We start from the raw sequence: 72,089 nt of genomic DNA on the forward strand, positions 1-72,089 counted from the left end.
AAAATGTTAAATCAAAAAAGTACTTAATGCAAAACAGCAGGGGAATCTGCTACACCATGTAAAGCCCAGCCTAATAATCATAGGGAAAGAAGAAGGGGAAAAATTTTGGATCAAATACCCAATAAATATTTGTTACAAAATGATAGAAGAAAGTTTCCCTAAGTAATAGATGCTTAGGAATGTACACATGAATCTTTCAGAAAAGCAAATATATTGGTCAAAAAAAAAAGCATTCTTCCCTTACTGAATAATAATAATCAAATCAGTAAATTCACACAATGAAGAAAGAAAATTAAAAGCTGCAAGGGGAAATGTGTAAGTAACATATAAATTTATACTGCTTAGAATTATTCCCAAATTCTCAACAAAGTCTCTAAATGAAAGAAAGGCCTTGACAGATGTCATGAAAAGTCTAAGAGAATCCAGTGGCCAGCCAAGAATAGTACAGGCTCAAGACTTTGATCCATCATAGATAAAATAAGATTTTACATGATAAACCAAACTTAACCAGTATCTTGACCCAAATTCAACCCTAGAGAAGATAGATGGATTAAAAATTGAACCCAAGGAGGATAACTGCATCTGAGAAAACATAGAAAATTAATAATTCTTCACTACAAAACACAAAACAAGAGAATTGCAAGCAGGTAGACACACACACACGCACACACAAACAGACATACACATTACTACCACCACTACCACAAACATCAAAATAATAGGAATTAACAATCATTGAGCATTAAAAATCTCTTAAAATCAATATATTTTATTCCCTTTTAAGAGGGACAGGCTAAAAGAATTGATGAAAAACAGAGTCCATCCTTCTGCAGTATACAAGAAACACACTTCAACATCAAAAAGAGATGTTACTTCAGAGTAAAGGATTGGCAGAAGATATTCCAAGCAAACGGAGTAGAGTGCAAGGTTTGGAGCAAGTCAATGATCTAACAAAATGGCACAATTCATAAAAAAAAAAAAAAAAAGACAGGGAAGATATTTGATTCACATCAAAGGAAAACTCCACCAACATGACCTCTCAATTCTGAACATGTATGACCCAAATGCCAGAGCTCTCACACTTGTAAAAGAATCATTAGTCAATATTAATTTGCACATTCATCTCAACACATTGTCAGTGGGCGACAGCAATGCCTCACTGTTACCAGTGGACAACTCATCCAAACAGAAACTAAACTGAGAAATAATGGTCCTGAGATGTGCTATCACTCAAATCGACATAACAGATATCTACAGCAATATATTCATCCATTTGCCCAAGAATTTCATAAATTCATTGTTTTTAATAGTTGAGTAGTACTCCATTGTGTAAATGTACCACATTTTCTGTACCCATGATATCATCCTGAGTGAGGAAACCCAATCACAAAAGAAGTCACTAGATATGCACTCACTGATAAGTGGATATTAGCCCAGAAACTTAGAATACCCAAGAAACAATTTGTAAAACTCAAGAAAATCAAGAAGAAGGAAGACCAATGTATGGATACTTCATTCCTCCGTAGAATAGGGAACAAAATACCCATGAAAGGAGTTACAGAGACAAAGTTTGAAGCTAAGATGAAAGGATGGACCATCCAGAGACTGGCGACCCGGGGGTCCATCCCATAATCAGCTACCAAACACAAACACTATTGCATATGCCAGCAAGATTTTGCTGAAAAGATCCTGATAACTGTCTCCTGTGAGGCTATGCCAGTGCCTGGCAAATATAGAAGTGGATGGTCACAGTCATCTGTTGGATTGAACACAGGGCCCCCAATGGTGGAGCTAGAGAAAGTACCCAAGGAGCTGAAGGGGTCTCCAACCCTATAGGTGGAACAACAATATGAACTAACCAGTACTCTCAGAGTTCGTGTCTCTAGCTGCATATGTAGCAGAAGATGGCCTAGTCGGCAATCTTTGGGAAGAGAGGCCCCTTGGTCTTGTAAACTTTATATGCCCCAGTAGAGGGGAATGCCAGGGCCAAAAAGCAGGAGTGGGTAAATAGGGGAGCAGGGCATGGGTAGGCTATAGGGAACTTTCAGGATAGAATTTGAAATGTAAATAAAGAAATGTCTAATAAAATAAAAGAAAAAAGAAAGAAAAAACAATATATTCAAAGGTACAGAAATATACCTTTTTTTTAGTACCTCACAGTTCCGTTTCTAAAACTGACCATTTACTCTGACACAAAGCAGATATCAAGAGATAAAAGAAAATGGACTAACCTCTTGTTTGATATTAGACCAGAAAAACAGAAAGCCTAAAAATGCATAGAAACTGAAGAACTCTCTGCTAAAGGAACAATGGATCAAGGAAGTGATAAAGAAAGAAATTAAAAAACTTTCTATAATTCAACAATAATTATTGCAAAGCAACCCCAAACTTAAGGAACACAAAGGAAGTGATATAAGGAGGAAGGATCATAGACACTAAGAGCTTTTGTAAGGAAATTAGAAGCATCTCATACCATGGATTTAACAATGCACATAAAGCTTGATAACAAAAAGAAGCAAACATACCCTAGAGTAGTAGAAGGCAAGAAATAATAAGTTGTGATGAAACTAATAAAAATGGAAAGAGAACAATATAAAGAATCAAGGAAACAAATAGTTGGTTATTTTAGAAAACAAAAAGGTTGACAAAACTTTATCCAAACTAGCTAAATGACAAAGAGAATATTAAAATAACAAAAACAGAATAGAAAGACAGCCATAATAAGAGACACAGAGGAAAAGAAAAGAATCATTAAGTCTTACATCAAAAACATGTACTTCAGAAAATTGGACATTCTAAAAAAAATGGACAATTTTCTTGTAAGAGACCACTTAGCAAAATTAAATGAAGATAGGATAAATAATTTAAATATACCTATCACCCTTTTAGAAATACAATTATCACTAAAATCTCCCAACCACAAAAAGGCCAGAGTCAAGAGTTTTAGCTGAGAATTCTACAAGTCTTTCAAAGAAGAACTAATACCAATTCTCCTCAAACTATTCCAAGCTGAGAAACATAAGGAACATTGCCCAATTTATTTTATTACTCACATTTACCCTGATATCCAAACCACACAATGTTTCAACAAGAAAAGGTAATTACTGACAACTTTCTTTCATGAACATTAATGAAAAAATACTTAAAGAAATCCAAGAACAGATAAAAAGTCCCAAACACCATTATTAAGTCGGGTTCATCTCAGACATGCACAAATGGATCAATGAAGAAAAATCTGTGCATTCATTCCAGCATTCAAACTGAAAAATACAAACAAACAAACAAACACAGGATCATCTAAAAAAAGCCTTTGACAAAACCCAACACCCCTTTATGATAAAACTCTTGGAGAGATCAGGGATATAACAGACAAATCTAAATATAATTAAGGTGGTATAAAGCAAGGAAATAGCCAACATCCAATTAAATGGTGAGACATATGTAAGAGATAATATTAAAATACTCACTGATAAGTGGATATTAGAAAAAAAGCTTCTGTAGCAGAGGATGGCCTTGTCATGTATCAAAGAAAAAAAAAAAGGTCCTTTGTCCTATAAATGATCAATAAATGCCCAGTGTAGGGGAGGTGAAAGCTCCCTGGATATTTCTCTGGCTCCTCCATAGGGGATCTTGTGATCTGTCCAATGGATACTCAGAGCATCCAGTTCTGTATTTGCCAGTCACTGGCAGAGCCTTGCAGGAGACAGCCATATCAGGTTTTTGTCAGCAGGTTCTTCTTGGCGTCTGCCTAGTGTCCAGGTTTGGTGGTTGTTTAAGAGGTGGATCCCCAGTGGGATCCTATACCCTCTTCTAACCACAAACTGCCACAGGCATTTTTCAGTGTGCACAGACACACAGAGATACAATTAAAATAAATTAATATTTTCCAAGCCTATTAAAGTAGAGAATAATGGCTCTGCCAGGTGTAGCTATATGGTTCTACTACAAATCATTTACTTTCTTTCTTTTTTTTTTTTCTCCTTTCTGAGAAAATGCTAGAGTTGTCTATATAACCATATAGCTGAGGTAGCACAGTATTAAGAGCAGTGATTGCTCTTGCAGAGTACTGGGTCTGGTTGCCAGCACCTACATGGTGGCCTACAGCCATCCATAACGCCATTTGCAACTGACTTCTTTGGGCTCTTGGTATGCAGGGAGTATACATACAAACATGCAGTCAAAACATTCACACACATGCACGTACACACAATATTTACTAAAAGAAACCAAATGTATATCTGGGCATGGTGGTACAAGCCTTTACTAACACTCAGGGGACAGAAACAGGTGCGTCTATGAGTTCAGCTAGGGTTACATGGTGAGATCCTTTCTCCAGAGAAAAAGAAGAAGAAAAAGAAACCACCAAGTGTAGTGGGGTGTGCCTACAAGTGGCTGAGGCAGGAGGACTGTGTCATGTAAAAGTGTAACTATGGTCTTTCTTGTGTGTACTCCCACATCATGACACAGAGATTATATTTATACAGAAGCTTCAAGAATTACAGCTGGACAGAAATTCTTCTATTCTGACCTGACTATGATGGCCTGGCCTATTTTCCAGTCCCATGTCTTGTTACCTGCCATCTTAGTCTTTCCCTGGCTCCTCCTGCTCCATCATCTCCTCATGACGACTCCCTCATGACTCCCTTCTTGATCTCTATCTCCACCTTTGAGCCCTCACTGGGAAGGGAAATCCTATTTTATCTCTCCTGCCCAGCTATTGGCTATTTCGATCTTTATTAACTGACCAAGCCAGCTCAGTCAGTCAATGGGTTCTTCAGGAAGGGAGCAAGGATTGATTAAAAAAAAGACAATTAAAAAAAAAGACTACACTGTAACATGACCCCAGCCAGTTCTGAAGCTGAAGGCCTGTTTATTTTTTTTCCAGTCTGCTTTTATACCACTCTAGGTTCATACAAAGTCTATGGCCAGTCCTAAGGCATAAACAAAATAGTTAAGGAAAAAAAAAAAAACAAAGCTTAAATAATGAACAAACCAGACAATAATCAAAGTAATCAATACAGGCAATAAACAAAGTCCCATTGTCACTGTGTCTAGGGATTTATCAGGTTGACCTTCCTAGAAGCAACTTCAAAAGTTCTCCACATTTAGCCAATCAGAGGTGATGGAGAACAATTTTTACACAACATTGAGACAGGAGATGCTTCAACATTTATGACACTGCCAACATAGCAATTAGGTGTCCTTGCACAGAAATCAGCATTTGCATGCACATTATGTAAAACTCTCCCACAAAGATGTACTTCTTGAGGCCAGTCTACTTTGCACAGCCCAGGGTGTCCATTGGGTACATGAAAAGACATGAGCTTCATAGTGAATTCCAGACCTACCTAGGCCACAGTGAGACGCAGTCTCAAAAAACAAACAAACAACAACAACAACTATAGAAAAATCAAACCTCAAGCAATAAAAACTAAAACTGGAAGGCTATAGATTTTTGTTTTTAGCATAGTGACTACTCTTAAAATATATCTCTTAGCTGGCTGACTGTAGGGCATGCCTTTAATCCCAGCACCTGGGTGGCAGAGGTGTGTGCATATTGGGAGTGCAGCGGGGAGGGGAGGAGTGTGTCTCTGTGAGTTCAAGACTATGCAAAGGGAATACACCCAGGAAACAAGTGTGTTTACTTGTTTTTCAGGTGTTGGTTTGTTTTTTCCCCTTAGCTGGAGTTGGTCTTTACAGTTTTACTCACATTGCTAAGTCTGAAAAGAACAGGAAAGGGTCACTGCTCCAGGCAGTCAATTCCCTTTAAAAGCAGTGAGCCAGCTGGGCACTGGTGGAGCCCACCTTTAATCCAGGCACTTGGGAGGCAGAGCAGGCAGATTTCTGAGATCAAGGCCAGACTGGGCTTGAACAGAGTGAGTTCCAGAACTATACAGGGCTACACAGAGAAACCCTGTCTTGAAAAACAAAAACAAAACCAAACACCCAAAAACAAAACAAAACACCCAAAACAAAACAAAACAAAAAAGAAAGTAGTGAGCCTTTGTAGAAACAAAATCTTTACTGCATAGGGAGGGTTATAATACTTGGATTGGCCTTGTGTTGTGGGAACACAGGCCTTTGATCCCAGCTCTCTGGAGCCAGAGGCAGAAAGATCCATTTGAATTCCAGGCCAGCCTGGTCAACATAAGGATTATCAAAATACCTAGCCCTAAAAAAGGAACCCCTTGGGGTGGAGAGGTGGCAGAGGGCAAGGGATGACAAACAAAAAAGGACACTTGCAAAAAAGTCTTACAAGTTAGTTGGAGGGTTTAAACATTTGTTTTGTAAGAAGGAACCAAACTGAAGCCTTTTCAATAGAGCTTCCATTTTGAACAGGGGTCAAATAAAATTTAAGTTCCTAAAGACCTCCCTGGGTACTGAAAAGGTCAGGAACTTTGGGAAGGTCTTGGAACACTTGGCTCCTCTTGGAAGGGAGAGGCTAACATTTCTCAGACCACAGGGTAGGAACAGACCTGCAGGTGGGGACACATTCTGCAGGACAGACAGTTGCTCACCTTCAGAGGAGTTTGCCATTTTGCTGAGACATTAGCTACACCTTCTCCTCCCCTCCCAGACTCATGCTCTCCCCGATTATCATGGAGTCATTAACGTTAAGAGGAGGACATTCCTCGAAACAGGAATGTAAAAATATGTACAGTGTTATACAAACAAACATTACTGACACTTGTGGAGGCCCACGCCTGCTAGTCCTGTCCCAGAGGCAGGAACAATGCATGCCATGCCGGATCTGGCAAATCCTGATGGATGGGAATATGTAACTGTAACTTGGCCTAGATTTTGATTGTTTCAGGTTAAATTTTTCTATGATATTCTGGCTTGGAGTCGCTTTTCAGCTCCCAAGTTCTGTGGCCTGATCAGTAGCAGCCTGAGTACAATAGACTTTTGTTATATACTTGTAGATGGATGTCCCAAGAAGCAGTCAGCTCCCAAGTCTGTGTTGCAATCCCCTACTGGTCAGTTTTTGCTGCCTAATTTAATATCTTGCTTTGTATCTTGCTTTGCTTGGGTTGTTTTGAATGTTCAGCCCCCAATATTTTGTTTTTCAAGACAGGATTTCTCTGTGTAGCTTTGGCTGTCCTGGAACTTGCTCTTTTAGATCAGGCTGGTCTCAAACTCAGAGATGCCCCCATGCCTCCTGAGTGCTGGGATTAAAGGTGAGTGCAGGATTTGTAAAGATTTTAATTCCCTATTCTAATAAATATAAATTTCATCGTATTTGACAGAGGAGACACATATTTACTGTTTCTTACTACGGGGTTCTCGAGGTTGATTGACAGTCATCTGTACCTACACAAACACTTAGTAACCCTCCTGCTGACCTCAGCAAATGGTACTTTCCTTGCTAGTGATTTTAGGCACCTTCTGGACCTGCCCCCACCAACCTATAGGGCAAGCAGCCTGGCTTCTCTGGCGCACCTATTGGGCATGCTTATGACTTCAGAAAGATAACCAATGGTTATTAGCTGGGATATACTAGACTCTGCCAAAGCGCAATCTGGAAACCTCTTGAGTGCTGCTGTGCTAGTGGATTACCAGTGTGTGTGTCCCGTGTGTCCCTGGGTGGGTGAGACATTCGGGCGGTTGGGGAGGCTGGAGTCAGAGCGTTACCTGCCTATCCTTTTCCAGGACCTAAGAAACTAGCAGGACTTCAACTTGCCCTCACCTCTTTAGAGTTCAGGGAAGTGTCATCTCCTTCGGGCTGGGCTTCACACACAAGTAAGAGGTAGGAGAACCCGGACCGACTCCAAAGTGGTGGCACCCATGTGAAAATTCCCTGCAAGCAGGAGGCCGAGGCAGCAAGATGGGGACAGTTAGAGGTCACTGGGATCCGCAGCCAGGGGTGCGGGATGTGTGTGTGTGTGTGTGTGTGTGTGTGTGTGTGTGTGTGCATTGGCAGTGAAGGCTTCAGCCTTCTCTCTCTGCCTCATCCACCCTCTCCCTCACCCCCTCTCTCTCTCTCCCTCTTCCTTCTCCCTCTCCCTTTCCCCTCTCCTCCCTCTCTTTCCTCTCCCCCCTCCTTTCCTGGGCTCACTTTCCATCTCTCCTTCTCCTGCAGTCCTTCTTTTTCTCCTTCTCCCTTTTTCCTTTCCCTTCCATGCTGTCTTAATTAGGGTTTTACTGCTGTGAGCAGACACCATGACCAATGCAAGTCTTATTAAAAAAACAACATTAAATTGGGGCTGGCTTACAGGTTCAGAGGTTCAGTCCATTATCATGAAGGTGGGACCGTAGCAGTATCCAGGCAGGCATGGCGAAGGAGGAGCTGAGAGTTCTATGTCTTCATCCAAAGTATGCTACTGGAAGACTAACTTCCAGGCAACTAGGGTGAGGATCTTATACCCACATCCACAGTGACACACCCATTCCAACCAGATCACACCTATTCCAACAAGGCCACACCTTCAGATGGTGCCACTCCCTGGTCCAAGAATATAGAAACCATCACACATGCCCTACCCTACAAATTTCTTGATGCTCCTTTCCCTCTGTTATACCCTTACCCCTCCCACCTTCCCCCAGTCTCTGATAGGGTGATTCTCTTATGGACTAAGTGGGCCTCAAAGTTGCTATAGAGTGGAGGGTGACTTTGAACTCCGGCCTCCTTGTCTACCTCCCACAGACTAGGGTTGCTATTGAGCATCATCAGACCCGTTTTTCCTCTCTCTTTTCTTAGCTACTGGCCAGATGGAGCCCAGCACCTCAACCAGGTGAGTGCTTTGCCAAAGTTTCTAGAGGAAAGAAAATGGGACTCAGGTGACTAGTAAGCAGGGCAAGAGGAGCATTGGCTCATGGATCTAAAATGCTATTTTCCCTATGGAAGACCACTGCTGAGGTTGTAAGCTCAGTGAATTAGGAAGGGGAGCGGTTGGGGACCCCTAACTCTTCCCAGTCTCGGAGATGAGGCCATCTCTTCCCTCTATTCAGGAAGCATTTCACCATCAATGACTTTGAAATTGGGCATCCTCTGGGCAGGGGACAATTTGGGTGTGCGTACTTGGCTGGGCTCAAGGAAAATCATTTCATCGTGGCCCTGAAGGTCCTCTTCAAGTCTGAGATAGACAAGGAGGGATTGGAGCACCAACTCCACAGAAGTGGAGATCCAGGCACACCTACAGTAAGCCTGACCTATGTGGAACTCAGAGCTGGACTTCTCCAGCGCCTGCTTCCCTCTTGCTGCCCTTGACCTCTGAAGTCAGTCTTCATGACTCCCAAATAAGCATTTTGTTTTCCACTTGAGAACTCTTCTCTGTAACTCATTCTGGTTAGGACAATTTTCTCCAGGTATTGGACACACCAGTTTCAAGTGTACACATATGTGCAGGTCAGAGGTCAAACCCCAGTGTTGCTCCTCAGATGATGCACATCTTTTTTAAAAAGGTATTCCTTTGTCCGGAGCCCTTGAGAAGCCTAGGCATGTGGATCACTGGGTGTGAGGCCAGCCTGATGGTTCCCAGTGAGTTCCAGGTCAACCAGAGTTACACAGTGAAACTCTGCCCAAAGTAATTGGTTTTATCTTATATCTACTTATTTGTTTGTTTATTTTAGATTGGGTTTTGGTTATTTGGAGACAGGGTTTCTCTGTGTAGCCATGGCTGTCTTGGAATTTGCTCTATAGATCTAGCAGGCTGCTCTTGACCTCCCAGATTTGCCTGCATCTGCCTTTGGAGTGCTGAGATTAAAGTCTTGAACTGCTCAGCAATTTATTTATTTATTTATTTATTTATTTATTTATTTATTTTAAGTTACAGGGAATAATGGCACATGGGCTACATGTGAGTCACAGGACACATGTGGAGGACAACTTGCAGGAATTATTTCCTCTCTTCCACATACAGATTCTGGGAGTGGTACTCGGGTTAGCACACTTGGCAACAAATGTCTCTGTTTACTGTGCTATCTTGCCTGCCTTGACTCTTGCCTCCTTCCTCCTTCAGACACCCAAACATCCTTCGCCTGTACAACTACTTCTACGATGACACTCGGATATACTTAATTCTGGAGTATGCTCCAGGAGGTGAGCTCTAAAAGGAGCTTCAGAGAAATCAGAAGTTGGAGAGCAGCGTACAGCCATGGTGAGGGGAGTTCTGGACCAAGGATGCATGCAGTGATGACAGTGACTGATTGTAGCTGCCAATATCCCCTTCCCAACTCTTTTTAAATTACTCGATTGTGTAGTCGTGTGGGATGTGAGATGGGGGAGCATACAGGCCATAGTGGGCATATATAGAAGTCATGAGACAACTTGGAGAAGAGTCTGTTTTCTCCTTTCACCCTTATGTGGCTTCCAGGGATGAAACTCCAGGTCACCAGGCGTGTACAACAAGCTCTCTTACCCACTGAGACATCTCACTAGCCTTCATCTCTTTTTGTTCTGAGTTGCAGGAAATCTTGCTAGATAGCCCAGGCTAGCCCAGGCTTCCCTGAAATCTCCAGGATGATGCCTGGCTCAGGTTGCTGTATTTCCCTTGATGAGGCAGAGTCTTTTCTAAACAGCTTAGAATGACTTGGAACTCATGTTTAGCCCAGGTTAACCTTGAAATTGCAGCCTTGTAACTCCTAGGATGACAGGCCACCCAGCTTTGGACTGTTTGTTTCCATGAGGGTTGTTTGTTTGTTTGTTTGTTTGTTTGTATGTTTTGGTTTTTAGGTGTGCTTAGATGTAATTTGTTGGTCTAGTTCTTCTCTAGTGTGTTTGTGGCCTTGGGTTGATCCCAGTGCAGCCACAGAATATTATTATTGATAGATTTTTTTTTTTTTTTTTTTTTAGAGACAGGTTCTTTCACTTCTTGTCTGACCTGGAACAATATATATATATAGACAGGCTGGCCTCAAATTCACAAAAATCCTCTTGCCTCTGCTTCTCTAGTGCTGGCTACCACACCTGGAGTCTTTCTTATCAAGCATTAGATTCTAACTGGGGCTGGAGAAACAGCTCATTGGGTAAGGATGCTTGCTTCCCAGGCTGAACGCCAGCATCCTGGGACCCACATGGTCGAAGGAGAGATAAAACCAGAAGGTTGTCCTTGTACCTATCCATGCACTTATTCACATATATAGGCACCGAAAAACAAATAAATCGATGAAAATAGTATATAAAAAGTCCAACTCTATTAGATAGAAAATGAAACCATAAACATATATTGAAAAGCTAGTTGGGCATAGTGTGGCTGGCCTATAATTCCAGAACTTTGAAGGCTGGGGCAGAAGGCTCAGGAGTTCAACTCAGCTTGGTCTACATATCAAGTTTCAGGCCATAAGGTTACATAGTGCAACCTTATCTCATAAAAGGAAAAAAAAAGGTACCTAGAAATTGTAGGGCACATTAAGAAAAGCCATAGCACTCACTATCCCTGCAGCATCAGTTGGCTTTGCTGAACAATAAAATCTCTGACTCCTATAGCCTTCCCTTTGATCCTTTAAGGGGAATGTTGTGACTGGCTCAGCTGTAGCCTCCCCCAGCCTTGGGTAGGCTGGCTCAGACCTTGCTGCCACTGTGAATGAGATCACCTGGGATGGAGCCTTCCTATCTAGATGGCTCTATTGTTCTGTCACCAGCACTGCTCTTTTCCAAGAAGCACTTACAGCTGAGAGGCTGAACCTGTCTTCTTGAGAGAGCCAACAACCTGTGAACTTGGTGACCTAATGCTAATAGCTCTGACAGACTAGTGTTTACAACTTAGCAACAAAGCATTAAGAAGCCTGGCTAGGCAGGGGATGGGCCACCCCCCCTTTATAAGCACAGACTCTTAGTAAACATTGGGCCTTGATCAGAAATCTGTCTTGGTCTCTTTACTTCTTTCATGTTCTCTCCTATGTAGCTCTGCCCTCCCAATCAGGAACTCAGTTAGTGTGGCCTCAGGGGGTACAGGGTCAGAAGGCTCTACTCCAGGTGGTCTCATTCACAGTGGCAGCAAGGTCTAAGCCAGCCTACTCAAGGCTGGGAAAGGATACACTCAGCACAGCTTCTGTGTCTGGCTCCTGTTCTGCTAAGTCTATGGGGGGGGAATCTGGCTAGTTTATAACCATGGTGCTATGTAAGGACAGACAGATCTCATAAGTTTAAGGCTGACCTGGGCCAGACAGTGAAGGCCCTCTTTTAAAAAGAACAAAGAGGCAAGTGGTGTTCACTGAGGCCTTTACTCCCTGAGCTACAGAGAGAGTTCCAGGGTAGTAAGAGCTACAGAGAGAAACCCTGCCTAAAAACAAGATTGATAGTAAGGCACCACTCTAAAGATTGTCCTCTATGCTCCCCATTGCTGTGTGTACACACACAAAGACACAATAGAATTATAGTCAAAAAATGAGATTCCATGGCAATGATAAAATTCATAATGTCTGTTCTACCTCACAGGGAAGCTGTGAAAGTCTTCCCCCCACCAGTCTGCTTTTGTTCTCACAGATAATTCAGGAGTTGTCAGATGTCCTGATCTACTGCCATGAAAAGAAGGTGAATCACAGGGACATCATGCCAGAGAATCTCCTGCTGGGCCTCAAAGGTGAGGTGAAGGTCTCAGACTTTGGGTGGTTTGTGCATACTCCCTCTCTCAGGTATGTTGGATGGGATGGGGGTGGGACACTCACACTAGTGAGGCATTTCCCAAGTGAATTCATCTCACATGGAAGGCCCAGATACAAACTGGGCCTTGGGGGTAAAAAGCACCTTTTCCAAATACACACTTTTAAAATGCACTTGCAAATTGAAAGAATTGGGTGGGTGGGTTGATGAACTCAGTAGATAAGAACAATTCCTTTGTGATCAGGAAACCTGACTTTAAATGAAAAGAACTTGTAAATACCTGGCCATGACTCTGGATTACTTTAACCCCTGCCTTGAGTGATGGAGACAGGCAGATCCTAAAAGCTGGCCAGACACTGGCAGAAATGACTGGGTTAGGTCCAATGAGAGACTTTGCCTTAAAGGAATATAGTTAATAAAGACACTGAATGTCATCCTCTGTCTTTGTTAGTATGTGTCTGTAGGCATGTACACACACACACACACACAGACACACACACACACACACACACACACACACACACACACACACACCACAAATAGAGCTTTGCTTTCCTAGTCTTTATCAGTGTTTGCCTTTGCCAGTAAGATTCCATGTAAAATTAGCAACCATCCCAGGAAGGAATTTCCCCATGTCGATGAGCTACATTTCCTTGGTTCCTCTTGAGACACACACCATCATTATGTACATCTTAAATCTTCCTCAGACGAAAGGATAGACCATCTAGAGACTGCCATACCCACGGATCTACCCCATAATCAGCCTCCAAATGCTGACACCATTGCATACACCAGCAAGATTTTGCTGAAAGGACCCTGATATAACTGTCTCTTGTGAGGCTATGCCGGGGCCTGGTAAACACAGAAGTGGAGGCTCACAGTCAGCTATTGGATGGATCACAGGGCCCCCAATGGAGGAGCTAGAGAAAGTACCCAAGGAGCTAAAGGGGCCTGCAACCCTATAGGTGGAACAACAATATGAACTAACCAGTACCTCCAGAGCTCATGTCTCTAGCTGCCTAGACGATGTATTAGAAGTTGGCCTTAGTTGGCCATTATTGGGAAGAGAGGCCCCTTGGTCTTGCAAACTTTATATGCCTCAGTACAGGAGAATGCCAAGGCCAAGAAGTGGGGGGGGGTGGTATGGGAGACTTTTGGGATAACATTTGAAATGTAAATGAAGAAAATACCTAATTTAAAAAATAAATATGAAAAAAAATCTTCCTCAGTCACTGACTCTGCAGTCCACCAGGCATGCTTCAGACTTACAGCAATCCTGTGATGTTATGCTACAGGTGATATGCTACACCATGTTTTAAAACATGAGATTACTGTATCTTCCCTTATAGTATTTACTTTTTCTGAGTTGGTTTAGTTTTTTTTAATTTTTATCTTCTATATATGGATGTTTTGCCGTATCTAGGACTTGTGAACTGTTTTTCATGCCTGTTCTCTTGGAAGCCAGAGAAGGCATCAGTTGGTTGTAAGGGAGGAGTTACAAAGTGTGGAGCAGAGCCTGAAGGAATGAAGAACCAGAGACTGCCCCACCTGGGGATCCATAAACCCAGCCACTATTGTGGATGCCAACAAGTGCTTGCTGACAGAAGCCTGTTATAGCTGTCTCCTGATAGACTCTACCAGTGCCTGACAACTACAGAGGTGGAGGCTCTCAACCAACCATTGGACTGAGCACAGGGTCCCCAATGGAGGAGCTAGAGAAAGGACCCAAGGAGCTGAAGGGGTCTGAAGCCCCATAGGAGGAAGAACAATATGAACCAACCAGTACCCCCAGAGCTCCCAGGGTGTAAACCACCAACCAAAGAGTACATATGGTGGGACTCATGGCTCCTGCTGCATATGTAGGAGAGGATGGCCTTGTCGGTCATCAGTGGGAGGAGAGGTCCTTGGTCCTGGGAAGGCTCTATTCCCCAGTGTAGTGGAATGCCAGGGCCAGGAAGTGGGAGTGGGTGGGTTGGTGAGCAGGGGGAGGGGGAAGAGGATAGATGGTTTTCAGAGGTGAAACAAGGAAAGGGGATAACATTTGAAATGTAAATAAAATATCCAATAAATCAAAAGAAAAAAGGAATAACAACATAAAAAAATAATAATAAATAGTAATAGGTATGTCTAAGCCATGATGCTAGGTCTGGGACCTTACTTTAGATAAAGAGTAAGAAAACCTCTTCTCTTTGGGGAGGGAGTAATCCGTTTGTAAGCAGAGAAAGAACTATGTTACCCAGAAGGTATAGAGCACAAGAGTCTTGTGGCTTGCTCTGCAAGTGAAATGCTAATGCCTGCAGCTCTACTGGCTCCATGCCATGATGTCATCCTTGTTCTACTCTTCAGTTCACGTCCAGTGTGGGATCTTAGCTGCATTCCTGTTTAGCCTGTAGTGAGGAGGAAGGGTGCACAAGCAAAACCAAAACACTGCAGTGAACTGAGCTGTGCTCTGTGACCTGGGCATGACAGCCAGCAGCCAAAGTCACCTGCCCCGGGCAAGAAGATATGGGTTTCTATGGAGCTCATGGGATTCCTGGCTCTGCTGCCTGCATGGTAGCAGGATGGCGTCCTCCCTAGTGGGCACCGGGCTTGTGGGTTTTCGGAGACTTTTGATGCTTCCTTAAGTTTTGGAGAGCCTGTCAACCAAGAGAGCCTCTAGGTTAGTCTTTATAATTGTGTTTGCTTAGGAAAAGTGGATCCACAGGTACATTCAGTTCATCCCGAGTCTTTTTGTTTGTTTTGTTTTTCCAGACAGGGTTTCTCTGTGTAGCCCTGGCTGTTCTGGAACTCACTTTGTAGACCAGGCTGGCCTCGAACTCAGAAATCCACCTGCCTCTGCCTCCTGAGTGTTAGGATTAAAGGTGTGCACCACCATGCCAGGATCATCCCTAGTTTTAGGCTTAGGTTTCAAAGCTGGGACAAAAAGCTTAAGTGTCTACTAAACAGAACAAAGCACACCCACTGCTGTATTGTTTAAGCAACCTTATCTTTACAGGTCACCAAGAGTTCTTGGCTGGCATACTTAGTCCCCCCTAAACTCCCCCAGCTGTGGAGCTGGGTTGATCTCCCCACAGCTGCCCTTCCCTTTACAATCTAACAAGTTTGGTTATCCCTGCTGTTTTGGGCCTCTAGGCTGCTGCACCTTCCCACCCCCCAACCCCACCCTCACCCCCCACCCCCGCTCCTCGTTCTCTCTTCTTCTGCTCCTCTTCTCACATGGCTCAGGGTCATGTCCACCATGGAAACTCCCAGGTGTTTCTGTCTCTATCTGTGCTCTCCCACTTATCTATGGTAAACTTTCTCTTCCACCATACCTATAAGCACTCATGTCCTTTCCCTTTATTTCTTACTTTTCCCCTTCAGCTTGTACCTGAGAGGGTCCTTTATGCACTGGAGGCCGTACCTAAGAAAGTAGGAGCTCACTCCCTAATATGTACCTTCCCTTTATAATCTAAGAAGTTTGGTTATCACTGCTCTTTTGGGCCTCTTGGCTGCTGCACCTCCCCCCCCCCCCGCCCCCGCCTCCATATATACCATCCGGCCTCCTTTTCTATAACTAACATTTTGGAATTGGGTCTGCTCTAAGTCGATCTAAAGGAACCCAGATGACTCTTTCCTAGTAATAATCTAGAAGCCCAAAGATAACTTCTGTGACAATGGGCAACAATCATCTAAGATTTGGTTTAATAACTGGGTCCTGTTTGTTGCCATTTCTGCTTCTAATAAAGGACTCACATAGCCCTCACTTTACAGCATTGCTGCTCTGCTAGTTAGCCCTCCTACAGCTTCCTCATGACGGAAAGTCAGGCCTCTGGTAGGTATTTAAGAGATTGAAGACTGAAGTGCAGCTCCAGGCTAAGGACTTTCATCAATTCATATCAGACAGGATCTGTTAAGTATAGAATTCTTCCTGGCTGACTTCTTAGGCTCTTGATTCCCCGTCTGGCTCACTGCTATTCAGGTGTACCAATCTCACCCAACATTTCCTTTGCTTTTCCAGCTTTTATCTTTGAGGTTTACTCTGCCTCAGTCTTCAGATCTCTGCAAGACCATTCTATGTCACATTTCTAATCAAATGCCACTTTTAAAAAGCTTTTTTAAGTTTGGGGCTGGAGAGATGCTCAGTGGTAAGAAGCACTGGGTGCTCTTTCAGTGGACCCAAGTTTCAATTCCCAACACCCATAGGGCAGCTGACAACTGGAACTCCAGTTTCAAGAGATCTGACACCCTCACATAGACACACATGCACACAACACACCAATGCACATAAAATGAAAGCATTTAAAAATTTAAAAACTTAACAATTTATGTGTTTTACGTGTTTTTGTGTCTATTCACATACAAGCAATGGCTCAAGTGTGGAAGTCGTGAGACAGCTTTCAGGAATTGGTCCTGTCCTACTTTTTGTTTGTTTGTTTATTAAAGATTTATTTATTATTATATGTCAGTAGACTGTAACTGTCTTTAGACACACCAGAAAAGGGCATCATGTCTCATTAAGGATGGTTGTGAGTCACCATGAGATTGCTGGGATTTGAACTCAGGACCTTTGGAAGATGAGTCTTATCCACCAGCCCCCCTCCTACTTTCATATGGGTTCTGGGGATCAAACTCAGGTGGTCTGGCTTGAGGGAAGTTCTTTTACTCTTTGAACCATCTCACTTGCCCAAGTAGCACTCCTTTTATTTATTTCTGTAATCCCAGTACTGGAGAGGCAGAGGCAGGAAGATCAGGAGTTCAAGGTCAGCCCTGGCTACATAGCAAGTTTGAGACCAGCTTGGACTACTTATGACCTTAACAAAAATATGCAACTTGCGGACATCGTCTAGCCTCAAGTCACTGACCTGTACATAGGTATCAGCCATATTTACCAAAGACTGTATTAATTAACAGATACCAGACAAGTTAAATGTGATATGATTTCTCTTTCAGAAAGCTCATCTCTATTCCATGGGTATTTTTATACCCATGGCTACCTTTTTCTGTTCGTTTTGTTTTGTTTTGTTTTGTTTTCCTTCCTCATAGCTGTTGCCCATGACGTGAGAATTACTGTGTTTCTCTGGAAATGGTGGCTCAGAGATGAAGTGTTGTTCTTAATGTTGCACAGCTGTTGAGTGGTAGTTTCAGGAGCTTGGATTGAAACTCTAGGCTTCTTAACTTCTGAACCGAGGCGTTTGGAAGCATTCAGCAAGGGAAGGAAACTAGCTGGACCAGTGAAGCTCAAGAAATGATGTTTTTAAGGTTATTGGTTTTGGTCCCATCATCATTATTTTGTCATGCCTGTGACACTCGAGACAGACCCTCTCTCACAGCCCACGGTTTGACTTTGCTGTTAGTTACTTTCTAAGAGCTCCTGTTTAGGAGGCATCTTCCCTTCACACTGATATAGTATGCCCTGCCTTAGCTTTGTTTCCTATGTGATAAGATTCCCTGACAGAAGCATTGAGGGAAAAAGGGGTTTGCTTGTCTCACAAATCCAGATTCATCACAGCCAGGGAAGTCATTGTAGCAGAGCCCATGAGAGCTACTTACAGCATGTTTGGGGTCAGAACCACCAAGAACAGTAGTTGCATGCATGCTTATGCTCCCCTAGTTTTCTGTTTGCTTGTTTGGTTTGAGGCAGGGTCTCACCAAGAAGCCCTCTCAGGCCTGAAACTCACAGAGGCCCATCTAGCTCTGCTTCTGGAAGTGCTGGGGTTAAAGGTGTAAGCTGCCACACCCAGGACTTTCATTCATTCTAAGGTTTCATGTATTCATCTAACTAGTGACTGTAAGTATAAGATTGCATTTGGAATCCTGACAACATCTTTGGGAGTTGAGTTCTTGCCTTTTCCTTGCTAAGGTCCCTGAGTAGAGATCAAGTTGTAAAGCTTGGTCCCAAGTGCCTTTGCCCTCTGAGCCAACTCAGTGATTCTACTTTTCCCTTTTTATACATTCTGGTACTCACACCCAGGAATGGTATCAACTACTTTTAGGATGGGTCTTCCACCTTAACATAATCAAGATTATCAACATAATCTCACTGATGTGCCCACAGGTCAACCTGTTCAAGGTAGTCCCTCACCGGGAATATCTTCCTAGGTGATTCTGGATTGTTTCAAGTTGTCAATTAAAACTAGCCATTACATGCTCCAAACAACCTGTCTCTTCCCTTGTGTCCCATGAAACAGCATAGCCTTCAGGATGTGCTGTGTAGTTTGGGCATTAATTTCTGTATTTTTTGGCAAAACACGAGGCCAATGCTAATATGTTTAATGACTTTTCAGGTGGCTCTCACCTTTGAGGATGTGGCTCTTACCCAAGAGGAATCCTGGCAGCCTGCTCTGTCTCAGGGGACCCTGTACTGGGAGGTGATACTGGAAAACCTTGGGCTTCTGGTCTCTCTGAGCTTATCTTCTTTTCTTCCCATGCTTCAAGCACTTTCTAGACTCATCTCTTCCTGTGTTATTTATCTTTAGGCTCCCAGGATAATGTAGAGAAGACGACCATGAAAGAAGAAGGGTGTTTTGTAGGACCCAGAGGTGAGATTTCCAAATTCTTTAGCTAGTCTTCCCCTTTGCCCAACCCCGCCCCCAATATATTTTTATTCTTTTAGTCATGTCTATGTGTGCAGGGTTATGTGCAAACTCCATGTCCCGAAGAGTTTAGTCAAAATTTTTTGGTGATACTTAATTCTGTATGCACAATAATGCCTAAGGCATGACTCCACTGAAACTCTCTGTAAAGTACATGTGACCTCTTCCATAAAGATAAGTTCTATAGCTTAATTGGGAAAGCAGGCTCAGCACAAACAGCTAACTATAAGGGTCTGGGCAAGGGTGGCTCTATAGAGGGAGATAAATGCTCAGAGTCTGGGGGGTCAGGTGTGACCATACAAATGGCACCTGCCTGTTAACCAGCTGCACTCCCATCCTTCTGGGTAGAAAATAGGTTCTGGAACCCTTCCTCTGAAGAGTTAACCCTACATGTTTAACATTCCTTGTTTCCCTGAAGGCTTACCTGTGATCATGAGGATCTCCCATCTCCTACATCTGTGAGTGTGTCTGTGCATCAGTATGTGTGTGAGTACAGGTGATGGAGAAGGCCAGATGTGCCACATCCACTGCAGTTGAAATTGCTGGACGTTGTGAGCCTCCTGACATGGTGCTAGGGATCAAACTCAGGTCCTTTGGAAGAGCAGTCCATACTCTTCACCACAGAGCCATCTCCCCTGTAGTGAATAGCGTTTTTACTACTAAGCCCTCACTCTTCTCCATCCCCCATATTTATTTTTGTGCCAGATGTAGTGATACTTTTGTGTTAGTCCTTGAGAGGCCGAGGGAGGAGGATCGTGAATGGAAGGCCAGTTTCAGTTAAGAGAGATCTTATTTTGTTTTTTTCTGTTTTTATCATATTTGTAGTAGTAAAAATGTATTCAGTCCTTACTTTCAGTGGTCTCTGCTTTTTATAAGGTTTTTTTTTTTTTCTAAAGAGTCTTATGTTGGGGTTTTCTCTTTTTTTGTAAACTGTTTTTAGAAAAACGTGATTATATTTATATTTTATGCCAAGGAGGGTGGCATTTGTGCTATGGCATGTGTATATGAGTCTGTTTTCTCTGCCTACCGTGTAGAGCCAATCTATCTACTTGCTGAGCTATCTTGCTGGCCCTCTGGGGAACTTGTGAGCAGCAAATGCCATTGATGAGCCTGGCCTCTCTGAAGTTTGTTTTCTAGTTTTTCTAATTCTTTTTAATAGGTAGTTACTTCTCACCGGTCTAGATACTGAGAAATGCATGGTCAGGGTTAGGTAGCTTGAGTGTATATGCTAAGGCCTTCTTTCGAACTCTATGTTTTTGAACTCTATGCTCTATGCTTGTGAGGAGGTGACCTGGGGATGCTGTGAGAACATTCTGAATAGAATCCACATTTAGACTGTGACTTGCAAGGACGATAAACTTTGCTTAGGATCTAAACAAACACTTGGGCCAATGAAAATGCATGGTCCTCTGATTTGGATACTGGTTGTGTGTTGGAAACTTATTCCTCAGCAGGGTGGTATTGACAGCTTAGTTAGGGCTGGCAGGCTTGCTTACCATTTTCCTAGGAGGCTGGAGAGATGGCTTAGTTGTTAAAAGCATTGGCTGTTCTTCCAGAAGACCCAGGTTCAAATCAAAATACCAAGATGGAAGCCAACAGCCATCTGTGGCTCTAGTTCCCTGGGATCTGGTGCCCTCTTGTAGCCTCTGAGGGCAACAGGCACACAAAAGTGGCACAGACATACACGCAGGCAAACCAGCCACATATATAAATAAAATAATAAATCTTTTTAAAAATTATAGAGCTTTACAAACTAACAGTAACCAGAGTGCTAACTCTAGGTTGGACCCATGTGTATGGGCAAGGAGGGAACAAAAAGTTTTTCAAAGTGCTGTCCTTTCCAGGGGTTAAAGTACTCAACAGCATAGTTCTAGCATAGCCTTAGTTACAGTGGGTTACAGAAAATCAGTACTGACTGAGTGTGCTGATTCACACCTGTCTATAACCTTGAGGCCAACCTAGTAAATTAAGGAAGAGAGTGGGAACAGAGGAAAGGAAAGTGTGTGTTTGTGTGTGTGTGTGTGTGTGTGTGTGTGTGTGTGTGTGTCAGGAAGTTCAGTATAGGGGAGTGAGTGCAGGAAAGCCTTGCCTCAGAAGTGAGCTATATAGACTTGATGTCTATTTTTAGCAAAGACTTGATTTTCTTTTTTTTTTTTTCTTTTTTTTTTGTTTTCTTTTTTTTCTTTTTTTTTTTTTTTGTAGGGACTGGTTCTTTATTTCAAATTGTCACTTGTCAATATTCAGTATTAAAACAGTTGCACAACGGAGTTCTCTTTCTCTGGTTGGAGGAGAGTACAAACTAGCCAGGAATCTGCAGGGTGCCCAACTCTCAGGCCGAGAAGAAACCAGCTGAACATGGCAATTGGGTGGTGTCTTAGTCAGCGTTTCTATTCCTGCACAAACATCATAACCAAGAAGCAGTTGGGGAGGAAAGGGTTTATTCAGCTTACACTTCCATACTGCTGTATGACCAAATGAAGTCAGGACTGGAACTCAAGCAGATCAGGAAGCAGGAGCTGATGCAGAAGCCATGGAGGGATATTCCTCTACTACCCATTCTGAATTTCCTTCACCTTCAGCCAGCACCTCAGCAGGTCTTGGATTTCTTCCTGGAGGATTGACCCATACCTTCATTCCTGATGGGTCTGTGCCCTTTGACATCCTACTTGGATTAGGCTGTTGTAGTTTCCCATTGACTATAATCACAGGACATGGTAGTACTAAGAGACGCCCTAAGGGATCTCCTACACTCCAGACATAATCTTGCTTACCTCCATTGTGAAGAGGTAATCCAATTTCCCCATGAAATCTGGATCTATCACCCCTCCTAACACTGTTATTCCTTTTTTAGCCTGTTGGTTTAAGGGCATTAGAAGCCCAAAATAACCAGGGGGAAGTCTGAGCTTCCAGTTCAATAGAATATTTGTTGTAGCTTCTGGTAGGAGCACTCCCCCGTCTGGAGCCAAAACTTCTAGGCCAGCAGAACCTAGAATTATGGTGACAGGAAGCAAAAATTTTCCTAGAGGGTCACTAGGAGTGATAGTAAGTGGAACTATTCCCTTTTCCACCCCTTGATTCCTGGACCCATGGATCCTGGCTATGGGGGAAACTTTACCATATATCAGACACTGATTCAAAGCATATACTGCCTTCTGAAGAACTCTGCCCCAGCCTTCCATGCTGTTACCACCTAATTGGCGCTGTAACTGCATCTTCAAAAGGCCATTCCATCTTTCTATCAGACCAACTGTTTCAGGATGATGGGGAACATGGTAAGACCAATGAATTCCATGATCGTGGGCCCAATGTCGCACTTCTCTGGCAGTGAAATGAGTTCCTTGGTCAGAAGCAATACTGTGTGGAATACCATGACGATAAATTCAGTAGTAGCTGTGAATGAAAGTCCAAGGATCTAGCAGTTACTCAGCCTCACACAGCAAGCAGGCTAAGGAGCAAGAGCAAGACTCCTTTCTTCCAATGTCCTTATATTGTCTCCAACAGAAGGTATAGCCCAGATTAAAGGCGTGTTCCACCACACCTTTAATCCCAGATGACCTTGAAGTCAGAGATTTAATCTTCTGGAGTCCATAGCCACTATGCCTGAAGAATTCCATACCAAGATCCATATCAGAAACTTCTGTCTCCAAGCCTCTAGATAAGGGTCACTGGTGGGCCTTCCAATTCTGGATTGTAGTTCATTTCAAATATAGTCAAGTTGACAACCAGGAATAGCCACTACAGGTGGGGACACTTTAAAGATCAGCACACCACTACCCCACAGACTGCAAAGAATTCTCACTGCCAATGGCTTGGCCAAGCTAACCCAACCCCCAAAAAGCAAAACAAAAAAATTCAAAATAATGTAAAATTTTAAAAGTTTTTTTTTTTTTTCATATAAGCTATTAAAGATTTCTCTAGCACTGACTGATACAAAGCACAATGAGATGGCACTTTAGAGACCTCAGCTTCAGGAAAGGGAGATGAGATGATTTTCATGTGGCTAAATCAGTGGCACAAACACAATTTTCCTTTTCCCTGTCTCCCTTGGGGGCAGGTGACCTCTAAGAGGTCAGCACAACACTAAGGGGCGGTATGATCCATCTTTGAGCAGTTAGGAAAGGGATAGAGCTGCGACAAATCTGGGCTCAGAGCTGGGGCTGAATGGTAGCACGTTTGCCTAACATTCATGAGGCCGTGGGAGGTGGGGCTTCTCAGATGTCTCACTGTCTTATTTGGTCACATCTGATGGAAAAAGTACAAAATAAAAATAAGGGTAAAGTTGTTCAAAGAAACCAAAGCTGAAAACCTTCACAGCCGGGAACAGTTTTTTGTTTTTGGCTAACTTCCTAGAATCTCCCTGTTGTCTGGCTAAGACTTGGTGCAGAGCAGTGAGGTCTCCCACAAAGGAGCCTGCCTGAGCTCTGCTGGCTCTCAGGAAGGCAGGCCCAATCCTGGGTTTCTCCTCCATGGCGAGACAGTATCCATTAGGCTAAAATGTGCTGCTCCAAGCGGCAGAAGTGCTCGGAATGTTAAAAATGGTTGCTAAGACAGAAAGTAATCACAATGTGCATATCACAACTGCATTGAAGACACTGTGTTGTGCTCACATTCCCTTAAATATTGTTCTAAAAGGTGTTCAGCCCCTCCCGCTGGAACTCTGGGAAGAGGCTGACACAGGTTTGTGCAAAAGACAAGAGGAGTAGAGGGGGTGACAGGAGGGAAAGCAGCCTTCAGTTAAAAAGATCAGCCCTCAGTTTCAAAGTCAGCTTCAGGGATGCTGTCCTCTGGCAGCGTCAAGGTCAGAGGGAGGAGTGGCCGCTGGGCAGGGATGGGGAAGGTTTACTTCTAGCTCAGGTCCAGCAGGGTCCAGCATCCTTTGTGTACAGAGATGCTCCTCTTTGGGGCACTTCAGTTTATCTTCCAAGTCATCAATGGTCTTCCCCAGTTTGGTTACTGATCTTTCAGCAAACTCAGAACAGGTCTCTGGCTTCTTGAGTTTATCAGTACGAATCTTTATTTCTTCTTCATACTTGTCTTCTTTTTGAGAATACTTTTCTTCAGCAGCACTCAGACACTTCAGGTTCTGGTCCATCAGTCTGATCTGCTCTTCCAACTCTCGGGAACAGGCCTCTGCCAGCGGGTCTCTGCCAGCTCAGCACGTTCCTCTGTGCGTTCCCATTCTCCTTCAATAATCACCAACTTATGAGCCACCTCTTCATACTTCCTATCAGCCTCTTCTACAATGTGTATTGCTTCCTTTAGCTGGAATTCCTGGAGTTCCATCTTTTCTTCATCTTTTAGACCCCTTATTTTCAATCACCTTCATACCTTTCTCACTCTCATCTGCAGCCTTCTCTGCTTCCTCCAGCTTCTGCAAAGCAGTGGCAAGGTGCTCCTAGGCAAGGTCAAGCTTCTCTTCAACCAGCTGGATCCTGCAGTAAAGAGGAGGCCACCTCAGCTTCAGCCTGCTCCCAGGCCTGCCTTTCTCACTCCACTTCCTGCTCTAGGCACTCAGCCCTCTCTTCCGCATCATCAGCCTGCTGCTGCAGAACCTGGATCTTGTGCTTTACTGCCTTGATGGTGGTGCTCCCCTCCATGGTGCCTACCAAGCTGCTTCTGGAAATCAGGTTCCTACCTCCTCTGCTCAGCATTGTAGCCGCTTTTCACCCTGCTACCGACTCAAGACTTGATTCTCAATCTCACGGCTGTCCTTGAAGAGTTGAGGGTGACCTTGAATTCTTTATTATCTTGCCCCCATCTCCCAAGTGCTAGGATTGTAGTGTATGTGTTTTTAAAGATATATATATTTATTCTATGTACGTGAGTACACTGTAGCTGAACAGATGGTTGTGAGCCTTCACGTGGTTGTTGGGAATTGAATTTTTAGGATTTCCTGCTCCCTCTGGTCAACACTGCTTGCTCTGGTTGGCCCCGCTTGCTCAGTCCCTGACTGCTCCAGTCCAAAGATTTCTTTATTATTATACATAAGTACACTGTAGCTGACTTCAGATGCACCAGAAGAGGGCATCAGATCTCATTATGGGTGGTTGTGAACCACCATGTGGTTGCTTTGATTTGAACTTAGTCAGTGCTCTTACCCGTTGAGCCATCTCACCAGTCCTATAACTATGCTTGTGTATGAGTGTGCACACTTATGCTGGGATGCATAAAGCTCAGAGGACAGCTTGCAGGAGTTACTTCTCCCTACCACTCATCCTGGGGATCAAGGGCTGGCTTGGAGGCAAGTGTCTGTCAGCCTGCCCTGCTTTTTTTGGGGTGTGGGGGTATGTTATTGTTTGTTTTGAAATAGGTCCACAGTATTGACCAGGATGGCCTTGAACTCAGAGGTCCACTTTCCTCTGTTCCTGGGTTCTGGAATTAAAGGAGTGTTCTACTACACCAAGTATGGTTTGTTATTGTGCTGTTTGTTTGTTTGTTTTTAAACACAAGGTCTAACATTATAGCCCAGGCTGGCTTTGAACTTATCGTGTAACCCACCTTGGCCTCAGACTTGTGGCAGTGCAGCCTATTTGCCTCAGCCTCCCCAATACCAGGTGTCTTAGTTATGGTTTCTATTGCTATGATGGAACACCATGACCAAAGCAACATAGGGAAGAAAGGGTTTATTTGGCTTACACTTCTACATCATAGTTCATCATCTAAAGCTGTCAGGACAGGAACTCAAACAGGGCAGGAACCTAGAGGCAGGAGCGAGGCCATGAAGGGTACTGCTTACTGGTTTGCTCCTCTTGGCTTGCTCAGCCTATTTCTTATAGAATGAAGACCAGGGTTGACACCACCCATAATCATTAATCATCCATCAGTCACTAATTAGGAAAATGCCCTATAGGCTTGTCTGCCTTCAGCCCAGTCTTATGGAGGCATTTTCTCAGTTAATATTCCCTTCAGTGCAAAGGTTCTAGCTCAAATGTGTTCTCAACCTGTGGGTCGGGCCCTTTTGGGGGTTGAACAAACCTTTCACAAGGGTTGTCGAAGACCATCAGAAAACACAGACACTTATGATTTATAAGAGTAGCAAAATTACAGTTATGAGAAGCAATAAAAATAATTTTAAGGCTGGGGTTGGGTCACTAAACATGAGGAACTCTATTAAAGGGTGAAAATATTATAGGTTGAGAGCCACTGCTCTAGCTTGTGTCAAGTTGATATAAACTACCCAGCACACTGCTGTTATAGGGGCTAGCTGGCCAGTTTCTTTTGTATGTTTGGTTTTTTGGCACTATGTAACTTTGGCTGGCCTAGAACTCACTATGCAGACCAGACTGGCCTTGATCTGATAGATATCTACCTGTCTCTGCCTCCTGAGTGCTGGGATCAAAAGTGTGTGTCAATAAGCCAGACTCTGAATTTTTATTATTATTATATTACCCAGCCTTAAGTCTTTCTTCATAGCACAGGAACATGAAATAATACTCATTCCTTGTTTGAATGGAAATCTTTGATGTTTTAAATATGCAAGTTTTACTCCTAAATTCTCCTTTAAATATTCTTCAGCCATAAAATGACCTAAAAAACAGATTACTTTTTTTTTTTTTTTTGCCCCTTAGTTGTCCTATAAATACAGGTTATAAATGTATCTTAGTTAGGGTTTCTATTACTGTGATAAAACACCATGACCAAAAGCAATGTGGGCAGGAAAGGATTCATCTTCTAGGTAGGTAACAGACTGCCATCAGCAGAAGCCAAGGTGGGAACTCAAGACAGGAATCTGGAAGGAGGAACTGATGCAGAGGCCATGAAGGAAAGTTGTTGTTCCTTATGGCTTGCTAAACCTGCTTACACAACACAGAACCACCTGCTCAGAAGTGGAGGCAGCACCATCCAGAGTGGGCTGGAACCTCATCACTAGTTAAAAAGTACCCCACTTGGGTGGAGGTAAAGCATGCTTTTAACCCCAGGGAGGCAGAGGCAGGTGGATCTCTGAGTTCAAGGTCAGTCTGGTCTATAGAGAGAGTTCCTGGACAGGCACACAGAGAAATCATGTCTCAAAAAACCATAAATAAAGCTTACTCACTACAAGTCAACTTGCTAGGGTTTTTTCTTTCCTCTGTTGAGGTTCCTCTTCCAAAATATGTCTAGGTCTGTGTCAAGTTGAGAAAACTTAAGCAGCATTAAAATACTGTTTTCCACCTTACTCTAGTACAAGGGTAAGCAAACACTTCAGCCCTGAGCTGTGTGTCCGGGTCCCTCTTTTTTTTTTTTTTTTAAGATGTATGTATGTATTTGAGTACACTGTAGCTGTACAGATGGTTGTGAGCCCTCTTGTGGTTGTAGGAAATGGAATCTTAAGGACCTCTGCTCGCTAAGGTCAGGCCCTGCTCCATCCAGCCCAAAGATTTCTTTATTTTTATACATAAGTACACTATAGCTGATTTCAGAAGCACCAGAAGAGCACGTCAGATCTCATTACGTATGTTTTGAACCACCATGTGGTTGCTGGGATTTGAACTCAGGACCTTCAGAAGAGCAGTCAGTGTTCTTACCTGCTGAGCCATCTCACTAGCCCCCAGTACCTCTCTTATTTCAAACCACGGTCTCACTACATCTCTCAGACAGCCTTGGCCTTGCTGTCTTCCTGCCTTAGCCTCTAGTAGCTAGATTATAGTCTTGTCCCACCAGGCACACCTTTTACAGTTTTTGACATATTCTTAAGGAAAAGTTACAAAAGTTTCCAAGTCACATGTTAACTTTGGGTATATTGCTTAGAGCAGCTTCATTCCAAGATCAAATTCTGGTCTTGAAATCCTAGATGATATTGAGGGTCTTTATTTGAAAAAAAAAAAAAAGTCCATGTGTCTACATTCTCTCCTTGAAGGGTATCCTGTTACTAAACTTGAGCTGATGTATCAACCGGAGCATGGGCAGGAGCTGTGGCCAGGGAAGCAGCACCTTTCCCCAAGCATCTGTTCAGGTAAGCACAGTGGTCAGGGCTGTTGGCCTTGCGAGCTCCTAGTATATTTTAAGGAGATGAGGCATGTCCTTAAAGGTAGCAGGTTGGTGATGTGTGAGAATGTATGTGTATTAAGTGTAGGGGATTTCCTGCTACTCCCTGAGGTATTTTTCTTACTCAGTGTTCGAATCCATCACTTGCTTTAATCAATGTGATGGTGATTTGTAGTCTGTTGATGTGTTGCTTCACATTAAGCTTTGAATACTGGGCCAGACTTGCATTCTGGGACTAGCCATGGAATATACAAACAAAATAGTTGGCTCTATTTCTTAGAAATACACACAGAAAGAAATGAAGATTTGATCATTACTTCATGAATCTGTCGCTTTACAATATCGACATCATCAGAAATAGGGGCATTCCATTCGGATTCAAATTTCAGTAGCAGGAAATAAATATCAAAACATCATTACTGGCCCTTAATACAAAACCTCTACCCCACCTAAAACTCCTTTCCTGCCCCACCTACAAAGCCACCCCTACTCCACTGAGAGCCTTTGTTTCACTGCTGATGCTTTCTATACATACATACCAGCCTCCTGTGGCCTTCTGGAAGGCTGAGTCTGCAGGGTGAAACAGCTGAAGAGTGACCGCTCCAAGGGTGCTGCAAATCTGTCCCTGCTCTCCTTTTCCACCACACAAACTTCCTCAAGAATCCAGTCTTTCAACAGGAGAGACAGGTTTTCCAAAAAATAATCCTTACAAAGTAAAGCGGGTTAGTTCTCATTACACCAATTTGTTCTTCTTCTCAGAGTAGAGCAGTTCAGAGAGTAACAAAAGTCCACCAAACAGGGGTGAGGGGAGACTGGGAGAGCAGCCTAGCAGAGCAGGCATCCTCCAGGCACTGAGGGCTGGAGGAGCTGGTACTCTAGGCAGGACATCATGTACAGATCTGTACATCCGTCTGTCCTCCACAGAAAGAGCTGCCAAGTTAAGGTGCTTTGGTTTAAAATGTCTGGTGGGGACAGGAACCCTCGAAGGGAATACATTTAAAAATAGTGGACACAGGGAAGGGGATGAGAGCTGTTATCTAAGATCTTCTATGCAAAAATAACAATAAAGAGAAAAGGAAAATAAAGAGTCTTCTCAATGGTGCTGAGGGTTCTAATGATGAACTGAAGGAGGAAGTGATGAACAGTTTTATTGCTGCCCTGCCCTGCATGGCTTAGCTGGCCTCCATAGGGAGTTTCTTCCTGCTGGGGCTCTTCAGGCTCGGACTCGGAGCTGGAGTCTGAACCCCCATTGAAGACGGAGACGGTGCCACCCTGTTGTCTGAGGAGGGGTAGTTGGTCTGCAGTTGGGCATTTGATCTTGCTTTCTCCAGTGCACGGACTTGTTGCTCCAGAAAAGCATCCTGCCTCTTGAGGTCATCAATGTCTTGCTGGTGTGTATGGTTTTTCCTTTGCACATATTGGATATACTCTGTTGCTTTGTCTAGGATTTGAGCCCAGGATGCCATTCTCTCCTTGGAGTAATGTAAATAAGCTCTGCAAATGGTTAAAGCTGTCTTTGATGTGGTCCCTACATTTTCATTTCATTGCATTATGCTGAGCCTTCTTGTCAGCTTTTCTGTCTACCTTGATGTCATTGTAATCACTCACTTCCTAAGGCCCACTGAGTGGCCACTGCAGTGGGGGCCAGGGAGAGGAGGTGTGGAGGGAAGGGGGAAGTCATTGACAACAAACAAGCAGAGTATTGCAAACGCATAGGCACCACAGGCACACACCCACACACCACACAGGCCATAACCACCTCACTGTTTCTATACTTTTTAGTGTCTTTATTTGTTTATTTTTCTTTTTGTACATGAGTACAGTGTGACTGACATACCAGGAAAGGGCCTCAGATCTCATAATCTACGGTTGTGAGCCACCATGTGGTTGCTGGGAAATGAACCCGGGAACTTCTGGGAAAACAGCAAGTGCCTGAACTGCTGAGCCATCTCTCCAGCCTGTTGTCAGTGTCTTACTTTGCATTTGGCTGGTTTTTCTTTCTGTTTAGTTTTGAGACAGCCTTACATATGCCATCCTGTCTTCCTTTCCTGATGACTTTGAACTCCTTATTGCCCCACAGATTTGATTGATTTTTACACCGTTCATTCCCATGTTAAGTTTACAGTACTAAAGAAGGATTGGGGTGGGGGGTTGGGGGTGGGGATAGATGTATACTCAAAGTCATGATCGTTTCCTGGTGTTTTGTTTTTCTCAATATTTGAATTGAACGTTACCTGGAAGCATAGAAGTCTGCAGTGAACTGACCTAACTAGAGATTAGCATATTGTTCACAGCTGTATTCCGTTTTTTGTTTTGTTTTGTTTTGTTTTGTTTTGTTTTATTTATTTATTTATTTATTTATTTATTTATTTATTTATTTATTTATTTATTCGAGACAGGGTTTTTCTGTATAGCCCTGGCTGTCCTGGAACTCACTTTGTAGACCAGGCTGACCTCAAACTCAGAAATCCGTCTGCCTTTGCTTCCCAAGTGCTGGGATTAAAGGCATGCACCACCACTCCCTGTCACAGATGTATTCTTTGGGGAATGATTGTACCTAAAACTTCTCATCTCCCCATGTCCCTGAATGTTGTATTTTCAAGGAAAGTGGTATCTCCCCAGGTCTCTCTCCTTCTGTTCCTAAACACACACTCCTGTTTGACTCACTTCTCCATCTTTCATATTGTCACTGCTTAGTGAATTTACCACCCTCCCTTCCTGATATCTCTAGCTGTGCCCAAATCTCTAGTTTCATCTCCAGTATGTTTCCACTCAGCTTGCCCCTCAAGTTCTAGCTGTTCCCTGCCCTCCTATTCTTTTACAGATCCACTTTTTGCAGCTGGTCTGTGTACTGACATTCCCTGTACATTCACAAATTACTTTAATTCCACAGACACCTCACTACCATTGACATAAGCAGATCTCACAAAGACTCTTTTTGACCTCCCAAAACTTAAATTTTGCCAACAACCTTTCAGACTCAAAAGTCTTTTTCTGACTTTTGCCAAGTCCTGTATTTCTTCTTTAGGCAATATGTCTTTCACCAATGGAGCAGTTATAATTCTCAGGAATTTTCAGGCCATGGGTTTGTAACTTCTTGTTTCTCAGGGGTGAGTTTGTTGTCTTTCAAGATGTTTACTTTCAGTGCCAAGTCAATGTCAAGTTTCTTTGCAGCCAGTGTTTCTCTTGCCCACTCTTTGCTCTTCCTTTGACCTTGTCTGTTTGTATTCACACATCCTGTGGCAGGGTGTGTGGTCCCACCCTGTGGCCAGGAAGTGGCCAGGATGTTGAATACCCTGGAACTGGAGTTACAGTGAGACTGAGTAAGCCAGTAGTATTACTGTACTTGGAATGTTTTTCAGAGAACACCTTTTAAAAAGCATTACATAATCTTTATTTCATAAACAGGGCTAATTTCCCCAACTTTACAAAGCAATTAAGGAATTTGCCCAAGGTTGTGTATTTCTGAAACTTGGGTTTAGAACCTGGTGGCCATACAGGTTACCTTCACAGTTTATGCCCTTAAGCACTCTATTGGCTCTCAGAGGGCAGGCCTTTATTCTCCTGATCACAGTCATGCTGCTACAATGGAGGAAACAATGCTCATTTACCTGAAACCTTCTGTTCCTATTTCAGAATTGGTCCTGGTCATATTGCAAGCAAGTGAGAGAAACCAGACTCACTCTTCAGCCTGAAATTTAAAATCCTCAGCCTCATAAATGCTAAGAATAGACACATGAGCCATCTCTTTTTCCTTTTGTGACCTCTGCACTCATCCCCTAACACATTCTAGTCTACTACCTTTTGTTGAAGTATGCTGGAGCTTCAGGCAGAGCAGACCTCTTCCCAAGTGTTACAGCTCTTTAGACAGAAGGTTCAGATGATGGAGTAGTTTTTGCATACCCCTGATCCTTCTGGATAGGATTCTTAAATACAGTTTTGGGGTGGGTTAGGGATTGACAACAGGTACTTCTCATTGGGTTGGCCTTTGAGCTTTGGGAAAACCTTATTTGCATGTGGGAGGGCTTTGTGCTGGTCCTAGTGACTAATGGCCACATCCCTCTCTCCTGAGGGTAGGGGGTGGTGGTGTGGGAGGCTGTAGCTACCTGACAGGAACCAGGGACCCAGGAGGCATCACTGAACATCTGCCATTCCATGTAGGCAGAAGTTACCACTCATCTGGTCACCAGGCTTCCAGACCTCTGCTTGACTGGGGACCAAGTGCACAGCCCACCACCCCACACCATCCTCTGAGGCTGGTGTGACACCTGAAATGTAAATCAAACTCTTAAAGAGGGGTGAGAGTTGGATGGTCAAAGGATAAGAAATCTCTAGTTTGCTGTGTTGTTTCTTTCTCACAAAGGCCTGAGGTTTTGCTTTGTTTTTTTTTTTTTTCTTTTGTTTGTTTGTTTGTTTGTTTGCTTGCTTGTTTGTTTGTTTTAAGGTTATTATTAAATTTCATTTTAAATGTGTGTGTGGGTACATGGAAGAGGATTTTTAACACCCCCAGAGCTGGAGTGGGGTTTGTGGGCCATGTAATATGGGTGCCGAGAAACAGCCTCAGGTCTTCAGCAAGAACAGACATTCTCATGACCACTGAATCATCTCTCCAGCCCATGTTTTATTTTATTTTTAATTATAATAGTTTGACATCTCACATATCTTAGGCTGACATCATATATTACAGGATGAACTCTATGTATCCATTGCTGACCTCAACCTCATAATCCTGCTTCCATCTTGTAATTGTTGGGAAGACAGTTGTGTATGCTACATCACATCATCACATTCAGAAGGATCAGGGTCTATCTCTGACAATGTTGTCTGACTTTGGATTCATTTTCTCTAGTTCGGCTGCATTGTCTAACCTCATTAGAAGAAAATAAGATTAGTCCTATTGCAACTTTATAACAAAAGGGGATTAACATCAATGAGCAGGTCCTGTTCTTTGTAAAGAAAGGGAAGGTAAATGAAAGGAGATAAAGTGAGAGCCACGAAGATAGTGTATTCGAGGGTAAGTCTAAGAAAGCAAGTAAAGTACCTGTATGTAAGGAAATTTAAGTTTTCAAAAATCTATATCAGAAAAGATATGAGAAGACAAAGTGTACTACAATATTTGTGTATTAGCAGAATGACCATCCTGAAATTGCCATCTTACCAAAAGCAATTTACAGCAGCAACTCAATTATTCCCATCAAAATTAGTGTGGGTTCGCCTTGGGCGCCAAGTCGGCAGATATCCCCAAGATCCCGTAGAGGATTCTCCATGCAATCTTAGGACCACCGGTGAGTGGAACACAACTTCTGTTCCAATCCAATCCCGCAGGACCTGAGACAGCATTAGGAAAGCAGGAAACCCGGCCTGAGTAGGGTCACAAGTCCCTTCCGGTCAGCACCAGCACCAGGTCACCTTGGACGTGGAGTCTTCGGACACCCTCAAGGTCCCCTAGAGGACTCTCCATGTGATCTTCGAACCACTGGTGAGTGGAACACAACTTCTGTTCTAATCCAATCCCGCAGGACCTGAGACAGCATTAGAGAAGCAGGAAACCCGGCCTGACCAGGGTCACAAGTCCCTTCTTGTCAGTGCCAGCACTTGGTCACCTGGGCGCAGAGTCTGCAGACACCACCAAGGTCCCCTAGAGGACAGCTTCTGAGAAAAACCCTGTTTTGGGCTCCGGACATCTGGGCACTTTCCCTGCCAGAGGAGAGGTGTCTGCTCTGCCCGGGAGGGCTTTGCTAGAGCACCTGGGCGAAGCCATCTTAGTTCCCGGATCCCTCCAAGACAAGTCTGTGCAGGTGAGAATGTGGACTACAGAACCTAACAGCTTCTGTCACAGGCCAAAGCAACACAGCTTCTGAGACAAGTCCTGTTTCAGGCCTTCATCTTCTGCCAGGAGGGAGGTCTGAACACCATATATCTGTGAACCCTCCCTGTAAGAGGAGAGCTTGCCTGCAGAGAGTGCTCTGACCACTGAAACTCAGAGGAGAGAGCTAGTCTCCCAGGTCTGCTGGTAGTGAATAACAGAATCACAAGAGGAACAAGCTCTAACCAGAGACAACTATAACAACTGATTCCAGAGATTACCAGAGGGCGAAAGGCAAATGTAAGAATCTTAGTAACAGAAACCAAGACTGTAGGAGACCAATTCTGGGATGGCGCCAGTTTCCAGTGTGCCTTTGTGGTAAACAACACCACTGTGCAGGTGCTAGCTCAAATTTGGCGCTGACCCCTCCCAAGTGGGTGCAAGCAAATTAGATGCCAGTAGACTGACCAATCCTGGGGGGGGGGGACACAGAGCCTTCTCCTGTTCTAGGGTGTATATAAACAGTCCTCCCTGGGTTCCCGGGGTCCCCGTAGCAGCATCAAGACATTCCTACAATAAAGGCTGTTGAGAAGAATCCGACCCTGTTGTGTCTTCCTTGCCAGCCGAGGTGGGCACAACAACTGGTGGCCTGTACAGGGACCCGAGGACAAAGAAGTCACAGATTCGAAACTTTTCAGCCAGGGAATGGTGGTACCGGTAAGTCTCCCAAATTGATCCCTCGTTAAAAGGGGAGATATGTTTTTCTCGCCCGTAGTTGCAGTGTGGGTAGCTCTTATCTTATTGTTGTTGTTTCTTTTTTGTAATTTCTGGCCTCTGCTTTTGTTTGATAGAAACAGTTAAGGCAGGTCAGAAAATTCTTACTGAACAACAAGAAAGCATGTCAGAGGAAGATAAGGAACGTATGAGCAAAGGAGGGAAAAGGGGCAAAAAAGAAAAAGGAAAAGAAAAGGGAGGAAAAATAAAAGGAATCAGTGATAAAGAAAAGGAAATAGTGAAGATATATCCCTCTTTAAAGGATTTAAATTTATCAAGCTTTGCTTCCAGTGACTCGGAGCTTTGCAAAGATGATGAAACTGACCTAGAAGAAGAGGCAGCTCGGTATGAGAGGGAAAGATATGACCCAGATTGGTCATATAGAACCAAGCCAATGAAAAGGGGTGCATCGGCTAATAAAAGAAAAAAAACCGAAAGTGCTGACAACTCCACCTTTCAATTCTGATTACACAGGAAAAAAAGAGCCCGCTAGGGCTGCTAAACCAGGTACCTCACTCTGTCCAGAGGTTTGGAAAGAAGTTGGTCTAAGTTTCTCTGTTTTTCTTGATGGACAAGGGCAGTGGTATCATGAGCCAGTGGATTTTAAAACTATCAAGCAACTGGCTGAGTCAGTCTGAACCTACAGGGTGAGTACAGCCTTTGTAGTTTCACAGGTCAAGGTGCTTGCTAGATAATGCCTCACCCCGGGGGGGACTGGGATAATATTGCTCGGGCTTGTTTGTCGTCTGGACAGTATTTAGACTGGAGATCCTTGTCCTATAAATATGCAAACAGTCAGGCAGCAGCAAATTTAGCCACAGGACAAGATCCTCGGAGACATTGGGATGCAGACATGCTTCTGGGTTTAGGACGTTTTGCTTTATATCAAACAAATTATCCTGAAGCAGTCTATGCCCAAATAAATGAAGTAGCCACCAAAGCCTGGAAAGCGTTGCCTAACAAATGTGTAGTCTCAGGCAATCTTACGAAAATTTTGCAGGGCCCCACAGAACTATTTTCAGACTTTGTAGCACACCTCGTTGAGGCAGCTACTAGAAACTTTGGAGACCCTGATACAGCTATGCCTTTAGTCAAACAGTTAGTATGTGAGCAATGCACTAAGGAATGCAGAGCAGCCACTAAACCCTATAAACATAAAGGTTTAGAAGTATGGATGAAGGTTTGCAGAGAACTAGGGGGCCCGTTAACCAATGCAGGCCTGGTGGCAGCTGTAGTGCAATTGGGTAGATCTAATAATGATACTTGTTATAAGTGTGGCCAGAGAGGCATTTTAGAAAAAACTGCACTGAAAATGAAAAACGGGCCGCACTGGATAAACCTAGACAGCCAGGCTTATGCCATAAATGTAGGAAGGGAAAACATTGGGCTAATGAATGCATATCTACAAAGGATTTAGAAGATTGACCATTACAAGCAGGATATGGTGGCACCAGGCCAAAAAACGGACAGTGGGGCCAACGTCCCCAGGGCCCTCAAATATATGGGGCTCTTCAGAAAGACCAGAAGAAACCTTGGCCCTCTCTCTGTCATCTGAGAGACCACGGAGGGCCACTACTGGCTCTCCAGGATTGGACCTCCACTCCACCACCAGACTTGTATTAACCCCAGAGATAGGGGTACAGCCCATAGATACAGATTTTAAAGGCCCCCTTCCCAAAGATACTGTAGGACTATTGCTTGGCCGCTCATCTTCTGCTTTAAAAGGATTACAGATAACCCCTGGAGTGATTGATCCTGACTATACTGGAGTCGTAAAGGTTTTGGTAGCCTCCCCTGCTGGCATCTCAGCTATCTCCCCAGGAGATAGAATTGCTCAATTGTTGCTATTACCCAGTTTACATGAATATTTCCCAGCAAATATTAAAATAAGAGGAGAGAGTTGACTAGGTTCTACAGGTTCTCAATTTGCTTTCTTATCTATGGAATTAGGAGACTGCCCCATGTAAACTTTAGAGTTTGAAGGACGATCCTTTTTAGGAATATTGGACCCTGGTGGAGATCGCAGTATTATCTCCACTCATGATTGACTGTCAAAGTGGCCCTTGCAGACATCATCTCAAAGCCTGCGTGGTCTGGGTTACGAGACTGCTCCTCTTGTCAGTACTAAGGAATTAACCTGGAGAAATGAGAAAGGTAAGTCAGGAAAATTTATCCCTTATATTGTGGATATTCCTGTGACTCTGTGGGGCAGGGATGTCTTGACCAAGATGGATCTTAGATTAACTAATGAATATTCCCCATAAGCTCGGGAGATGATGTCTAACATGGGCTATACTCCAGGTAAAGGATTGGGGAAGTCATTACAAGGCAGTACTATGCCAGTACCATCCAAGTTTAAACTAGATAAAAAAAAAAAAAAAAAAAAAAAAAAAAAGAAGACTGGGTTTTTCCTAGGGGAAGTTGAGGGCAGTATACCCATTACTTGGAAAATAGAGGAACATATATGGGTTCCTCAATGGTCTCTTTCCTCTGAAAAATTGGCAGCAGCCAGGGAATTAGTAAGGGAACAATTGGAATTAGGACATATTAAACCCTCCCAGTCACGATGGAATACCCCTATATTTGTAATCAAGAAAAAATCAGGTAAATGGAGGCTTTTACATGATCTTAGAGATATTAATAATCAAATGCAAATTATGGGCCCAATACAAAGAGGCCTGCCCCTGCTCTCTAGCCTGCCTTTTGGCCTATAATAATAATTGATATTAAGGATTGTTTTTCTTTCTATTCCCCTTGCATTTTGTGATAGCGAGCGCTCTGCTTTTACTCTCCCTTCTATAAATAATGAAGAGCCTGATAAAGAGTATCAATGGGTCGTTTTACCTCAAGGCATGGCCAATAGTCCTACTATGTGTCAACATTTTATAGGAGAAGCATTACACACTGTCCCTGACTCATTTCCAAAATTGAGGATAGTGCATTATATGGATGATATCCTCCTTGCTTCTAATAATAAAGAAAGTTTAGATAAAGCTTATATAGAATTAGTAAAAGAATTAGAAAAGAAACGATTGTTTGTAGCATCTGATAAAGTTCAAATGGGAAAATTAGGAGAATTCTTGGGCACCTGAGTTACTCCACATTCCATCATACCTCAAAAGGTGGAATTGCACAAAGATCATTTAAAAACATTAAATTAAATTAAATTAAATTTCCAGAAATTGCTAGATGATATAAATTGGATTCACCCATATATGAGGCTACCCAATTCTGAATTAACTCCGCTCTTTGATATGCTGAAAGGTGACCCTCAGTTGTCATCCCCCCTTGCCCTCACTCCTGAGGCCCAAGTAACCTTAGGAAAGGTAGAGAGGTGCTTAGAAAAAGCTAAATTATGTAGATGGAAAGAAGGAAAGGACACACATTTGTGTGTCCTGAAGACATGTCACCAACCGACTAGAGTATTGTGGTAATCAGGTCTACTATTGTGGATTTATCCTCATGTGTCTCCTAATAAAATTCTTGAATATTATCCCACCACTGTAGCCCATTTAGCAATTTTGGGCATTAAGTCATGCATTTAACATATTGGAGCCCCCCCTCAAAAAATTAGTACACCATATAATGCTAACCAAATACTGATCCTGAGCTCTTTAGTTGATGAATGGGCTCTGTTGCATTGTAGTTATGATGGGGAATTAGATAATCATTATCCTAGAGATCCTTTATTACAATTTTTTTTTCTGAACATCCAGTGAATTTTCCAAAGTTTACAGCGTCTAAATCCATACCAGGTACATTGGATATTTATACAGATGTTTCTAAAACAGGTGTTGGCGCTTATATGGTTAATTCTCAAAACCCTGTTTTATTTCAATATGATCGTGGCACCCCGCACCTAGTTTAATGTAAAATCATATTAGAAGTATTTAAGAGGTTTGAAATTTCCTTTAATTTAGTGTCTGATTCAGCCTATGTAGTGAACGAAGTAAAAGCATTGGAAGTTGCAGGACCCATCAAATCTACCAGCCTTGTGTGTGGCATTTTGTTAGAATTACAAAACTTGATTTGGAATAGGAAAAGTAAATTTGTTATTCAGCATATTCATATTTTTATTGAGCATATTCGGGCTCATTCTACTCTGCCAGGCCCTATGACTGAAAACAATGACCTCGTAGATGCAAGTACTCATATGGAATTCATTTTTCATGTTACTCCATTTGAGTTTTCAAAAGGTTTTCATCAATTGTATTATGTTCCCGCTGCACATTGCAGCAAAACTTTAATATTTTCTGGGCCTATGCCAGAACTATTGTATTGCAATGGCCACAATGTGCGCAGTTTCATTACTCTCCCCATGTTGGGATTATCCCTCATGGATTGATCCCACTAAAAATATTGCAAATGGATGTTACACATGTTCTAGCTTTTGGAAAACTAAAATATGTCCACATTTCTATTGACACCTGTTCAGGTATCATGTGTGCCTCCCCTTTGTCTGGTGAAAAAACACACAATGTTATCAGCCATTGCTTAGATGCATGGGCAGCTTAGGGAAAACCAGCTAATTTAAAAACTGATAATTGACCTGCATATACATCAACATCCTTCCAAGTATTCTGCGAAACTATGCAAGTTAGTCATACCACCGGCCTTCCCTATAACACACAAGGCCAAGGTATTGTGGGAAGGGCACATCACACCTTGAAAGAACTGTTACAAAAACAAAAAGAGGGAATTGCCTACGGATGAGCACCCAAAGAACAATTATATTTAGCTTTGTTTACCTTAATTTTTAAAATTTTGGATGATCATGGTCGCTCGGCTGCAGACAGGAATGCCATGACCTCGCCTGTAATTCAACATGATGTAAAATGGAAAGAGTCTTAACTGGTAAATGGTATGACCCAGATCCCGTTATTTCGAGATCTAGGGGAGCTGTTTGTGTTTTTCTACAGGATAAAGAACATCCGATTTGGGTACCAGAAAGGCTGACACGAAAATGGCTTATCTTAAAGGAAATTGGTTAGCCAAGGCAGAGCAGCTGTCCAGAAAGTTGCTCCTCCAGATTGCCAAGCTCAACAGCACTCGACCCGACCCTGTCACCCTGGGAGACTTCACCTCCTGGATCACAAATGCCTTCTCCTTTTTTAAGGAGTGGGCAGGAATGTTGGCCTGGGGAGCAGTGGTCCTCCTCGGGTGTGTCTTCTGCATCTGGCTATTGTGTCAACTAAAAAGAAAGCATGCTCAGCATAAAGCAGTGGTCTACCAAGCTTTGTTGGCAATTGAAGATGGCACATCTCCCAATAATTGGCTGGCCTCTTTAAAAAATTAAGAGTTCGCCCTAGGTCATTTGGCAGTTGTAGTCACACAGATCCACAGTATCCAGAGATGGGCAACTTTCCTCGTGCACAGACCAACCTAAGACAAGGGGCCTGGAGGGCATAGGGTAACCCTATGATGGTTAAGGCTGTGATACTAGAGAATCGACCTAAGACAGGAGCTGTAGCTGATGGACAGATTTGCCCAGGCCTAGACCAGCCTCATTTTATTAAACAAAAATGAGGGAGGTGTAGGAGGTCAATTCTGGGAAGGTGCTGGTTTCCAGTGTGCCTTTGTGGTAAACAACACCACTGCGTGGGCACTAGTCCAATTCTGGCGCTGACCCCCCCCCCCCCCCGACTGGATGCATGCAAATTAGATGCCGGCAGACCACTGTGTGGGCACTAGTCCAATTCTGGCGCTGACCCCCCCCCCCCCCGACTGGATGCATGCAAATTAGATGCCGGCAGACTGACCAATCATGGGGGGCCACGGAGCCTTCTCGTGTACTAGGGTGTATATAAGAAGTCCTCCCTGGGTTCCCGGGGTCGCAGTAGCAGCATCGAGGCGTTCCTGCAATACAGGCTGTTGGGAAGAATCCGACCATTTTTTGTCTTCCTTGCCGGTTGAGGTGGGCACAACACAAAACCACTCACCATCATCAGAACTCAGCACTCCCAACTTGCCCAGTCCTGGGCATCCCAACACACCCATAAAGCTAGACCCGGATTTAAAAGTATATCTCATGATGATGGTAGAGGACATCAAGAAGGACTTTAAAAGCTCACTTAAAGAAATACAAGAGAACAGTGCTAAAGAGTTACAAGTACATAAAGTAAAAGAGGAAAACACATCCAAACAGGTGATGGAAATGAACAAAAACATACTAGACCTAAAAAGCGAAGTGGACACAATAAAGAAAACCCACAGTGAGGCAAAGCTGAGGATAGAAACCCTAGGAAAGAAATCTGGAACCAAAGATGCAAGCATCAACCACAGAATAGAAGAGATGGAAGAGAGAATTTCAGGTACAAAAGATTCCATAGAGAACATTGGAACAACAATCAAAGACAATGCATAATGCAAAAAGATCCTAACTCAAAACATCCAGTAAATCCAGGACACAATGAGAAGACCAAACCTAAGGATAATAGGAGTAGATGAGAATGAAGATTTTCAACTTAAAGGGCCAGCAAATATCTTCAACAAAATTATAGAAGAAAACTTCCCAAACCTAAAGAAAGAGATGCCCATGAACATACAAGATGCCTACAGAACTCCAAATAGACTGGACCAGAAAAGAAATTCCTCCCGATACATAAGAATCAGAACAACAAATGTACTAAATAAAGATAGAATATTAAAAGCAGTAAGGGAAAAGGGTCAAGTAACATATAAAGTCAGGCCTATCAGAATTACACTAGACTTTTCACCAGAGACTATGAAAGCCAGGAGATCCTGGACAGATGTTATACAGACAATAAGAGAACACAAATGGCAGCCCAGGCTACTATACCCAGTGAAACTTTCAATTACCATAGATGGAGAAACCAAAGTATTCCACGACAAAACCAAATCCACACATTATCTTTCCATAAATCCAGCCCATCAAAGGATAATAACAGAAAAAAGCAATACATGGACTAAAACTACGCCCTAGAAAAAGCAAGAAAGTAATCCTTCAACAAACCTAAAAGAAGACAGCCACAAGAACAAAATGCCAATTCTAAGAACAAAAACAATAAGAAGCAACAATTACTTTTCCTTAATATGTCTTAATTATTGATGGAATCAATTCCCCAATAAAATGACATAGACTAACATACTGGCTACCCAAACAGGACCCAACATTTTGCTGCTACAGGAAGCACATCTCAGGGAAAACGACAGACTCTACTTCAGAATAAAAGGCTGGAAAACAATTTTCCAAGCAAATAGTCTGAAGAAACAATATGGAGTAGCTATTCTAATATCAAATAAAATCCACTTCCAACCCAAAGTTATGTAAAAAAGACAAGTATGAGCACTTCATACTCATCAAACATAAAATCCTCCAAGAGGAACTCTCAATTCTGAATATCTATGCTCCAAATGCAAAGGCAGCCACATTCATTAAAGAAACTTTAGTAAAGCTTCGAGCACATATTACACCTCACAAAAAAATAGTGGGAAACTTCAACACACCACTTTCTTCAATGGACAGATCATGGAAACAGAAACTAAACAGGGACAGAGTGAAACTAACAGAAGTTATGAAACAAATGGATTTAACAGATATCTATAGAACATTTTATCCTAAAACAAAAGAATATACCTTCTTCTCAGCACCACATGGTACCTTCTCCAAATTTGACCATGTACTTGGTCACAAAACAGGCCTCAACAGATACAAAAATATGGAAATTGTCCCATGCATCCTATCAGATCATCATGGATTAAGGCTGATCTTCAATAACAACATAAATAATAGAAAGCCAACATTGACGTGGAAACTAAACCACACTCTTCTCAATGATACCCTAGTCAAGGACAAAATAAAGAAATAAATTAAAGGCTTTTTATAGTTTAATGAAAATGAAGCCACAACATACCCAAATTTTTGGGACACAAGGAAAGCATTTCTAAGTCGAAATCTCATAGCTCTGAGTGCCTCCTAAAAGAATCTAGAGAGAGCATACACAAGCAGCTTGACAACACACCTAAAAGCTCTAGAACAAAAGGAAGAAAATTCACAAAAAAAGAGTAGATGGCATGAAATAATCAAACTCAGGGTTGAAATCAACCAAGTGGAAACAAGAAGAACTATTCAAAGAATCAAACAAACCAGTAGCTGCTTCTTTGAAAAAATCAACAAGATAGATAAACCCTTATCCAGGCCCACTAGAGGGCAAGGGACAGCATCCTAATTAACAAAATCAGAAATGAAAAGGGAGACATAACAACAGATCCTGAAGAAATACAAAACACCATCAAATACTTCTACAAAAGGCTATAATCAACAAAACGGGAATACCTGGATGAAATGGACAAGTTTCTAGACAGATACCAGGTAGCAAAGTTAAACCAGGATCATGTTAATGATCTAAACAGTTCGATTTCCCCTAAAGAAATAGAAGCAGTCATTAATAGTCTCCCAACCAAAAAAAAGCCCAGGACCAGATTGGTTTAGTGCTTTAATCTCTATTGTTAAAAATATGTTCAAAGAAATTGATAAGTAAGTCAAAAATGTTAAATCAAAAAAGTACTTAATGCAAAACAACAGGGGCATCTGATACACCATGTAAAGCCCAGCCTAATAACCATAGGGAAAGAAGAAGGGGAAATTTTTTGGATCAAATACCCAATAAATATTTGTTACAAAAATGATAGAAGATAGTTTCCCTAAGTAATAGATGCCTAGGAATATACACATGAATCTTCCAGAAAAGCAAATATATTGGTCAAAAAAAGCATTCTTCCCTTACTGAATAATAATAATCAAATCAATAAATTCACACAATGAAGAAAGAAAATTAATAGCTGCAAGGGGAAATGTGTAAGTAACATATACATTTATACTGCTTAGAATTATTCCCAATTTATCAACAAAGTCTCTAAATGAAAGAAAGGCCTTGACAGATGTCATGAAGAGTCTAAGAGAATCCAGTGGCCAGCCAAGAATAGTATAGGCCATAAGACTTTGATCTATCATAGATAAAATAAGATTTTACATGATAAACCAAACTTAAGCAGTATCTTGACCCAAATTCAACCCTAGAGAAGATAGATGGATTAAAAATTGAACCCAAGGAGGATAACTGCATCTGAGAAAACATAGAAAATTAATAATTCTTCACTACAAAACACAAAACAAGAGAATTGCAAGCAGGTAGACACACACACACGCACACAAAACCAGACATACACATTACTACCACCACTACCACAAACATCAAAATAATAGGAATTAACAATCATTGAGCATTAAAAATGTCTTAAAATCAATATATTTTATTCCCTTTTAAGAGGGACAGGCTAAAAGAATTGATGAAAAACAGAGTCCATCCTTCTGCAGTATACAAGAAACACACTTCAACATCAAAAAGAGACGTTACTTCAGAGTAAAGGATTGGCAGAAGATATTCCAAGCAAACGGAGAGGAGTGCAAGGTTTGAAGCAAGTCTATGATCTAACAAAAATGGCACAATTCATAAAAAAAAAAAAAAGACAGGGAAGATATTTGATTCACATCAAAGGAAAACTCCACCAACATAACCTCTCAATTCTGAACATGTATGACCCAAATGCCAGAGCTCTCACACTTGTAAAAGAATCATTAGTCAATCTTAATTTGCACATTCATCTCCACACTTTGTCAGTGGGCGACAACAATGCCTCACTGTTACCAATGGACAAGTCATCCAGACAGAAACTAAACTGAGAAATAATGGTCCTGAGATGTGCTATCACTCAAATCGACATAACAGATATCTACAGCAATATATTCATCCATTTGCCCAAGAATTTCACAAATTCATTGTTTTTAATAGTTGAGTAGTACTCCATTGTGTAAATGTACCACATTTTCTGTACCCATGATATCATCCTGAGTGAGGAAACCCAATCACAAAAGAAGTCACTAGATATGCACTCACTGATAAGTGGATATTAGCCCAGAAACTTAGAATACCCAAGAAACAATTTGTAAAACTCAAGAAAATCAAGAAGAAGGAAGACCAATGTATGGATACTTCATTCCTCCTTAGAATAGGGAACAAAATACCCATGAAAGGAGTTACAGAGACAAAGTTTGAAGCTAAGATGAAAGGATGGACCATCCAGAGACTGCCCGACCCGGGGGTCCATCCCATAATCAGCCACCAAACACAAACACTATTGCATATGCCACCAAAATTTTGCTGAAAAGACCCTGATAACTGTCTCCTGTGAGGCTATGCCAGTGCCTGACAAATATAGAAGTGGAGAGTCACAGTCATCTATTGGATTGAACACAGGGCCCCCAATGGTGGAGCTAGAGAAAGTAACTAAGGAGCTGAAGGGGTCTCCAACTCTATAGGTGGAACAACAATATGAACTATCCAGTACCCTCAGAGTTCGTGTCTCTAGCTGTATATGTAGCAGAAGATGGCCTAGTCGGCCATCTTTGGGAAGAGAGGCCCCTTGGTCTTGCAAACTTTATATGCCCCAGTAGAGGGGAATGCCAGGGCCAAGAAGTGGGAGTGGGTAAATAAGGGAGCAGGGCATGGGTAGGCTATAGGGAACTTTCAGGATAGCATTTGAAATGTAAATAAAGAAATGTCTAATAAAATAAAAGAAAAAAGGAAAAAAACAATATATTCAAAGGTACAGAAATATACCTTCTTTGTAGTACCTCACAGTTCCGTTTCTAACACTGACCATTTACTCTGTCACAAAGCAGATATCAAGAGATAAAAGAAAATGGACTAACCTCTTGTTTGATATTAGACCAGAAAAACAGAAAGCCTAAAAATGCATAGAAACTGAAGAACTCTCTGCTAAAGGAACAATGGATCAAGGAAGTGATAAAGAAAGAAATTTAAAAACTTTATATAATTCAACAATAATAACTGCAAAGCAACCCCAAACTTAAGGGACACAAAGGAAGTGATATAAGGAGGAAGGATCATAGCCACTAAGAGCTTTTGTAAGGAAATTAGAAGGATCTCATACCATGGATTTAACAACACACATAAAGCTTGATAACAAAAAGAATCAAACATACCCTAGAGTAGTAGAAGGCAAGAAATAATAAGTTCTGATGAAACTAATAAAAATGGAAAGAGAACAATATAAAGAATCAAGGAAACAAATAGTTGGTCCTTTTAGAAAACAAAAAGGTAGACAAAACTTTATCCAAACTATGTAAATGACAAAGAGAATATTAAAATAACAAAAACAGAATAGAAAGACAGCCATAATAAGAGACACAGAGGAAAAGAAAAGAATCATTAAGTCTTACATCAAAAACATGTACTTCAGAAAATTGGACATTCTAAAGAAAATGGACAATTTTCTTGTAAGAGACCACTTAGCAAAATTAAATGAAGATAGGATAAATAATTTAAATATACCTATCATCCTTTTAGAAATACAATTATCACTAAAATCTCCCAACCACAAAAAGGCCAGAGTCAAGAGTTTTAGCTGAGAATTCTAAAGTCTTTCAAAGAAGAACTAATACCAATTCTCCTCAAAGTATTCCAAGCTGAGAAACATAAGGAACATTGCCCAATTTATTTTATTACTCACATTTACCCTGATATCCAAACAACACAATGTTTCAACAAGGAAAGGTAATTACTGACAACTTTCCCTCATGAACATTGATGCAAAAATACTTAAAGAAATCCAAGAACAGATAAAATGTCCCAAACACCATTATTAAGTAGGGTTCATCTCAGACATGCAGGAATGGATCAATGAAGAAAAATCTGTGCATTCATTTCAGCATACAAACTGAAAAATACAAACAAACGAACAAACAAACACAGGATCATCTAAAAAAGCCTTTGACAAAACCCAACACCCCTCTATGATAAACCTCTTGGAGAGATCAGGGATATAACAGACAAATCTAAATATAATTAAGGTAGTATAAAGCGAGGAAATAGCCAACATCCAAATAAATGGTGAGACATATATAAGAGATACCATTAAAATACTCACTGATAAGTGGATATTAGAAAAAAGCTTCTGTAGCAGAGGATGGCCTTGTCATGCATCAAAGGAAAAAAAAGGTCCTTGGTCCTATAAAGGATCAATAAATGCCCAGTGTAGGGAAGTTGAAAGCTCCCTGGATATTTCTCTGGCTCCTCCATAGGGGATCTTGTGATCTGTCCAATGGATACTCAGAGCATCCAGTTCTGTATTTGCCAGTCACTGGCAGAGCCTTGCAGGAGACAGCCATATCAGGTTTTTGTCAGCAGTTTCTTCTTGGCATCTGCCTAGTGTCCAGGTTTGGTGGTTGTTTAAGAGGTGGATCCCCAGTGGGGCAGTCTCTGGATAGTCTTTCCTTCAGGCTCTGTTCCAACCTTGAATCTATAACTCCTTCCATGGGTATTTTGTTCCCATTCTAAGAAGGAACAAAGTATCCACACTTTAGTCTCCCTTCTTCTTGAGTTTCATGTGTTTTGCAAATTATATCTTTGGTATTCTAAGTTTCTGGGCTAATATCAACTTATCAGTGAGTGCATATCATGTGAGTTCTTTTGTGATTGGGTTTCCTCTCTCAAGATGATATCTGCCAGATCTATCCATTTGCCTAAGAATTTCATAAATTATTTGTTTTTAATGCTGAGTAGTACTCAAATGTATAAATGTACCACATTTTCCATATCCATTCTTCTGTTGAGGGACATCTGGGTTCTTGCCAGCTTCTGGCTGTTGTAAATAAAGCTGCTATGAACATAGTGGAAAATGTGTCTGTATTACAAGTTCAACATCTTCTGGGGATATGCCCAGGAGTGGTATTGCTGGATCTTCCGGTAGTACTATGTCCAATTTTCTGAGGAACCGCCAGTTTGATTTCCATAGTGGTTGTACCAGCTTGCAATCCCACCAGCAATGGAGGAGTGTTACTCTTTCTCCACATCCTCACTAGCATCTGCTGTCACCTGAAGTTTTGATTTTAGCCATTCTGACTGGTGTGAGGTGGATTCTCAGGGTTGTTTTGATTTGCATTTCCCTGATGATTAAGGATGTTGAACATTTTTTCAGGTGCTTCTCAGCCATTCGGTATTCCTTAGTTGAGAATTTTTTGTTTAGCTCTGTAGGCAATATTTTAAAAGTTTTATTTAATTTTCGGCAGTTCACCTTTTTGTGTTCTTTGTATATATTGGATATTAGTTTCATATCTGATTTAAGATTTATATAGAGTCTTTCCAAATCTGTTGGTGGCCTTTTTGTCTTATTGACATTGTCTTTTGCCTTACAGAAGCTTTGCAATTTTACGAAGTCCCATTTGTTGATTCTCAATTTACAGCACAAGCCCTTGCTGTTCTGATCAGGAATTTTTCCCCTGTGCCCTTATCTCCGAGGATTTCCCCACTTTCTCTTCAATAAGTTTCAGTGTCTCTGGTTTTATATGGAGTTCCTTGATCCACTTAGTCTTGAGCTTTTTATAAGGAGATAAGAATGGATCAATTCACATTCTTCTACATGATAACCACCCATTCGGCCAGCACCATTTGTTGAAATCTGTATTATTTTCCACTGGATGGAATTAGCTCCCTTGTCAAAGATCAAGAGACCATAGGTGTGTGGGTTCATTTCTGAGTCTTCAAATCTATTCCATTGATCTACCTGTCTGTCACTGTACCAGTACCATGCAGTTTTTATCACCATTGCTCTGTAGTACAGCTTGAGATCAGGAATGGTGATTCCACCAGAGGTTCGTTTATTGTTGAGAATAGTTTTTGCTATTCTAGGTTTTTTGTTATTCCAGATATATTTGCAAATTTCCCTTTCTAACTCATTGAAGAGTGGAATTGAAATTTTGATGGGGATTGCATTGATTCTGTAGATTGCTTTTGGCAAGATAGCCATTTTGAGTATATTGATCGTGCCAATCCATGAACATGGGAGATCTTTCCATCTTCTGAGATATTCTTCTATTTCTTTCTTCAGAGGTTTGATGTTCTTTCATACAGATCTTTCACTTCCTTAGTTAGAGTCACACCAAGGTATTTTATATTATTTGTGACTATTGTGAAGGGTGTTTTCTCCCTAATTTCTTTCTCATCCTGTTTATCCTTTGTGTAGACAAAGGCCACTGATTTGTTTGAGTGAATTTTATATACAGCTAGTGCACTGAAGCTGTTTAACAGGTTTATGAGTTCTCTGGTGGAATTTTTAGGGTCATTTATATATACTATCATATCATCTGCAAATAGTGATATTTTGACTTCTTCCTTTCCAATTTGTGTACCTCTGATCTCCTTTTGTTGTCTAAATTCTCTGTCTATGACTTCAAGTACTATTTTGAATAGGTAGGGAGAACGTGTGTCCTCATTTTAGTGGGATTGCTTCAAGTTTCTCTCCATTTACTTTGATGTTCGCTGCTGGTTTCCTGTATATTGCTTTTGTTATGTTTAGGTATGGACCTTGAATTCTTGATCTTTCCAAGACTTTTATCATGAATGGGTGTTGGATTTTATCAAATGCTTTCTCAGCATCTAATTAGATGATCATATGGTTTTTGTCTTTGAGTTTGTTTATATAGTGGATTATGTTGATGGATTTCCATTATTAAACCATCTGTGCATCACTGGAATGATCATGATGGATGATTGTTTTGATGTGTTCTTGGATTCAGTTTGCAAGGATTTTATTGAGTATTTTTGCATTGATATTCATAAGGGGAATTGGTCTTAAGTTCTTTTATTTTTTTTTTGAGTTTTTATGTGGTTTAAGTATCAGAGTAATTGTGCTTCATAGAATGAACTGGGTAGAGTAATTTCTGTTTCTATTCTGTGGAATTTTTGAGGAGAATTGGAATTAGGTCTTCTTGGAAGGTCTGATAGAACTCTGCAGATAGAGAAATAACCCATGAGCTAAAGAGTTCTGGAACCCTATAGGAGGAACAACAATGTGAACTAACCAGTATCCCCCAGAGCTTGTGTTTCTAGTTGTATATGTAACAGAGGATGACCTAGTAGGCCATCAGTGGGAGGAGAGACACACGGTCTTGTGAATATTATATGCCCCAGTACAGGGGAATGCCAGAGCCAAGAAGCAGGAGTGGGTGGGTTTGGGAGCAAGGCAGAGGGCGGGTATAGGGAACTTTCAGAGAGAAAACTAGGAAAGAAGATAGCATTTGAAGTGTAAATGAAAAAAATATCTAATAAAAAAAAGAATTCATACTCCTATTACTTTATATCTGTGTTAGTTCCTAGCTCCCACTAGTTGTTCAAAAGCTGTCTACAAATCTAGCTGTAGAAGACAAGACTCTGGCCTGTGGCAGTAATGCTCATATGTAACCTCTAAAACATATGCTTAATTAAAAGTAGGATAAATCTTAAAATAAATTAGTTATTCTTTACTCTTGGAACTATGACTTTCAAATATTTCTATCATTTCTCTTGATTTAGATTGAAAAGTTTTATGGTATTTTACAGATAATGATACCTTTTAATCATTCTGTATTTGAAAATTGAATGCAATTCATTACATTTATTCAAAAGAAAAAATATTAATCTAATTTTTTTTTGGAGTTTTTGTTTGCTTGGTTGGTTGGCTGATTTTTCGAGACAGGGATTTTCTGTGTAGTCTTGGCTTTCCTGGAACTCACTTTGTAGACCAGCCTGGCCTTGAACTCAGAAATTTGTCTGCATCTGCCTCCCAAGTGTTGGGATTAAAGGCATGTTCCACCACATCCAGCTTAATTTTGGATTTTTATAGTGGCTTGTCTGTGTATAGGCTGAAATTCATGAAACTTCCTCCATACACCAGAGTAAAAGTAAATGCATAGATATATGAGTCTCTGTCTTTTAAGTCGTAAAATTAAAAATGCCTACTACCACATCTAAAGAAAGTACTAAACTTCAGTAAACATATCTATTTCCCCCATTCCATTGAAATGATAGATGACAATTTATTTATAGGGAAAACACATTTAAACAATTTTCTTTCAGTAAGAGAGCTACATAATTACAAATGTTGTGATGAAAGCATTATTTAAGCTAAATTCATGAAATAATGCAGAAAATTGGAAAGAGCTGTACTTCAAGACTCATTTATACCACCCATGGGCATATACTTAAAAATATTCCATCTTACCACAAGGATACTTGCTCAACTATATTCATAAAGGCTGTATTTATAATAGCAAGAAGATGGAAATAACCCATATGTCGCTAAACCAATAGATACTGAAAATGTGTTTCATTTACAGAGTGGAATACTACTCTGATATTAAGAATAAGGACATCATGAGTTTTTCAGGCAAAAGGATGGTACTAGAAAATATCCTCCTGAGTGATCTAACTCAAATCCAAAAGGAAATGCATGGTATGACCTTCCTAAGAATTGGATATCAGCCAAAGAATTACAGAATACATAGGATATAATCCACAGAACTCATGGAGGTTAACAAGCAGAAGGGTGCAAGGGAGGATGTTTTAGTTGGACTTGGGAGAGAGAAGAATGAAATCACTGGAGACAGAGGAAGGGAGGGACCTTGTGGGAGAGAGAAGAGAGGGGGAAAGGGGCAGATGATCAGGTATGGGACAGGGGGATACAGGACAGAAGCCCTGAAAAAAACGAATAGAACTATTCAAACTTAGGGGTGATAAATGTGGGTGGATCCTCTAGAATGTACTAGATAGCTGGGAAGTGAGATACTCTCAGGACTCAAAGGGAGGGACTTTAGATCAAATGCCCAACAGTGGGGAGAGGGAACTTGTAGAGTCTACCTCCATTAGAAAGACAGGGCATTGAGTGGAGGGATGAGGTTGCCATCCACAGTCAAAAACTCTGACCTAGGATTGTTCCAGTCTAATAGTGCCACATGAACAAAAATGGAGAAAAGCCTGAGGGAAGATGGTCCAGTGAGCTGCTCAATCTGGGATATATCTCAAGGGGCGGCTCCACAGCCTGATAATATTACTGATGTTATGATGTGCTTACAGAAAGGAGCCTAGCATTGTTGTCCTCTGAGGGGCCCAACAAGCAGCTAACTGAGACAGATGCAGGTACTTACATTTAATCACTGGGCTTAAGTCAGGGATTCTTGTTGAATTAGGGAAAGATTGGAAGATGCTGAGTGTAGTCTCCCCTCCCCCAGCCAGAAACCTGCTTGCTCAGAGGTGGAGCTTCCTGCTCAATCATTCTGCCACACCCACTGCTGGAACCTGCAGCTTTGCTGTTTGGAGCCAAACATGTGGTCGCCCTACTACTGGACCCCCGAGATTATTTGGCGGGAATCGGGCCCCCTTCCCCTGCTTCATAACTGCATGCGGAACAGTAAAATTGAGCTTTGATCAGAATGCCTGTCTTAGCTGCATTTCTTTCTCTCATTGCCTAGCCCCTCTTCTCTTCCAAGTTTCCAAAATGCCCTTCCAGGCTAGAACCCAGGCTGTGATCTGCTGGCCAGACACAACATTTGGCGAACAAACCCGGGACTGAGAATCGGCAAAGGATTTTTGGAAGAGGCACTGCTGGTTTGGAGCTCCAAAGAAGAAGAAACTAATTAAAGAAAATTCATACCAGAGAAGGTTGGTTTGGGCTTAGCTGAAACAGTGATTAACCCGAGCGCTGGTTCACTTAGGTTCAGCAGTGAAGCTTAACAGGAGCTGGGAACTATAAATGGTGGTAGGCCGTGGCTCTCCAAAGCTACATTTTTAGGCATGAGAAAAGAAAGCGTTTTTAAATGGAAATTAATAATCAGGTGGATTGCATCATGAGGGAGGAAAATGTCCCAAAAAGCAGAGAGAAATTTCAGGAGTGCCATGCTTTGTTCTCTCTGGGCCTTGTTATAGCAGGAGTACTCTGTCCCCTTTTGTGTCTTGTCTAATGTCTGGTGCACCAATCTTTTCTCGTGTTCAATTCTTGTTTGTTCGTGTCCAGTCTGTATGAATGAATGTTCTATGTTTTATGTTGGATAATAAAGATGGTATAAAAAACTTTATCTGCAAAGCCGAGAGCTACCACGTGCTTCAGCCAGGAATCAGACACATGGCAGGAGGGCCCCTGCTGGAAAAACTGTTCGTTTTAGGAAAAAAGGGCAAGTGCACAGCCTCTTAGTTTCGAGGTAAAAAAGCTGAAAAATGGTTTCTGACTAATGTGTTTGACAAATGATAAAGTGCCTTTTATTCTATAATTGGAGCTACAAAAATTAATATTCTCTGATTGGTCTAAATGTAACTGCTTCATTTGGTTCCCTTTTATTGGTAATGTGCTCTGCATGTTTTGACATTCAGCCCATAAGTTGTTGGTTGAGAATATTAATTGTTACATTGCTACAGATGGTAAGTGTTAAATTTGATAACTCAAGTTTAGAGTCCTTCCGACATGTGGCATAAGGCAGGCCAAGAGGCTGGGTCTCTAAAGATATTTCAAGATTAGATAATAATTAATGTGGTTCCTATCCTAAAGAGTAAAATTTAAGATAAGATTTAAAGCAATGCCTCTTTATTAAAGCATTAAAGCTTGCTTTAATAGGTATTCATAGGTATTAATTGGCAGCCAAACTTCGTAATATGATAGTGATGCTTCTAATATTGATTTTAAAGATGATAAATTGTTTTAAACTTGGGTTTTGCTTTCCAAAAGTTATATATATATTCTAATATTGCAATGAAAACTTAAAAATTATGGTTAAAACTGCCAGTGTTCCATTGACTGCAGCCTGCAGTTTGATTTCAAATTTAAGATCTTTAATTCACCTGTATATTGTAATTAAGATAATTATAAGTGTAATCATCTTTTGAAAGCGCTAATATAGCTCACTTCATATAAAACTGTAACAGAGTTATCTAGTTATGTTTGTCTTTGTGAATAGATTAGACCCTCAAACAATCAGTTTGGCTATAGTCACTGCCTGGCAGGAAACTGCAGTATGGGCAATTTTTTTTCACAACACTAAAGTTGTGAAGAACGTTTTAACTGTAAGTCATCTTTAAAAAGAGTATCAAAAATTAGAGGCGTAGACAGTTAAATTGTTCCTCTAGAATAGGTCCTTATTACAGAAGGGCCAAGATGCTCAGATTAAAAAGTATTTTACGTTTGTGTCAATGCAGGGCTCTGGGCAGCCCCAGAGCAGCTTGTGGCCTTCTTGTGTTTTGCAAACAATGCCTGAGAAAGTTTTTTCCTGTGTTCAAGAGAATTTCTTTTTAACAGTGTTGCAGATCTATTCAGATGTTTAGAATAATGCTTAAATTCAAAGAGTTTTGCTTCTAGTGAACTGTAATCACTAGAAAATTCTGCCTCTAGGTATGGCTAATGTAACTTTACATTATGTAAGAAAAAGTTTTATTGTTTCTGCTTCTATACAAGAAGCCAAGAGTTTTAATCTTTCAGTGTGTATTGTTTCCTAAGTGGAAAGTATTTTATTAACTAATGCTTCTCAAAGGAAGTTTACCTTAAATCCTTGCTCTCACCCAAAAGATTCAGAGACAATATCCTTTTATTACTTAGGGTTTTAGTTTACCACAAAAGGTTTTACAAAAAAATAAAGAAAGCTTTTATAATCGTTATTAATTATATTCATTGGTAATTAGATATTAGTTGTGCCCAAGACAATTCTTTGGCCAGAAAAAAACATTATTGTAAAGTCATTTTTCTCATCCTCCCAGCCGATTGTTGGCCCACATAGGCCCAACTAGCTTCTGTGAGGCAGTCTTAAGACACACAGTTTCCCCTGTTTCATAACAAATAATCTAGTTGTGTGCTGTAGATGTTGTTTTAAAATGCTGAACAATCAAACATTAATTTGTATATTAATAGTCAATGCCATATCTCTGAGCTCACAATTGCTTAAAATTTTTCATCCCTCAGATACTATTAATTCTCAAATTTGCAATTGCTTATGCATATATGCACATGCAACTCTTAATAACTTTTCAAGCTTTCTAGTTACAACCACTCCTTAAGAAAAATGATTGAAAGTGCAATTAGTCACTGCCCCTTTACAGCCAAGTATTTAAAATATTTTGTCAACAAGTTATTAATTCAAAAGTTTAGATATTGTGAAATTTTAAAACTTTAACTTCTTAAAAGACAAAAAAGAGAGAAATTGTATCCCCGTACATACTATTTAGTGCATTCCCTTGCACACTATTTAAATCATACCTTTAATTTCAAATTTTGAAATTTAAATGTCAAAGAATTTAATAAATGCTTTATAGTATCTTAAAAGGATCTACTTACTGGCTTATAGATTGATCCTAAAACAGCTACCTTATTAGGAAAGGGAAAAACAGGTTCTCTCCACAGAACGCTGCAGAAGCATATTAATTCGTGTGACAAGCTGGCAGGTAAGTTGACTCAGTGCCCTGATTGAAATGACTAAAAAAAACTAAATAAAATTCATGTTTTAGATCCATCTGTGCTTGCCATTTTTCCAGTTTAGACTAGTGTCTAGTCTTTTAACTTTATGGCAATAGTACATCAGAGACTGTATATTCTGACTTGGTAAAATTAGTCATTTAATAGAGTCATAATGATTTTTCTCTTTTCTTCAGTGTGACCAGTCATTCTAACTCAATCTTAGTCTGGTCTAATATTCAGTCCAATGTTAGAGATTCCTATATTCTAAATTACCTAGCAGAGTTAATTCAGAGCACATCCCCCACTTCCCCTAGATCCCTAACCTCAGAAAAATTGCTGGCCTTACAGCTAGTGGAAAAAGCTATTGAAGAGCAATTTGTCACTTATATAGATTACTCCTTGCCCCTGCATCTGTTAATTTTTAATATGACTCATGTGCCTATGGAACCGCTATAGCAAAATTTTCCTATAATGTGGATACACTCAAGGATTTCTCCTAAATGTAATATCTTGCCATATCACAAAGCAGTGGCACAAATGATTATCACTGGAAGAAGACAGACATTAACTTATTTCGGCAAAGAGCCAGATATCATTGTTCACCCTTTTAAGGGAACTATAGACATCCACTACCCCCAAATAGGTTGATAAAATTTTTAAATGTACGTGATGTGATATTTCCTAAAATGACTTCCTTACAGCCATTATATAATGCTCTATTGATTTTTACTGATGGCTCCTCTAAAGGGTGAGCTGGATATCTTACTAGTAATCAACAGGTTATCATAGAGACTCCTGGCCTTTCAGCTCAGTTAGCCAAATTAACAACAGTACTACAGGTCTTTCAGTCTGTACATGGGGCTTTTAATATCTTTACTGACAATTTATATGTTGTACATTCAGTACCCTTATTTGAGACCTGTGGTACATTTAACTTCAATATGCCATCAAGATCTCTTCTTTGCATACAGGAGAGGCTTCTAAAAACGTAATTGATCATTGCCTGCAAGCCTTTAATGCCATGGGATTGCCTAAACTTATTAAGACAGATAATGGGCCATACTAATGTAGTAAAAATTTTATTTGATTCTGTAAGGAATTCTGTATCAAACATAAAACTGGAATTCCTTATAACCCCATGAGACAAGGAATAGTTAAACGTGCTCATCACACCTTAAAGAATTGGCTTTTTAAGACAAAATAGGGGCAGTTGTATCCCCCAAGGTCACCAAAGGCTCATCTTCCCTTTATTTTATTTGTTCTAAATTTTTTTGCAAACTGATATTAAGGGTCAGTCTGCAGTGGATCGCCACTGGCATCCAGTTACTTCTAGTTCTTATGCATTGATAAAATGGAAGGACCCACTGACTGACGAATGGAAGGGTCCAGATCCGGATCTAATCTGGGGAAGGGGCTCGGTTTGTTTTTTTTCACAAGATGAAGATAGAGTGCCGTGGCTGCCAGAGAGATTAATTAGATAAATACAGATTCTGAATCTTCTTATAAGTATCACCTTGAGGACTAAAATTCCTCTTTTGCTTAAAATTCAGCTTGGGGACTCAGGCTCCCAGGAAGCTGTTTTCCTGCTACTCTCTGAGCCAACTCCCCGACAGGAGGCTGCAGACTACCCTTAGCTTTACAATTTGCAACTGAATATAATACCTGAACTTCCCCAAAAGTAGCTTTGTAATGTTACTCTTTACTGTCTAAGATTTTTTGTCTTTCAAGCAGGTCAATCTACACCTTCAGGCGAACTGCAGTGGGCATGCATCCCCCACCCCCAAGAGCACACAGGTGGCAAATGCTATCTTCATTCCAAGGACATTCCAGCATGTGGCCTTCAGTCTAAATTGAAATTTAGGTTTTCCAACAGGGCTAGAAAATATTTCTAATATTAAAAGAGATTGGTTTTTGTTTTGATAGACGGGCTTAGTCCCTTAGCTGCCCTCTGGCTTTTCACCCTTGCTGTTACTGCAAGGTCCCCTTAGTTCCTCAGGCTGTGGGAATAAAAGAGATGAGGAGGATGACTTCCAGCTCCTACTTTAGCCACAAATTGTGGTGTTACTGATGACATAATTCTTGTCTAGGCCTTGCTAAATCTGAGGTTGGCAATTCTCATTTAGGAGCTGCACAGTACTCAGAACTGTGCATACTGGTTCATGATCATACGAATACAGTATGGGTATTGCTTGGTGCAGAGAATACTGCAAGGGGAGGTCCAGCCTGACCATTTCTGAGTTCCCTGTTCGATATACCTGGTTTGGAAAGAGGTTGGTATCTAATTCCAGCTAAAAACCAAAAATATCTAAGGCTCTGCCTCCCCTCCCCAAAAGATACCAAGAGCCACAGGTGTGGGTCTTGACAGCACCCACAGGAGGAATCGGGTCAATGTCCACCCAAGCCAAGCTTAAAAGCCCAATCATCTATGGATGAGAAAATCATTTGATCACCTCAGTTAAGCGTGGCCTTATGAAACTTAATTAATAGGGGGAAGAAAGGTTGGAGACCATACTGTTAGAAGAACAGGTCCGTCACAGCCTCCCACCCTAAAAAAGCCAATTGGCCTTGGACTACGGAGCTGGTCATACCCTTCCTCCCTGTTTCCCGCCTGTCATCCAAAAATGCGGAGGAATATCAACTCAGTGTTACTCTTAATAAAGTGCATGTCAAATTTGTTCAGTTTAACTTCACCAGGGTTCCAATGCCCTACTTAAAATTCAACTAGGAAGTTACCTATTCAGCAATAATTAGCATTATAAAGTCAGAACGTACTGCTTAAGGCTTTTCTGTTAGTTGTTTACTAGGATAGAAAGGACAGTCTTATCCAGATACAGTTTACCATAAGAAAATTTAGGGAATCCCACGGAGACAGGTTTTTTCTTTAGCCCTAAGAATTCAGGCAGAACTATTGAGCATAGATAAATTTTTTGCCTCAGGCCAGCCTTTTCTTTTTTTTTTTTCCTTATTATTTTCATTTTTATTAACAACAGGGCAGAGATGTAGTCTCCCCTCTCCCAGCCTGATACCAGCTTGCTCAGGGGTGGAGCTTCCCGCTCAATCGTTCTGCCATGCCCACTGCTGGAACCTGCCCCTTTGCTGTTTGGAGCCATACACGTGGTCACCCTGCTACTGGATCCCGAGATTATTTGGTGGGAATTGGGCCCCCTTCCCCTGCTTCATAACTGTGAGCAGAACTGTAAAATTGAGCTTTGATCAGAATGCCTGTCTTAACTGCATTCCTTTCTCTCATTGCCTAGCCCCTCTTCTCTTCCAGGTTTCCAAAATGCCTTTCCAGGCTAGAACCCAGGCTGTGATCTGCTGGCCAGACACAACAGCTGAGGACAAGGACAACCCCATAGAAAGACCAGCAGTCTCAACTAACCCCTGTAAACTCTCAGACACTGAGCCACCAAACAGGCAGTTTATACCTGAGCTGTTCTGAGGTTCTGGACACATATACATCAGAGGACTGACTGGTCTGGTCTCCGTGAGAGAAGAGGAGCCTACCCGTTGAGAGATTTGAGGCCCCAGGGAGTTAGAAGGCATTGCAGGAGGTGATGGAGATATCCTCTTGTAGACAATGGAGGAGTAATGGGGTAAGGGAATGAGAGGGCACTAACTGGACTGTAAAAATATAAAAGTAGTAAAAAAATTTAAGAATAAAATTTTAAATGAAATATATATTTTAAGTTCAAAATGGCTCAGGTTTCTAATGCAAAATGAATAAGTTATTATGAGGAGATAAATTCATATATACCAATATTAATGTAAAATTCCCAACACATAATATTATATATATATGTATATGTATATATATAATACTCATAAGTACATTCAGTCACACACCAATGCTTACCTACATATATGGATATGTACATATATGTATATGCAATCTCTCAAATATTTATGCATATGGTATATTTTAATCATTTCAGAAAACTACTTCCCATTATACAAACTGGGAAAATAGATGAGGGTGGAAAGAAGGGAACAACACTTAGGATGATCAAAAGTGAAAATGGACAATACTTTATACTTGTCTGTGTCTTGTATAGCTTGTCTGTGTGAGTCTTTCTTTGGCCTTATCCTTAACAGTATTATATTCATCTCAGAAGCCATAAGTCACTGACAAAGAAGTTGTAGGTGGAATACCTTTTCTTATGTATTTGTTCTGAGTATGTGGGGACACCCAAAATAATTCACACAATTTTCATTGAACCTGACTACCAACCAGAATGTCATAGCAAGTCCTTCTTACTGAATGTATCACAAACTTTGGAGATGGGACATGAGAAATCAAGTTCATATTGACCCAGACAATTCAGAACTGTTGGGTTACTTTTTATAGCTCCTGAGTGCATTCAAGATGTTGGAGGAATAAAGTTATTGAGCTTTTTACACTGTGAACTTCACCAATGTCCATTTTAGTAACACTACCATTGCCACACTGTTAGCACAACTCTTACTGGGGTACACAGTATTTTCCTGGTTGGATTTGTGACTTTCTCTATAGTGATGATTCTTAATCCATGGTTTATGAGTAATGGAATGCATAGATTTCTGCTGGGATCAAAGACTTAGACTCTACTCAGTAGCAAAACTACCACTGTAACAATTAAGAATACATATGGATGTGGATTTTTTCTCACTATTTAGCTTGTTTTAATGTTTCTTCACAAATGATAAAAATAAAAAGTACAGGCAAAGAATAAACATAATATTCTCACCAACATTATAAACACGGAATTATACATTTAAAACATTTTCTGTTTTAAAACATATATCTGGTCATCAATGCAGCTCTGCATGTCTCTAGTAGGGCCAGTCTCTGTGTTCCTGATGGTGCTCACCTTTATCCAATTTCCCAGGACCTCCAAGTCTGCCTGTTCCTTCAGTCTGACTACCTTGTCTTCCTGTACCAAAGCCAACCTGGTCCATGCTGAGGCCTCCTCAGAAGTCTTATCTGTCTCCACCTCTACCGCCTCTGAACATTCAGCTACGATAATCGCAGTCAGCCCATCAGTCCAACTATTTCTCCTCACATGCCACCAGGGCTGCCTCAGCTATGATTACCACCCTGAGGTAGAAAGAGTAGAGGGAGGAACCCTCAGCATTAGGGGCCTTACACTGGTTGCATTCTGTTCTCCAGGTGACATTTGGTTTCCACAGCCCAGATTGAGACACTGCCAGACACTGCTTGCTGCTGGACATTTCGCCTTCCACAGGGATTCCCTCTTGAGCCTCAGAGGCCCTCTTATGGAGAAGCTTCTGCTACCTCCTCCATGGCCTGGCATATAAACCAAGGTTCCTCCAGGACATCCTGGGCAACCAGAACTTCCAGGAATTGATGATGGTATCCCTCTTCCCTCTCGTGATTGCATGCCACCCTGCACCCTGTTCATTAGAGGCTTCTTTCAGGCTAGAGAATCTTTATGTTTGCTTCATTGAAAATCTTTTCCATCTCCATTCCATGGCACTGTTGGTGGACGGTGGAGTTTTGTAGGACACTGTGGCATCACATTTAGGCTTTCCTGTTTCCTTATCCATGCAGATATTGATCATGGCTTGTCCAGGTCTTTTGTTCATCCTGACAGTCCCACAAAGCTTAAAGAAGCCTTTCAGATCATCCAAAGTCACATTGTCACTTAATCCTTGCACATAAATTTCACTGTTGTCAGAGTCTTCATCGGGGTCTATAGGAAAGGCTTGATTAAGATCTGGTCCGTTATCCATAGTTCCAGCAGGCTTATTGAAGACCCCTTGATTTCCAGCACTACCCATTCCACTCCTCCCTGCCCACCTTTGCTAATGCTTCTAGAATCAAATCTCCCTCTTCTCCTGGCACAATTATCAGGGTCACTTAAGCTCTGGTTATTCCCTTGTCAGGAAAATTCTCCATATTTCTGCCCATAAATACCCATGCCACTGGAGTGGTTGTTTTGAAATGAACTCTGCTGCCCATAGCTGCTACTCTATTGGCTATATTGATTTTTAGCGTGGCTATTGGATCCAGTCTGAGGGGATTAACTGTCTTATTTTGTGTTTTACTGCTGTGAACCAACACCCTGACAATGGCATGTCTTATAAAAAACAACATTTAATTGGGGTTGGCTTACAGGTTTAGAGGGCGAGTCCATTATCATCAAGGTAGCAGCATGATAGCTTCTAGGCAGGCATGGTGCAGGCAGAACAGAGAGTTCTTCATCTTCATCTGAAGGCTGCTAGTGAAAGACTGACTTCCAGGCAGTTAGAATGAGGTTCTTAAAGCCCATGGTAAGAGTGACACTCCTATTCCAACATGGATACGCCTCCAAATAGTGCTATTCCATGGACTAAGCATACTCAAACCATGACATTCCACTACATGACTCCAATAGGCTTATTCAACTACAAGTCTATGGAGGCCATAGCTAGTCATATAAAACAAAAAAGTACATTTAGTCCAACTTTTAAAGTCCACATAGTGTACAGCAGTATCAATTTAAAAATTCCAAGGTTCAAGGTCTCTACTGATATCCAGCCAATCACTTATCTTTAGTCTCCAAATCAAGACAGGAACCAGCTGTGCAAACTCTAAACTTTGTATCTCCATGTCTGATGTCAAAGCAGTTGTCAGTTCTGCAACACCTTTTGCATCTTTGTTGATGGCAACAAACGTCTTTTCCTGAGCTGGTTCCATTCTGTGTTACCAGCATTGCTGAGGAGATATCCATTGGCTCTGGCACCTTGAAAATCTTGGGTCTCTGAGGCAACTTGGATGTTACAGCCTCTTTGAAACCAGGATCCATACATGATCTTCTGGGCTCCTCCTAAGGGCAGGTGTCAGGTCTCCAGCTCTGTCCTCTGTATCACTCCAAGCTCAGGTTCATCCACTCCACTGCTGCTTTTGTTCTTGGTGAGCATCCCATAGGACTGGATTCTCCAGTATGCTGGGGTATTTAGCTGCAACTAGGCTTCACCAATACTTCTTATAGGCTCTCTTCATGATGCCAAGCTTCAAATCCTTTGCATGACCTCATCAGTCCCGGGATATCAGCTGCAACTGCAGCTAAAACTTCACCGGTGACCTTCCATGGCTTCTCACAGTGCTAAGCCTCAGCTGATATTCATGACCCCTTCATGAATTCAAAACCAGCACAACCTGGGTGACTCTTACACACCATGTATAGCTGCAGCATGACGAACAACTCGGCTATCTCTGAACCCTGATTTTGTGATCTCCGTAAACACGTCCCAGAAGATTTCACCTCAATTATGCTGGTCACCACTAGTTCCTTAGCTTCAGCTAACCAGCAGTAGTCTCCTCTCCTCTTGACTATAAAGTTTGAGAAACATGTCCTAAGTTGTTATGTTCTGCTGCTTACAACAGCTCGAACATGGGCCTCTTGTTTTATTACATTATCACTAGTTTCTTCTTTTCTAACTGCTTCACTGCCTAAGCTTGGCTGTCCTGTATCATGCTCTGTATATTGACCTTGAATTTAGATATCAGAATGCCTGACTCCTGGGATTAAAAGTGTGTGCCACCACACCTGGATTTAAGCTTTTATTTTTCCCCCACCAGAACATGCTCTGTCTCAGGCTGGCCTTCTTCAGGGATCTGCTCAGCTTTGTCTGCTGGGATTAAATATGTGTCCATCATGCTTGGATCTAAATTTAGTTGGGTAGGTGTTGCGCGCGCTCAACTGGCCAGGAAGAACGACGCTGCTACAGGATCCTTCTGCACACATTTATTCAGTCCTGTTTCTTCTTTCTCCATATATCTCCCTTGTTTATATCTCCCTTGTTTTTATATCTCCCCTGTTTATATATCTCCCTTGTTTTTATATCTCCCCTGTTTATATCTCCCCTGTTTATATCTCTCCCTTGTTTTTATATCTCCCCCGAACCCTGGGCCTCTCACTCTTTTATACTCTCAGTTCCCATCCATGCACAGCAGGCCACGCCGCCTCACCAGGCACGCAGCTTCAGCTAATCAGGGCAGCAGGGGCATATCTCCATCAAACTGGATTCACCGGTATCCTGGTACACCTGCGCAGCTCTCAAGATGTTTGTGGTTTATATGAGGAAGTCAGGTGCAAGTCATACGACTTAGCTACAGTCCCTGGCGCCTTTGGGACTGCCGCCACACCCGCTCCTAACATCTCCCCCTTTTTTCTTTTCTGGCAGAGAGAATGTCTGTAGATAGCCCCCCGCAGCCATGCCCCTTACCCGTCCTTGGGTGACAAACAGCATTGGTTTGATCCCTGTCTTAGGTTGGTGACATGCCCAGGGAGTCTTATCACTGACTACCTCTCAATCATGCCAAGCCACATCTGGGGAGATTGTGTTTTGCTTGCGGCAGGTGCATCAAAAGGCCAGGATGTTAATTAACCTATGGCCAGATCTTAATTGCTGCAAGCAAGCCTCATGGGTGAAGGTAGAGGTCTGATCCCCAGTGTGCAAGCATAGGGGCCCTACACAAAACCATCCCTTAGGCTCATCACCCAGAGAGGTCTTGGCCAGCTCCCGTGTCATTTTTCCTGGGGGAAGGGAACTAGGACACTGAACCTTCATGCAATCAGACATGCCTTCCACAGGATGCCAACAGCAAGCTATCCTCTGTGCAGTGCTTAGCCTCGCAACCCATGGCATAAAGCAGCATTATTTCTTTTAGAGCGGCAAACCGAATCTGAGGAGATTGTCCCGCCTCCACTGCAGCAAAAGACTACGCTACCATGGTGAAAGTGCGGACCCGCACACTCTGCACCTAACACATGTGCCAAACACAAAACACACACACACTATAACAAGCATACATCCCAGGGCTCTCATCCCCGCTCATCTTCCCTGAAGCAAGGGATAGATAGCCAGAGGGGCTATCTCTTTAAGGGGAATTCAGGGATCAAAAAGCGTGGAAAAATTTGAATGTCATGTCGAGCTGGTATCGGCTTCTGGAATACCGAAAGGATCTCTCATCTCGGCTCCATTGTTTGTGCTTGTGGGATCATCCACCACATCCACAGGGGCAACTGGATCAGGATCCTCATTCTTGCAGCGTCTCACCAATCTCTCCGGCACCCAAAGAGGTTCTATCTGGTCCTGTGGAAACACACAAACAGACCCTCTCGCCCACGTCAACACCTGATCTACTCGATCCTCTCCAAATCTCCAGACAGAAGGTCCACCTACAGGTGGCTGCTGAGGAGGCATAGGGAGGAGGCACAGAAGCTAATTCGCCTTCCTCCTCCACCTCGGCTCTTTTATTTTGTCCTTTCTGTTCACCTGATTTTACTGTGTCTCCTTTCTTTTTCCTTTTTCTTTTTAAGCCCTTCTCCTCTTCCGACATACTTTCTTGTTGCTCTATAAGGATTTTCTGACCTGTCTTGACTGTCTCTCGATTCAAACAGTAACAGAGTCCATATATCAGAACAAACAAGACCAAAACTATCAGACCTACCCACAAAGGGTCAATGGGAGAAAAAAGCATAACTACACAGCGAGGATCTCTTGATCACTACACTGAGGTTATCATACTTCCTTAATCTATCCTGAAACCGTGAACCTTAACTTGTCCCAAAGCCATGAACCTTTAGTTACCTTGTACCTGCTTCCTGGCAACGTTATATTCGCCTCTATTTTATCGGAGGTCCTTCCCAAACTCCTGGGTTACTTTGTGCCTACTTCCTGGCAACTTTATGCTCACCTCTATTTTATCCGAGGTCCTTCCCAAACTCCTGGGGTTGCAAGTTTCACTCACCATGAACTTACCCTGCCGGCAACCACTGACTGCTGAAAGTTCTGAACTCGGTGGGGGAGTCGGTTCCCCGTACGGGCCACCAATTGTCGCGCCCGCTCTCGACCAGCAAGAACGACACGACCACCAGTCCTTCTAACAGCAGTTTATTCAGTCTTCATCTTTCTTCTTTCTCTTCATCAGTACCGTTCCCCAGCTGAAAAGTTCTGAATCCACGCCGGATCCTTCTCAACAGTCTGTTTTACGGGAACCTTTATTAGCCACTCCTTCCCAGTGATGCAGTTCTGAATCCTTCCTGTAGCAGGGGGTCTTCGCTCTTGCCTGAAGATGTTTCTTTTCCCGGGTTTCGGCACCAACTGTTGCGCGCGCTCAACTGGCCAGGAAGAACGACGCTGCTACAGGATCCTTCTGCACACATTTATTCAGTCCTGTTTCTTCTTTCTCCATATATCTCCCTTGTTTATATCTCTCTTGTTTATATATCTCCCTTGTTTATAGGTAGGTTCTTGCTACAAGGGCACTACTCCCTTAGTTCAATTTAATATCATGACCACTGAATTCAGCTCCATTTCACTTCCTTGTGCCCTTTAATGCTCAGATTATATATTTTCTATTTTTCCATTCTCAGCTTACCATGCTTCTTTAAAATCCTTTTTGGGAAACTTGACCAGAGGGAAAAAAAAAGTCTATGATGGGCATTTCTGAGACTTTCTTTCTCAATTTAATTAATCTGACTTTCTTTACTTTAGCCTCACGCAGGCTCTTAAAAGAAGAGCAAAATTGGACCACATTCTTCCCCAAACTATCACAAAAGCACTCTTTAGACACATATTGAAAATCTCCCCTGAAACCTCTTAGGCCAGGTCTGCACAATTCAAACCATTTCTCAGTAATAAATTATTCCATATTCTTAATATTGTAGTTCCTTTTGCCCCATTTAAATCATTCCAATGCATTCCAAATCCAAAGTCCCCATATCCACATTCTTCCAATAAATAAATAAATAAATAAATAAATAAATAAATAAATAAGGTCAGGCCTATATTAGCAATATCACTCTCCTGGTGCCAACTTCTGTCTTAGTTAAACTTGTACTGCTGTGAACAGACATTATGACTGACCAAGGCAAGTCTTATAAAGGTGACCATATACAAGATAAGATATGATGGAGGTGTTATAACTGGCTGCCTAGTATATCTCTTGAGTCCTTGGCTATAATGGTCATCTGTATCCGAGGCTAGGCTGGTTATAATCCCCCTGTGCTAGATTGAGTTTGACTAGTCTAAGAGTGCTTGGTACTATTCTGTGGTCTTTTAGGTGGCATGGATTCTTGGTGCTGGCTACTAGCTGCTCATCATAAGCTCAGCAGGCAGTCTGGGTGACATATGCAGACTGAGCTGTGTAAAAGGCCTGTGTTTTGATGAGTGTAGAATTGTTGGTGTCATAAGCATCAGTGCCATATCCTTGGACAGGCTGACCATATGCCTGGGGGAAGTTGGAGTGATATAACCAGTAGGCGGCTATCCATAAGAAGTTCCCTATGCAATCTGCCCATAGGTGCCAGTGGGTATAGCAGACATCAGTAGGCTGTCTATAGGTTCCCTGGCTTTGTTGTCCATATGCCTGGGTGGTCTGTGTATATCTTTGAGTTGGCTGGGCTGGGTAGGCACTGTAGCCCTGTTGGTTTGCAGCTAAGCTTTAGGCACTGTAATCTATGGACACCATTTTCTCTCCTTCTTCCCTGTTCTCAAAGTTGGTGTCCCTCTCATGTTGCCCAATAGTTGCAAATTTTAAGACCAGAGGAAATATGTGTTCTACAGTTGTTATGACACACTGTTTGAGAAGCATTGCTTTACAGGAAGCCTTGACCTACAGTTCAGGCCAGGAATCAATGGTAGTGTTCCTCAAAGTCCCCATCAATAATGAAGGCCTTAATTTTTTTCTAAGTGGTCATAGCTGGAATGTACTTTTAATAAAACATCATTTTATTCACTTACATTTCAAATTATATCCCCTTTCCAGTTTACTCCTCCAGAAATACCCATCCCATCCCCCCTCAGTCACCTCACCTTACCTCTATGAGGTCACATCTTCACCCATTCAACCACTCCCACCTCATCACTCTAGCATCTCCCTACTCTAGTCCCTCCCTTCCCAATGATGTCAAATAAGGCCATCCTCTGCTTCATATGTATATGGAGTCCTGGCTCCCTCCATGGGAGCTCTGGGTGTTCTAAGTAGTCGATATTGTTCTTCTTATGGGGCTGTAAGCTCCTTCAGTCCTTCCCCTAACTATTCCATTGGTATTTTCAGGCTCAGTCTGATGGTTGGCTGTAAGTGTCTGCATCTGTATTGGTCAGGTGCTGGTAGAACCTCTCAGGAAACAGCTTTATCAGGCTTCTTTCATCAAGCACTTCTTGGCATCAGGAATAGTATGGCTGTTTAGCAACTGGAGGTGGGAAAGGTCCCAAAGTGGGATTGTCTCCGGATGGCCTTTCCTTCAGTCTCTGTTCTAATTTTTGTCCCTCTCTGCCATGGATCACCCCGATCAAGTATGGGGTCCCTGGAATGTGGGTCCTTGAAGGCTAGGTGGGTAAGGATTCACCAGTGACAAACAGAAACAAACATAGAGGCAGGTTTAATCTGAGTCTATTTTGCAGCTCTCAAGCTAGGGTTTTTATACATTAAAAACATATATATTACAACTCTTAAAAGACATGTTCAGTGAAGCAATCTCAAATACCATCATTATCATTTGGCACAGTAAAGCACAAAAATCAAGCAAACATTACAACTCTGAAAAGATGTATTCAGGGAATTACAAATAGAACTGGTAGTATTACTATGTATAGAAATCATCCAAGTGTTACAACTCTGAAAGCAATATTCAGTCATCCAAGGCTAGTGGCATATTTCCAAGAGCAGATTAATATGTCTTTATGGTCAATTATTTTTTAACATCTAGTGCCTGACTTTTTTTATAAATCTTCAATGTATAAAGTTAAATTATTTTACTTCTTTTTATTTTAGTCTTTCTTAACCATATACCAAAGCCCACTTCTGATGATAAATGTGTAGCCATATGAAATTTTATTGTTGGAAAAGATTTATCTATCATAGTACAATTATATAATTTTGTAAATGATTTATAAAGAAAAGCATTGGATTTCCTGGGGATAAGGTCATGTTAGTTACCCCATCTCAAGAGATGGTTTCTTACCTATTATTCTCCCTTAAGATCTTGGACTAGGCTACCAGGAACATGTCATAAATAAGAAAAGGAATAAAAGGAAACAAAACAGATACATTGCCATGAGAACTATGGCTCAGTATGTTGTTCTGGGCAAGAGTTCCACAACAGGTTCTAGAAGGCCTCTTTCTGTTGAAGTTTTATTCTCAGTCTGTGGAACTCATAACTATCTCTTTTGACTGTAGAGCTGTAGACAGAAGATGATTGGAAAATAATAATTAATAATAATAATAATAATAATAATAATAATAATACTTATTCCTATGAAAAGAATAATTCAATGTAACCAACTAACAGGGTTTAATGACCATAAACCAGAGCTAATAGACTGAGTCAAATCCTCTATGCTAATAGATTCAACATGTGCTTTGCTTACAGTAGAGATCTGGGCTTGCAATTGAGCCATGTCATGAGTAATATCATTGTCTTTCCAAATTCTCAAGAAATTTTTAGTAAAATTCCAATTATGACTTTCATTATAAGGTAATGGCGCTACACTCATTACTGAAAGCTGGCATGGCACTTGGTAAAAAGCTAACTTTAATATTTTCTACTTCTTGTCCTAGTGTTAAAATTATATCCTCTACAGCACCACTTTTTACTTCTAATATTTTATCTGTAACTCATTGCCTTGCAAGTGTTAAAGAGACATTTTAATTTACATCATTATCAAACTGTGCAGACTTCATATCTGAGACTAAGGTAACTGTTGAGTCTGTAAGTGAAGTAAGGATGACTATTAAAGCACTAATGCTTAAAATCAGAGCCACAACAAAATGCTTTGGTCTAATCAGTGCATTAACTCTTTTAAGCATTTGTAAGCCTACTTTGTCAAACCAAACATCATCTTTTAAATCCAGAAGAAGTATAATATAAGTAGGTATTTGTAATAACAAAATAACTGAACAATTTTTAATTGATATAGGATGAACACAATTAATTAAAATACATTTGGAACAGCTTAACGGATAAGATCCTTCTACCTTAGTAATTTTTAAAAAAGAGGATTGTCCAGCTAGTATACCAAAAGCTTAGGTAAGATCTAATTGCCAAAGAAATGCTCTTAGCTTCCTTAGGCTTTTTAAAAGGACCATGATAGTTGCAGCAAATGTATAAATAATCCCGGAAGAATATTAGTTATATTATGTAAAGGAGAGTGACTGGGATAAACAGATTCCACCCATCCTGCAGCAAATCATCTATTTACAGACTCATTTGTAAATATATGGGGCCTATATTAATGAAAAAGCTGTAACTCATTGATTAAATGGTTTTGGTTTTTGTTTTTGTGGGTTCTTTTTGTTTGTTTGTTTGTTTTTGTTTTGGTATTTTGTTTGTGTTTTGTTTTGTTCTGTTTTGTTTTGTTGTTTTTTCAAGACTGGGGTTTCGCTATGTAGCCCTGGCTGTCCTGGAACTTACTCTGCAGACCAGGCTGTCCTGGAACTCTGAAATCTGCCTGGCTCTACCTCCCAAGTGCTGCGATTAAACGTATGCATCAACCACTGCCTGGCTTAAATGTTTTATATAATCATAAAATGGTGTGCTTATAGAATAGTTATAAATTATTTATTGGTTTTTCCAAGGATCTTGTACTGAATCCCAAGAACTTGATCCACAATTAAGCCATCTTGAACTTTCATCTTGAAGCAAGGATACCCACAATTTATCATTATCCCGATATTCTTGTAGACATTCTTTGGAGGCATAGTCTCTCTTGGCCTTATAAAACTTTCATTACAGTTATAATACCCTGACATCATTATTGAAAGCTCCCACATTTTTTCCCAATCTGTAGGTTGCCAATTTATCTGACTATGTTCTTTGCCTTACAGAAGTTTTCCAGTTTTATGAGGTCCCATTTGCCAATTCTTGATCTTAGAGCATGATCCATTGCAGTTCTCTTTAGGAATTTCCCCCCTGTGCCAATGAGCTCAAGGCTCTTTCTCACTTTCTATTCTATTACATTCAGTGTATCTTGTTTCATGTTGACGTCCTTGATCCACTTGTACATGAGCTATTTTCATTTGTATGGGTCTATTTTCATTCTTCTAGATACAGACAGTCAGTTAGACCAGCATCATTTATTGAAGATGCTTTCTTTTTTCCATTTTATCTTTTTGGCTTCTTTGTCAAAGATCAACTATCACTAAGTGTGTGGTTTTATTTCCCAGTCTTCAATTCTATTCCACTGATCAATGTATATGTTTCTGTACCAATACCATGCAGTTTTGTTTTTTTGTTTTTTTGTTTTTTTGTTTTTTTTTAAATCACTATTGCTCTGTACTAAAGCTTCAGGTCAGAGATGGTGGTTTCCTGCAGCCATTCTTTTATTGTTAAGGATTGTTTTCACTATTCTGGTTTTTTAATTGGTGGTGGTGGTGTGTGTTTTTTTGTTTTTGTTTTTTTTTTTTTTTTTTTGGTGGTTTTTTTTTTTTTTTGGTTTTTTACTTTCTTGGTTTTTTGTTGTTGTTATTTTGTTTCACCTTTTCAGATGAATTTGAGAATTGTTTCTTTCTATGTCTTTGAAGAATTGTTTTTGGAATTTGATGGGGATTGCATAGAATCTATAGATTACCTTTGGTAAGAAGACCAATTTTACTATGCTAATTCTGCCAATCCATGATCATGGGGGATCTCTCTATTTTCTGATACCTTCATTGATTTTGTTCTTGAGAGACTTGGAAGTTATTGTCATACAGGTCTTTCACTTGTTTGATTAGACTTACCCCTAGATATTTTGTATTATTTATGGCAATTGTGAAGAGAGTTGTTTCCCTAATTCCTGTATGAGCCTGTTTATCCATTGTATAAAGAAAGGCTATTGATGTATTTGAGTTAATTTTATGTCTGGCCACTTTGCTGAAGTTGTTTATCAGCTGGAGAAGTTCTCTAGCGGGCTAATATATAAAATATATAAAGAACTCAAGAAGCTAATCACCAAAATACCAAACAACCCAATCAAAAAATGGGGTAAAGAAGTAAATGGAGATTTCATCACTGAGGAATCTCGAATGGCACCTAATGAAATGTTCAAAGTCTTTAGTGTTCAGAGAAATGCAAATTAAAACAACCCTGAGATTCCACCTTACACCAAACCAAATGGCTCAGATCAAAACCACAGGTGACAACACGTGTTGGAGAGGATATGGAGAAAGAGGAACAGTCCTCCATTGATGGTAGGATCACAAACTGGTCCAAACACTCTATAAAAAAATCTAGGGCTGGTGAGATGGCTCTGCAGGTAAGGACACTGATTGCTCTTCTGAAGGTCCTAAGTTCAAATCCCAGCAACCACATGGTGTCTCACAACCACCCAAAATGAGATCTGATGCCCTCTTTTGGTGTGTCTGAAGTCAGCTAGAGTGAACTTACTTATAATAATAAATATCGCTTTTAAAAAAGAAAAAAGAAAAAGAAAATAGATCTACCTGAACTCTCAACTATACCACTTTTGGGAATATACCCAAAGGATGATCCACCATGCCACAGGGGCTTGTGTTCCACTATGTTCATAGCAGCCTTGTTTGTGATAGCCAAAAGCAGGAAACAACATGGATACCCCACAACAGAAAAATTGATAAAGAAAATGTGGTTCATTTGTACAATTGAATACTACTCAGCAGCTATTAAGAATGAATATATCCTGAGTTTCGAAGGTAAATGGATGGAACTAGTAAATATCATCCTGACTGAGGTAACTCAAACCCAAAAGGACATGCATGGCATGTACTTACTAATAAGTAGATGTCAGCAGGAGAAAGCAAAACAGAACAAACAAACAAAGAAACAAACAAAATAGCAGAGCACCCAAGGTACATTCCACAGACCTCACAAAGATCAACAACCTGAAGTGGCCAAATGAGGACACTTCAGTCCCACTTTAGAGGGAGAAGAAAACAATCACAAGTTAGGAGGGAGTAAGGCATCTGAGAGAAAAAGTTTGAGGGGGATAGGAAATAGGGAGGAGAGGAGAATCTGATCTGGTACTGATTCAGGGGAAAAGACTGAAGGAAGCCATGAGGGCCAGCAGAAAGAATGGAAACAGGTAACCTCAGGAGATATGAGGTGGGGCAGGGGGAAACCTCCAAAATGAACCAGAGGCCTGATAGGTGACAGTCTCTCAGGACTCAAAGGGGGGATCTTAGATGACATGT

At 41.4% G+C, this 72,089-nt stretch overlaps 4 pseudogenes; 1 reads left to right on the forward strand and 3 right to left on the reverse strand.

The window, feature by feature from the left end:
• Nucleotides 1-7,713: 7,713 nt before the first annotated feature.
• Nucleotides 7,714-14,934, forward strand: Gm39481 (annotated as a pseudogene).
• Nucleotides 14,935-23,884: 8,950 nt separating this feature from the next.
• Nucleotides 23,885-24,713, reverse strand: Gm5996 (annotated as a pseudogene).
• A 4,539-nt stretch (nucleotides 24,714-29,252) lies between these two features.
• On the reverse strand, nucleotides 29,253-30,192 carry Gm9652 (annotated as a pseudogene).
• Gm19683 (predicted gene, 19683) lies at nucleotides 59,848-60,978 on the reverse strand (annotated as a pseudogene).

This window comes from Mus musculus, chromosome 7 (assembly GCF_000001635.26).
Source record: "Mus musculus strain C57BL/6J chromosome 7, GRCm38.p6 C57BL/6J".
Lineage (NCBI taxonomy): Eukaryota > Metazoa > Chordata > Mammalia > Rodentia > Muridae > Mus > Mus musculus.